At 58.5% G+C, this 70,562-nt stretch overlaps 1 non-coding gene and 1 pseudogene across 1 annotated transcript; both read right to left on the minus strand.

Moving 5' to 3' along the window:
- Positions 1 to 2,370: 2,370 nt before the first annotated feature.
- Positions 2,371 to 5,848, minus strand: LOC138850280 (adenomatous polyposis coli protein 2 pseudogene; annotated as a pseudogene).
- Positions 5,849 to 12,192: 6,344 nt separating this feature from the next.
- On the minus strand, positions 12,193 to 60,101 carry LOC103345903 (uncharacterized). The gene is made up of 10 exons (XR_011390281.1): positions 58,821 to 60,101; positions 58,551 to 58,682; positions 28,070 to 30,126; positions 21,866 to 22,704; positions 20,613 to 20,908; positions 19,706 to 19,906; positions 18,703 to 18,852; positions 17,164 to 17,426; positions 16,282 to 16,490; positions 12,193 to 15,077 (listed from the first exon to the last, which is right to left on the minus strand). It is a non-coding gene; the product is annotated as an uncharacterized protein (transcript).
- Between the last annotated feature and the right edge of the window lie 10,461 nt (positions 60,102 to 70,562).

Here is a 70,562-nt window from a genome sequence, read left to right on the forward strand (position 1 = left end):
GAAAATCTCTGCAGAAATTTTACAAACTCTTTGCTGATTTTGAGACCTGCTTTTACTTTTGTTCTGTATAAAAATCATACACTTTGGATAATAAAATTTCAGAGTTGAAATAAAAAACTTTGGAGAGTGCTGCTTGGAAGATGGACAAATCTCCTGTTTGAAAATGGCCTTCCTTTAACAATTTTACCATGCATTAACCATTCATGCCCGTGTCAGTCATTATATTCACGTTTAATACTAGATTTCTAATAGAATTCTTCCTGAAGACTGGATCCTGGCATTCTGTAGTTCAAAAGCATTCTCACCCCAACGTGGAATGTTATTGCAAATATCCTGTTAGCCCATACCATTGAATTTTTTTCCTTATCACTTGGATTTTTTTAAATTTCAGTGTTATAATACATTGCATCTAATATTGGGTGTGCCAATTTTTACCCTTATATCTATCTATCTATCTATCTATCTATCTATCTATCTATTTATCTATGATCAGACTGCTTTTCCAAGCTATAGCAGAGAGGTGGATCAAAAGAGAAATAGCCAGGTCTTTTTTTTTTTTTTTTTTTTGACAGGCAGAGTGGACAGTGAGAGAGAGAGAGACAGAGAGAAAGGTTTTCCTTTGCCATTGGTTCACCCTCCAATGGCCGCAGCATGCCGGCAGCTTCAGCTGGCCCATCACGCTGATCCAAAGTTAGGAGCCAGGTGCTTCTCCTGGTCTCCCATGTGAGTGCAGGGCCACGGCGCCGGCTCAATAGCTGGGTCTTGAACCAGAGTCCAAATTGGGTGCAGGCACTGCAGCCAGAGGATTAGCTCACTGTACCACAGTGCCAGAACTGGGTTTTCCCATATTTAAAGAGATTGATTTATTTATCTGCAAGGCAAACAGAAGAAAGGGGGAGAGCTAGATAGAATGAAACACACACACACAGATGTTCCATCTGATTCATGTCTCAAATGCCTGCGGCAGCCACAGCTAAACCAGGCTGTAGTAAGGAATCCAACAACATGACCCATCTTCTGCCTCCCATTACTACAGGAAATATGACTTAGAAGCAGCTGGGTCTTGAACCAGGCACTCTGACATGGAAGCCGCTGTCATATTGATGGCTTTACCCATGGTCCCACGAGGTCAGCACCTGCCTTCTTTAAAAAAAAAGTTTATTGAAAAGCAGCATTACAGTGAAGAGGCAGAGGATGAACAGTGGGAGAAAAGGGAGAGGGAGGTGGTAGTGCTGGGGTGGAGAGAGAGAAATACCTTCCATCTACTGGTTCACTCCCCAAATGCCTGCAAATTCAGGGAAAACCTCCTGGCTGCCTTGAATGTTTCCATTCCTGCACTTGGGACTCCAGGCCAGAATCCAAGTGTCTCTCCTGGAAGGCCAGCCATCTGCCAGCAGGTCTTGGGACTTCCTAGCCTACATGACCACATGACACAGTGCCTTATCCCATGATGCCCTTGGGATCCAGGGGACCACAGTGCAGATTCCATTCGCAGTGATTTTGAAAATTGAAAAAGAATGCATCTGTACTGGCCATATACCATCTTTTTCCACTTGAATTCTTCTACACACAGTATACCATCTACATCACAGTCTCTTTAGGTATTATAAGATATCTAGGGACAACTGAAAACATACGGGAGAATATTTGGTCCAATGCAAATGCTCCCACATTTATTACAGGACTTTAGGCCCCAGGTCTAACCCAGTCCTGGAGGTCACAGGAAAGCAACAGAAAAAGCACACTATGTTGCATTTTCAAAGCACCCGGCCCTAGCAAACTCCATGAAATTCAGGGAAGCTGAGCTTCCCTGTGGGGCACTTGGGGTCACTCCTCCAACTTCTGAGAGGGCTCTCTGGACAGCAGCAGCTGACATGAGCCAGCAGAGGTGGCTCCCAAATGGCGGGTTTGCACCCTGAACCTCACAGGGACGTCTGCACCCTGCACATCGGGTCCCCAGGAAATGCCCTGAGAACATGTAGCAGACTCTTTTTTAGAGAACTTTGATTCTTTTTTTAATTTTATTTATTTATTATAATTTTTTTTGACAGGCAGAGTGGACAGTGAAGGAGTGAGAGAGACAGAGAGAAAGGTCTTCCTTTGCCGTTGGTTCACCCTCCAATGGCTGCCACAGCTGGCGAGCTGTGGCCGGTGCACTGCGCTGATCTGATGTCAGGAGCCAGGTGCTTATCCTGGTCTCCCATGGGGTGCAGGGCCCAAGGACTTGGGCCATCCTCCACTGCACTCCTTGGCCACAGCAGAGAGCTGTCCTGGAAGAGGGGCAACCAGGACAGAATCTGGCACCCCGACCGGGACTAGAACCTGGTGTGCTGGTGCCGCAAGGCAGAGGATTAGCCTAGTGAGCTGCGGCGCCGGCTGAAATATAAAATTTTTAAAAAATTAGTGAAAAATCTCTTTGTGTACCTCATTGTCACCCCCAATGGAATCAGCATTACTTTTCTGATTTTATTAATACACATCTAAATATACATTTCAGGGGATTCATTTATAGAAATCAAGCCACAATATTTGGCTTAGTTATTTAACAATAAGGAAACAAAGCTATTGCTATTGTCTGTGTGTGTGTGTGTGTCCAAACTCATGTTGAAAATTAGTCCTCCAGAGCAGACCCAGGGACAGGACAGGAGGGAATCGGACTGGGAGGAGGCCTCGCGGGGGGCCACCGCGGCCACCTGGTGCAGCCACGTGACTGTGGAGTTGGTGCCCTCCTGGATGGCGGGCCACTCCATGCTGTCCAGGTCGGTGGCCCGGTCTGATCTGGCTGCCTCCTGGCTGCAGTCCCAGGGTGCCTCTGCCGGCCACTCGTCCTGCCCACAGCCCGGGCCTTGCGGCGGTGAGGACCAGAGGCCAGAGACCAGCGCCTGGGCATGGCTGAGCCTATGCAGTGGTGCAGGAGCACCTCCTCAGAGCGCGGGCTGGGGGAGCTGTTGTGTTCACCTGCCCGGCGCTGGGCCTGGGGGACCATGGGCTCCCGGCCTCCCAGGTGGCTGGCCGGCCACTCATAGGGCTCGGGCTTGCTGAGCGAGCTGGCCGAGAAGCTCATGGAGTAGCAAGGTGGGGTCTCATCGGAGATCACCTGGGGCTGGGCCCAGGGGTGCAGCTTGACCTGAGCGGCTGCCTTGGCTGGGGCCCGGGCCTCCTTCCCAGCCCACTTCAGAACCTGCGGGATGGCAGATGGTCGCCGCGGGGGCAGCCCGGCCGAGGAGGACGCCTCATCAGAGTCCTAAAAGCAGTACCCGGCCTCCTCGGTGGGCGTCCTGAGGCACAGGGACTTCACCCCAAGCCCAGTCCAAATGGGCACTTGGGAGCCAGACCAGGGGCAGCTCCAGCCCGCCCCGGCTCCTGCCTGTGCTCTGGGCCTGCTCTGGGCTCCAGCTGGTGCCCCCCGGCCTTGAGCCGGTGCCCTGAAACCTGGCTGGAGGGGGCCGCGAGGCTGGGGGGCTCCTGCCTGTCCAGGCGGCCTCGGGGTTGCTCCCTGGGTGGCCCTTGCAGGGTCTTGTCGCTGAGGGACACGGCGCTGGAGAAGCTGACCAGTGTGCCCTCAACCAGGTCGGTGCACAAGTCGTCCTCCCGGGCACCAGCTTGTAGACAGGGACGGGCAGTGCCCGGCGGCCGGGCACCAGCGCCAAGGCCACTTTGCGGAGTCACGCGGGCACTGCGGCCCCTAGGCACTCGCGCAGCAGCTCCAGCTCCTGGTCCGCGGCCACGTGGTTGCAGGAGTCCGCGGGCGCCGGCCCCTCCTGGCATCCTGCGACTTCTCCCCAGCGGCGCCCGCCGCCACCTCCACCCCTGCCAGTGCCGGCCGCAGCAGCCGCAGCTCCATGTCCTGCTGCACGGAGTGCTCCTGCAGGGGGAGCGCACTGAGGCTGGAGGCGCAGAATTTCTCGTCCAGCTTCTCCACGGTGAAGCCGTCTGGGCGGCATGGTCTGCCCGGGTCTGTGGGGCAGCTCACTGGGGCTCATCATGCTGCTGCCCAGCCCATTGCAGGGGTCACTGGGGATGGAGCTGGCGATGGACAGGCTCTGGAAGCTGCCCAGGGAGCTCACCGAGCTGCAGCGGCTCAGGAGCAGTGGTATCTACCGCACACAATTCTCAGAAGAGCTGGATGGCATGGCATCCTCCATGCCCAGGCCCCGGCCGCGGCCCCGCTGTGGAGCCAGGATGGCCGTGGGCCGGGAGGAGGGCCTGCGCCATGCCCCGGCCAGCTCCGCCTCTTCGGGGCCGGCCTCTTCCAGGCCCTGGAGAAAGGAGTCGCTGTCCAGGTCTCCGGCCTAGCAGGGGCCCGGGCATCTGGTGGAGGACAGCTAGGACAGCAAGCTGCAGCGGGACAGTGAGAGGGGCCCCTCCTGTGCTACCAGCCTCTGGGGGCAGCCGGCCAGCCCCCAGCTTCTCGGGCACCTGGCTCAGGCCCTCCGCTGGCAGCCAGGCCTGCTTTCAGGCCGCGGGGGGTGTGCCTTGGGGCCACCTGGGGCCCCCACGCCTGCCCTACCCTTGACCTCCAGCAGCAGCACGTGCTGATAGGTGGGCGACAGCTTGATGGTACACACGCGGGCGTGGGCGCTGGCGGCGTCCCGGGTGGGCCCCGCGGCCTGGCTGCCCCCCGGGTCGAGGTCGAGCCAAGCTGGCTGCGGCTGCCCACCCAGGAGCTCCTCGCAGTGCTCGGCCAGCGGGCAGGGTGGCATGTGCTCCCGCGGGCAGTAGCTGGTGCTACCGCTGTTAAAGCTATTGTTGGACAGGCTGGCGTGGGCTGCCTTGAGCTGGAGCAGGGTGTGCGCCAGGCCCCCTACCTCTGGCCGGCCACCCTCAGGGCCGTGGCAGAAAGAGCAGGACTGCGCCTGACCCTCCCTCGGCGCCTCCTGCCCGGGGTCCCCGGAGCTGAGGCTGAAGCTGTCGGTCGACAAGGTGTGCAAGGCCGAGATGTCCTCCACCAGATGATCGATCCACGCCACCGCCAGCGCCAGCTTGGCCTTGGCCTTGGCCTTGGCCACCGCCGGCCTCCTTCTCAGGCGCCAGGCCGCGGCGGACTGGCTGGGTGCGGGCCAGCGCCTGGCCCTGCAGGAAGGGGCTGCCCAGGAAGAAGAACAGCAAGGCCGGGCTGGCGGGCTTGGGGTGGCGGCGGTGCGGCGTCATCATCCAAGCCGCCCAAGTCAGAGGCATAGTCCCTCGGCAGCCAGTCCAGGTGCTGCAGGGGCGTCAGCGGCCTCTTGGCGGCGGCCTCGGCGGCCTTGGGCAGGGCCTGCATCTCCAGGAGGCTGAGCGCCTGCGCCAGGTGGCAGGCGTCGATCTCTGCCTCCAGCGCCCCTGCTTGCCCACGTAGAAGCTGGGCACGCAGGTGCCGGGGGACACGGCCTTGGCAGCGCTTGGTGCTTGGCAGGCCGGTGGGCCAGCAGGTTGCGCAGGGAGGCGGCGCTGCCCACGGCGATCATCTTGTGCCTGGAGTGCACCAGGTTGCGCAGCGTGCCCACGGCGCCCAGGTCCCACAGCAGCTCCTGGTCCTGTGCGCTGCGGGCACACAGGTTCCAGAACATGCCGCACGCGTTGCTCACAATGGTCAGGCTGTGCAAGGTCAGGTGCTGCAGCAGCGTCTGCAGGCCTTTGTGGTCCCAGAGCACTTGCCTGGATGGGTGGAGGGTGGGAGCGGGGTTGGGTGTGGCCGAAACAGACGGCCCCGCCCCACCCTCTGGGATAGGGAGGCCAGTGCAGAGGGCCCAGCCCCACACTCCTGGGATTGGGCGGCCAGAGCCGAAGACCATGCCATGCCCCCTGGGGATTGGGTGGCAGTTGTGGGCATTTGAGGGCGTGGACCAGCAGGTGGGAGGGGTGGTGTTGTGTCTATGTTTCTCAAATAAATTTTAAATTAAAAAAAAAAAAGGCCAGCGCCGCTGCTCACTAGGCCAATCCTTTGCCTGAGGCGCCGGCATCCCGAGTTCTAGTCCCGTTTGGGGCGCCAGTTCTGTCCTAGTGGCTCCTCTTCCAGTCCAGCTCTCTGCTGTTGCCCAGGAGGGCAGTGGAGGATGGCCCCAGTGCTTGGGCCCTGCATCTGCATGGGAGACCAGGAGGAAGCACCTGGCTCCTGGCTTTGGATTGACGCAGTGCGCTGGCAACAGCAGCCATTTTGGGGGTGAGCCAACGGAAAGAAGACCTTTCTCTCTGTCTCTCTCTCTCACTGTCTAACTCTGTCTGTCTAAAAAATAAAAAGAAAAAAAAAAGAAAATTAGTCCTCAATGTTACATGGTATTTGAGGTGAGGGTCTTTGGGAGGTCATTAGGATTAGATGAGGTATGGGAGTGGGGTTCCTGGGTTTGCATTAGTGTCTTTATAAGAAAAGAAGGAGAGACCCAAGCTCATACACTTTCTCTGTCTCAACATGAGCTGCCCTGCACAACTGCAGGACTCTGCAGAGAGTTCCTTTCCAACCAGAAAGCTCCCATCAGATGCAGCCCCCAACTCTGGGCTTCCTTGTCTCCAAGAAATGGATTTCTTTTCTTAATAAATTATCCAGTCTGTGGTATTGGGTTACAGTAACAGAAAACAGACGAAGACAGCCACCAGTTTCCTTAAAGGCTCAAAAGAACACCAGGGAGGACAGTTTTCCCCATTGTCCAAAGATGACTTAGAACAATAATTCTGACTGAATTCTTCTCCCCTCTGCAGACTCATCTTCCTCGTGATGCTGGACACACTGGTGACCTGGGATGCTAGAGATGGTCACCCCGGAGAGGCTGCTCATACTGGGCATGGTGACAAGGGTCATACTGTGACACTGGTCTCACTGCTCATGCCAGGGATGGTGACACTGGGGATCCAGAATCATTCCGGGGACACTGGTCATGAGGGGCTACCGCTCACACTGATGATGATACTGATAACACTTGGGATTTGCTTTGAGTCAGAAATTTTTTGTAGTTTAGTCATCCAATTCTGTGTTTTTCAGAAATGCATGTATTTTACCCTGATGTGAATACAGACCATTTTACTGGGCCGTCTTTTGGTGCCGCATTCAACATCAAGTTCCTTGGCAGAAGAAAGAATGTGGTTAATTTACAGGGCTACCTCTGGATGATAGAGACTCCAACTGTCAAGAGCATTTTAATTGCTAGTTTTGAGTCTCTAATGTCTTCAGATGTTGATGTATTTGCTCATTCTGTGCCTCTCTGACTTATGGACCACTTAGCTCTTTGCTCTCTACTAATTGATGATTGCAATGAAGCACTTGATCATGTTCATTACTACAAGTACTCAACAAGCTCATTGGTAGACTCACAAAAAAAGGAGAGTTTTTTTTCAAAAAAGTGAATATTCAAATCAAACTAGATTTTTCCTAATAATTTCTGAAGTGCATTTAAAACACATACCTCACAATTTCAGATTCATATATAAACATTTTCTAAAATATTTGTTTATTTTAATTTTATTTGAGAGAGAGAGATGAATATATAGAGAGAAGCAGAGTGCTGCTGGTTCACTCCCCAAATGTTCATGACAACCAGGGCTGGGTCAGGCTGAAGTCAGGAGTTTAGAACTCAATCCAAGTTCCCCACATGGGTGGCAGGGGCCTAAGTACTATAGCCATCACCTGATGCCTCCCAGCATGCACCTTATCAGGAAGCTGGATTGGAAGCAAAGGATCCAGGACCCGAATCAGGCATTCCTATATTGGATGCCTGTGTCCCAAGTGGCATCCCAGCTGTTGTGTCATTTAACCTCACCTTTCCCCAGTAAATGAGTTCTTTGGGGACAGGTAGTTGCATTAGAGCTCATTCTTTCAAAACATCTACATACTGAATAATTATTTACTGATTAATCACAAACCTAGTGTGTTCTTACATTCTCTCTAACCATTCTGCTTCACTCTCTTATTACTATCTCAGATAACCAATAGATTTCCATCAATAGTAGCTACTTGAATGAAGGGACAAAGACTCACATCTGCAGGGCTGGCACTGTGGCACAGCAGGTTAATCCTCAATGCTGGCATCCCATATTGGAGCCCTGGTTCAAGTTCTCACTGCTACACTTCTGCTCTACTTCCCTGCCACTGGGCCCAGGTAAGCAGCAGCACTGACCCAAGTATTGGGCCCCTGCTACCCATGTGGGAGACCTGGATGAGTTCCTGACTCTTAGCTTTGGCTTCAGGCTGGCCCAGCCCTGGCCACTGCAGCCATCTGGGGAGTGAACCATTGGGTGAAAGAGCTCTGTATCTCTATCTCTCCCTCTCTCTTTCTAATTCTGCCTTACAAACAAATAAAATAAGTCTTAAAAAACAGCTTGTACTTGGGAAGTGTGGTTTCAGGAGATTTTTCAGGCTAAAGCAATGTGATGTTAAAATGCATGATGGGTCACAAGAATCTGATGGAGTAATCAGGATATTCAAACTAGAAATAGTCTGACACATTGGTTCCACTATGCAAGGGTGAGAATAAAAATGTTCCGGCAAGCTTAGGAAAGTCTGGTTGTTCTGTAGCTGTGGCAATAAAGATCCGTGTTCATTGTTTAAACCTCTCTAAATGATCAAGGACAATGCAGTTCTATGAATACACATTTGCAAAACTAAATTGTTGGTGTCAACACTCACTTGTGAAAGTCAGCCCATCAGGGCAGACTCACCACCGAACTGTACCTCTGAGCACCAATAGCCAGCAGCACTCTCACTCGTGGAGCCACACTTCATGGTGATGCAAGCTCATTCCCCCTCTGAACATCCTTTAGTCCCTGAGCGCCACGCTGCCCCAAGCAGTCATGGACGATCAGCATTCTGCTATGCTCTGAGGGACTGTATCTGCAAGCAGAGCTTCCTCTTGTAATGCTAAGGCTTAACCACAGCTGTGTCTTTTTATCTCAGACCCTCAACAGTGGTCATTCTGGAGATTCTACTGAGACCATTCGCTGACTCACCATAGACTGCTTGGAACACAGGTGCATTGACTGGGCCCTAAACTCCAGGTGCCCAGTGAATCTGCAGTCAGGTAGAGATACTGCTAATTTGACTTCTGACTAGTTCACTGGGCTCTTGATGCTCAGTGTATTTTACTATCTCAGAGTTTGTGACTGTCCTGGTCCTTATTATGTCACCAAGACAGAACACTTGAGACTAGATAATCATAAAGGGAAGAAGTTGGGGCCGGTGCTGTGGCAGAGCAGGTAAGGCAGCCGCTTGTAGTGCCGGCTTCTCATATGGGCGCCAGTTCAAGTCCTGGCTGCTCCACTTCTGATTCAGCTCTCTACTATGGCCTGGGAAAGCAGCAGAAGATGGCCCAAGTCCTTGGGCCCCTGTACCCACATGGAAGACCTGGAAGAAGCTCCTGGCTCCTGGCTTCAGATCAGCACAGCTGTGGCTATTGTGACCATCTAAGTTGTGAACCAGCGGATTGAAGACCTCTCTCTCTCTCTCTCTCTCTCTCTGCGCCTGTGCCTCTCTGTAACTCTAACTTTCAAGTAAAGAAATAAAGTCTTAAAAAATAAAGGAAAGAAGTTTATTAAGCTCATGGTTCTAGGGACTAGAAGTCTAAGATGCAGTTGTTTATGTATACAAAGTCTTAACGCGATAGGTTTTTGTCTGATGATTGTAAAGGGAGTCATTCTAGAAGGCATAGGTTAGATGGGCATCCAAGCCAGGAAAGCCAAGTCTGAGGGCTAATGAATTGAGGATCACTAGACCAGTGACAAATGTATGTCAAAGCAATTGGTGGAATTTTGTTTTAGAACCATACAGAACTCTTGTATGGGAAATCCTGACTGGTCACTTTGTGAAAGCATGCCACTTAGTTCAGCCTGTTTTCCAGCTCAACGGATTGTTGCATTGGTTGGGGACCCTAAGACACTGTACACAAACCCAAACTGTTGACTAACCAGAGTGACCTGTTGGTTTATCTGTGTGAAAGTCTCTTCTCCTTTAAGAAATAGCTAACTCTTTCCACTTTTCATGACAACTACCACCAGTTTGTTTTACTTACTAAGAAATTTCTGACAAATGAAAATCAAAGTTAACTTATTTTAGAGAATTTCTCAAAAAATAGGAACCAAACCCCAAGAGAGCTGGTTAAGCCACCACCTTTGATGCCAGAATCCACATGAGCCTGTTTGAGTCTTGTGCCTGAAAAAGTAGCAGAGAGTGGCCAAAGTCCTTTGGCCCTGCCACCTACATCGGAGACCCAGATGGCATTCCAGGCTCCAGGCTTCAGTTTGGCTGAGCCCTGGCCATTGCAGCCACTTGGGGAGTGAACCAGCAGATGGAAGATCTCTCCCTCTCTAACTCTGCCTTTCAAATAAATAAATAAATCTTGATATCTCAAAGACTTTGCAAGCTTCCGAACCCTACCCTCCTTGCATTTCTCTATCTTGTGTTATTTCTATTCAGCTTTATCTGACTGACTATGTGAACTAATCTTCCTTTGGGGTTTCTCAGGAAAATGCAATCATCTTGCAAAATTGCCAAGCAAAAAATCAGGGGGATGGGGCAGACGTGTCTGCCAGCTCCTCGGTGCTCATGGTGTGTGGGCAGAGACAGCCACTGTAAGGCGAGGCTGTGTAACTGCAGAGACAATGGTCAGATACAGGACCTAACTCCCGGTGATGTGGATAAAGTGTCTGAGGAAGATCTGTGCAGGAGGCGACACTTGAGTAGCGACCAGATGGAAGATGAATGGGAAGAGCAGTCAGGTGGAGACTGGCTTGTGCAAAGGCCCTGAGGCAGCCCACACGTAGCTGACCTGCCCCCACAACTCGGGCCCATCTTGGCTGCCCCTGAACGGGGGCACAGCTAGTGTAAGGCTGGGATGGGTGTTATTTGAGCAGAGCTTCGAGTAAGGAAAGAGAGCTCCCAGCATTCCCTGTGCAGAAGAGGACTTTTCATGGAGAGTGGGCAGATCCTGGTCCCTGTGCTAATCCAGAGCTCAGACCTCATTTGTTTTTGAAGCTGTCTTGGGTCATTTGTTTGAAAGACAGAGTGACACACACACACACACACACACACACACACACAGAGAGAGAGAGAGAGAGAGAGAGAGTCTTCCATCTACTGGTTCACTCCCCAAGCGGCCCCATCGGACAGGGCTGGGCCAGGCCGAAGCCAGGAGCTTCTTCCGGGTCTCCCATGTGGGTGCAGGGCCCCAGCACTCAGGCTGTCTTCCGCTGCTTTCCCAGCCATCTGCATGGGAAGTGGAGCAGCCGGGACTCGAACTGGTGCCCATGGTGCAAGTGGCAACCCATGCCGGCTCCGGGACAGGGAAGGCATGTTTTAGTCTTTTCTCCTTCTCCTTCTCCCCCTCTCCCTCCTCCTCCCCCTCCCCTTCACTCTCCCCCTGATTCAAGGTTTTATTTATTTGAGAGGTACACTTACAATGAGAGGGAGAGAGTGAGAGATCTTCCATCTGCTGTATGGCCTCTGCATTACAAAATAAAGCCCTAGATATCCTCAAAAAGAAAAAAAAAAAAAGAATCCATGTATGGTCTCAGGAGATGACCTATATTATCACTTCTAAATTGTAGCCTCAATTATTTTGTGATAAAAAATACAAACAGCAGAGAGGTGGTCAGCAGGGAGGTGAGTAGTACAAGGGGCTGTTGTGAAGTCTTGTTCTACGTATCTCCAGCTCTCTCCAGAAAAGACAACCTGAGCAAAGCACCCAAATATCCATTGCCTTCACCAAGTCCAGCCTACATATTGCATGGGCAATTGTACCCATCATTAAGAGCTTCCAGATGACTCACTCTTTAAAAAGTTTTTTATTTATTTTGAAAGTTGGAGTTACAGAGAAAGAAGGAGAAACAGAGATCTTCCATCCATGTGTTCACTACTCAGATGGTTGCAACCACAAAGCCTGGGCCAGGGGAAAGCTGGGGGCTCATCCAGGTCTCCCACCTGAGGGACAGGGCCCAAACACTTGGGCATCTTCTGCTGCTCTTCCCATTATCAGGGAGCTGGACTGAAAGAGAGGCAACCATAAACAAACTGGCACTTAACATGGAACGCCAGCATTGCAGGTGGCAGGCTTACCCACTATGCCACCGTGGGGCCCCAGTACTCACTGTTTACATCTCATGATTAACAAGCACCTGATTCCACTGTGTTTGCAGGAAGGCAAGGGTGGGAATGAAGTAGTCACCAGGGTTTCACTGTGGATAGGATTGTTGGAAATGCTGGAAACAAGAGAAAACCACAAGTCACACACTCAAGGTCAAGCAGAGGAGGGAGGGTAATAATCCAAAGAACGGATTCTAAAGTAGACTGTAAAAAAAAAATAAAAGGATGAGAAATGGAGAGTATACTCATTATAGAGCTATGAGAAGGATTCCGGTATAAGTAAATCTGGGAGAGAAATGACCAAGTATAATCATGGACTTGGAAAAATGTTCTATTTGTGTTGGATGGTGTCTGAAGCTGGCTTTCAAGTATGCTTTGTATCTGAATGTGTGAAAATTATGCAGGAATCTGGTCATGAAGCACCAAGAGGGCCTAACTTTAGGTGTTTCTGTTGTGTTCTGAAAGACGTGAGGGACACCTGTAGGGCTTTACTTTCTTAAGTGGCACTGTTACATTATAGAATGTGCTTAAACAGAAACTAAATGAACAAAACTTTTTTCTTTTTTTTTTTGCATTTCTTCCTTTATTTTAAAAAATCATCTGGGGGCGCGTGAGTGGCCTCCCGTGGTGGCGGTCGTGGGGTGAGTTGGGGGCGGGGGATTGGCTATGTACAGGTGGGCACTGCCCTGGGTCTGGCCACAGCCTTGGCCCCACACCCGGCCCCGGGTCCAAGGCGCTGCCCTGAGCATGTGCTGGGTGGCCATGGCCACGACCATGACCACGGCTACAGCAGTCATGGTCAGCCTCCACCTGGGGGCTCTGGGTGACTGAGAGTGCCCTCCCAGAGGGGCCCCACGCTAGGTGTAGAAGACCTCAGGGCTCGGGGGGCTGAGGCCCACTTGCCCACCCCATGCAGGATCCCTGTGGCCAGCACTGCTAAGTGTAAAAGATGATCTTGGGGCCCGGGGGGTTGGGGGCCCCGTGCTAGGTGCAGACGACCTCGGGACCCAGGGGGCTCTGGGGACCAAGGCTGCCTCCCCCCCTCTGCAGGACCCGCTAGGTGTAGAAGATGACCTCGGGGATCTGGCCGTCCTCCACCGAGGTGCCGCAAAACTAAGTTTTGTATCTGCAAATTCACAGGAGTTTTTTTCAGTCTGGAGGTTGGGGTTCAAGGCCAAGGCTCCAGTGGACTCTGAGGAAGGTGCAGCTATGTCCTCTCCCCTGTGAGTCCCACCCCCTGGGGGGTGAGGGCCTCAACCTGACACTCCGTGGTAGACCAGTGCCTCCCCTGTCAGATGAGCCAAGGGTACTGTTGCCCCCTGGGGTGGGAGGGGCCGGGCAGGTTCAGTGTCTGCACCCCAGCAGCCAAGCTCTGATGGCCTCCCAGGGATGGACAGGGCAGGGCACCGGGGTGGGGAGGACAAGGGCAGAGGCACAGCTGCCCAGCCCCTTGGCACCTGCCCTCACCTCACTGCCTGGGCACTGACCAGAACCTGGCCCATCCCTGGCTCCTCGCACAGTTAGGCCATCTTTGTGGAGCCCACGAACACACGGTGGACACAGAAGGAGGACAGTGGACACTGGAGGAAAAACTTGGTGAAGATGGTGCCCCAGGAAACTTCACCAAGGCCTCCTGGGAGCTTCTGAGTGGGGAGGCAGAGAGGAGAGAGGCAGTGGAGCTCCCTCCCCCCACGGTTCCCTCATCCTCACGGTGGGAGGCACTGTCCCTGTAGCCCCTGTCCCTGTGGTCAGAACCCTCCCCCCGGGAGGGCCCACAGGGGATGAGGGTGGGGCTGCTGACCCCCAGGGCCACTTCTGCTGCTTGGGGTGGGACAGGTGCCTACCAGGAGGTGAGGAGTGGGGGCGCTGTGGCTCAAAGAAGGAGCAGGCAAGAGACTGGGGCAGGCGGCCCGGGAGGGGGTTTGGGGTCCGGTCTGCCAGCACCTCTTCATGCTGCAGCATAGGCAGAGACAGGGCACTGCTGGGCTCCCCCACCTGCCTGGGAGGGGTCTCCGTGCTCCTCGGCAGGAAGCAAGAGCCTGCCTGGACGGTTAGTCCCCTGCTGTCTGCAGCTCCAGGGAAGCACCAAGCAGGGTCCACTCAGGATTTTCAGGCTCACTGGGCCCCCCACGGCCCGAGACGGGGAGCAGCCCCGTGAGTGACTTCCAGGAAAGCACTCAGCAGCAGCCCTGAGACTCAGGCCAGGGCCAAGGTGGGAGGCAGCTTTGGGCCCAAAGAGGGGCTTCCAGGCACAGCGTGAGGGCGTGGCCTCGTCCTGTGCAGCCAGGGGAAGACCTGGGCTGCTGCTTCAGCCTCCCAGCTCTAGGTGTGCACCAGGGTCCCCAGCCTTGGGACGACCCTCCCAGGAAGCTGCCCTTTACTCCCGGGGTCTAAAAGAGGGAGGCTGGTCATCCCACTGGGACCCACCCTGGCGCCTGGCTCCTCCTGATCTGGGGTGCCGCGGGTGATACCCTGAGGGTGAAGATGACGGCCTCCTGTTGCTGGGCCAGTGCAGCCAGCAGCCCGAGTCCACCCCTCTCTGGGCTCTGGCCTTCAGCCGCTCCAGGCTGCGGTGGCCGGGGTCCACCAGGAGGCCACTCTGGGCTGGTGTCCAGGCCTCCACGTGGCGCTGCTGCTCCAGGCAGCACTGCCCCTGGTGCAGGAACAGGCGGATGGTGGGGATCTGGCCCGGCTGCCCCCACAGGCTGCTCTGGGCAGGGGCAGGTGCCAGCGTGAGGGCCTGGATGAAGGCCGCTGCAGCCCCCACCTCGTCCCCCAGGCTCAGCAGCAGTCGGCCCCGGGAGCAGAGGTCCTCCGCCGGCCGCGGGAGGTCCCCATCGCCTGCACCCTCCTGGAGCAGTTGGTCCAGGTCCCTGAGGGCTCGGTCACATTCCTGCAGCTGGGCCAGGCAGGTGGCACGCAGGCGCAGGTGGCAGGCGCCCCCACCACCGGCCGGCATGGCCAGAGAGCAGAAGCCCAGCGCCTGCCGCGGCCGCCCTGTGTCCAGGAGGGCACTGGCTTCCCGGGCAGCGGCCTGCACAGAAGAGGAAGGGAGGGAGGGAGCCTGGGTAGGTCCAGCCTGCGCCCAGCGCCGCCCACCTCTGGGGCCCCCTCCCCGGGCTCCCTGCGTCCCAGCTGGCTCTGCAGCCCCTCCCGCTGGCCCTGCACAGGCTGTCCCCACCCCAGGACAGCGGCCCACCGGCCTCCGCGACCCAAAGCCGGGAAGGCAGCGAACCAACCGAGGGACAAGCAGGCTGCTGACCAGGCCTCGGCGCTTCCACCACTCCCGGCCCCACCGCACCCTCCGGACGGCAGGGCCAGCGGGGAGTGCCCAGCTCCGGCCATGCCGCCAGCGCCTTCCTTTCCCCGGGCCAAGCTGAAGCCCCCTCGGTCACCCTCCTGGTCTCATGAACCCCCGGGAGAGGCTGTACAGAGACCCCGCCCCAGACTGCGTCCCGGCCCGGAGGGCGCGCTCAGGCCCCACACAGCTGGGCTGGGTGGGCAGCGGAGGAGCGTGCAGATGGATTGGGGTGACCGGCCGCCAGCCACCGGAAGTGGGGAACGGCTACTTCCGGTTCTGCTCGCGTCGCTCAGCATCCTCTTGGACTCCCCAGAGGCAAGCCCGCAGCTTCTCAGAGACGCTGCTTTAGCCCCGCCTCCGAGCTCCGAGGCCCCGCCCAACCCTGCCTCGGATCCCAGAGGCCCCGCCCAGTTCCTCCAAGAGCCAAGGGATCCCTGCCCAGGTGCTTATCAAAATTCTGAGACCCCGCCTCCAAGCCCAGAGGCCCCCCCCAGCATGCCCCTTAAGTCGTGAGGCCCCGCCCAGCGCCCCCCCGTGAGCTCAGTACCCCTCCAGCCCCTTCTCCAGCCCCAGAGGCCCCGCCCAGCCCCGCCTCTAGCGCCAGAGACCCCGCCCGGCCCCACATCAGAGCCTCGACCCCCGGGCGTGCCCCCGGATCCGGGCTCCGGTACCCAGTCCACCATCGGGCGCTGTTGGTTGAGGCCGCGGGAGCCCCCGACACACGCAGGCCCGGGAGAAGCTGTGGCGCCGCCCTGCACGAGGCGGGCTTGGTGCAGGGCGGGCTCCGAGGGGTCTCCCTCCGCCCCCGGGAGGCTTATGCCCCCTGCGAGCGAGCCCAGAGGCCCTTGGCTGTCGCGGTCATCGGCCGGAGACCCGGGTCCGGCCGGTGATGCTGCTCGCGCCCGCCGCACACGCCATGCGCACCCCGCGGGCGCACCTGGGTGAGGCTTTGCCGCTGGGAGGCCTCCAGCAGCCGCAGTAGGAAGCCCAGGTCCCCGGCGTCAGGCTCGGCCAGGCCCTGCAGGTCCCGGGCCGCGGCCCGCATGTCTCCCTGCTTCAGCAGGAATAGGCCCCGCCCAGGCCGCCGCAGACACCTGAGCGGCGCGCAGGGCCCCTGCAGATGGACACCGGCTGCCTCTTAGCTGCCTGTGGGGGTGGGAGGCGGTGGGTGGGCGTGGGCGAGGGGCTGGGGGCAGAGGCACACAGATTCACCTGCTGACACAGCCCCTGCCTCTCCCCCATGATCACAGCAAGGGGTCGTCCCCCCACCAGCCCCAGCAGAACCGGAAGTGGGGACCCTGCTCTCAGGAAGTTGCTGGCACAGCACAGGTCCCTGGCGTCCGGCTCCGCCAGGCCCTGCAGGTCCCGGGCCGCGGCCCGCACATCTCCCTGCTTCAGCCGGCCCAGGCCTCCCTCCGGCCGTCGCGGACACCCGAGCAGGGCGCAGGGCCCCTGCAGACGGGCACAGGCTGCCTGGTAGCTGCCTGTAGGGGTGGGGGGCGCTGGGTGGGCGTGGGCGAGGGGCTGCGGGCAGAGGAACTAGGATTCACCTGCTGACACAGCCCCTGCCTCTCCTCCATGGACACCGCAAGGGGTCGTCCCCCAACCAGCCTCAGCAGAACCGGAAGTGGGGACCCTGCTCTCAGGAAGCTGCTGGCACAGCACCACGGTGATGTGGGGCAAGGCCACCCGGGCAGAACCGGGCCTCCGCGGGGCACAGAGGGGGGTCAGTGGTCATGGCTGGGGTTTCAGAAGTCACTGCCGTCCAGGGTCGCTTTCCCTGCGGATCAGGTCAAAGGGCGGCGCAGGCCCGGCATACCCAGCGCCATGAGGGCATCGGCCAGCAGCAGGTGCCCACTGGGCTGTGCGCAGTCCATCTGGACCAGTGCCTCCCCAGTGGCCAGAAGGTCCTGGGCGACGTCCTCCTGGAGGGGCCCCTCAGCAGGGCCCAGCAGTGAGCGTGCAGGCCCTGTGCAAGGAGGCTCTGGAGGTCGCGCCTCAGAGAGCGGAGCTCAGGGACCACAGCGGCTGGGTCCAGCTTCAGGGCAAAGAGGATGTCGGCCACATGAGCTTTTTTTTGGTCTTTGTGACATTTCCCACCGGCTTTCTGAAGGGGGCGCCTGCTTGGCTCTGGGGTCAGGGTCTCTCCCTCCTCTGCAGGTCTCTCTAAACGTTGGTGCTTTGCGGGGAAATCTGCCAGGCACAGAGCCTTTCCTGCTCGGGGGTCTCTGACGCCCCAGATGGGGCCCTGGTCCATCGCTGGTCCATCTCTCTATGGCTTCCTCCTGGCGGGTCTCATGTTCCGAGGAGGGGACTCACTGCATCCAATCTCCCAGGCCGCTGGGGTGGGATTCGCTCCTCCTGCAGGTCAGTCCCGGCACCCACCCCTCATCTCTCAGCACTGGCCTTCTTTCCGGCTGTCACTGTGACAGTGTCCTCTGGGCTCCGAGTTCCGTTCCAGCTCCCAAAGCTCAGGGTCCACAGCCGTGGTTCCCTGGGTGCTGCCCCTGATTGCTGTGTCTTCCCTGTGTCCCCAGGGTCTCCTCTCTGCTCTGTGGCCGCCCAGTACCCATCTCCTTTCACAGAGGGGAAACCGGCGTGGAGAGGACAAGTGACTCGGCTGAGTCCACTTGTTGGACCCGGCCCCCTCCCACTTGTGCAACGGGGTGGGTATCCAGGGGAGTGGGCCTGGGTGAGAACATAGATCCCCATGAGTCAGGGCGTGTGTGGCACAGTGGCAGACACAGAAACCTCATAAAGAAACCAACGAACCCGAAAGCCCTCTGTGCACACAGGCCTAGCTGGTGTGAGGGGGTCTCTCACCTGACGGCCTGAACCACAGCCCCTTATGTTGAATGGCAGCTGTTTCTGCAGAGGTACAGAAACTCACAGCAAAAGCAGGCAAATCAAGTCCTGACCCGGCTGTGCCCCAGCAGACATGACTAATCGGTGCCAGCACTTACTCCCGTGGCTCATGTCCCTGAGCCCCTCTCAACACACTGTCCTGGCAGCCTCCACCAGACAGCTAAAAGGAGAAAAGGAGCCCCCTGGCCCACACCCCGTGATGGGATGGAGTAGGGGGTGGCTCCCTGGGGGATCCCTTTTGGCTGGAGAAGACCCCGGTGCCCTGAGAGTTTGCACAGATGACCAGCGCAGGCTGAGGCTGCGGGCAAGGAAGGGCAGTGTCCCTGACCTGGGTGCCTGGTGTTGCAGGTGGGACTAATGCTGGGGTTCTGGTGGGTACCCCGCTGCTGGGCATGGCTGGGCACTCTCCCCATCCTCAGCATGGCTCTGGGTCTTCTCCCTCCCTGCTTGCCCAGCCCCAGGTGGGGACGGGGGTCCAGTACCTGCTGCTGGCCCAGGACCAGGTGCACGAGCGCCTGCCCACACAGAGCCTGCACATTCCCCAGCTTGGCCCGCAGCACAGAGTTGAACATGGCGATTTTCTTCTGGCCCAGAAGCCCATAGCAGCAGGCTTGGGCAAGCAGGGACTCACTGGCCTGGCTCCCTGCGGGAGGCGGCAGTCAGGACATGGCTGTGGCTCCTCCTGGTGCCCAACCCAGCAGGGCAGAGGGTGCTGACTCCAGGCACCAAAACACAGGGACAGTCAGGGCTGGCCTGGGCGCTGGCCACAGGATGGCCCCCAGAGGAGTGATGGACAGCCTGGGGGGGCTCTGAGAGGAGGGGCGCTGCAGCTGCTTCTGGGGGAGAAGGGAAAGGCAGACAACAGGAAGGGGTAGGGGGGGAGGCAGCCAGGGAGGAGCCCTCTGGCATGTGTGCAGCGGTGGACATGGCCGGCAAAGTGCCCGGCTCGTGGGTGCCGACCAGCTGTGTCCCTTCCCCACCAGTGCCGCCGGGAAGGACTCACTCAGTCCCCCCTCCCACCTCTGCAGGGGTCTCTGTCAGGCCAGGGGGTGCTAGCAAGGCCCACCAGGGACCACTGGCAGACAGGCCCCAGGACAGGTCCCACCCCCCAGGGCTGTGCCCCTGTGCCCGGAGCTCATCCAGGAGGGGAGGCCAGGTGCCCACCATTCGGTCACTGTCCCTAGGTGGACTTGGTTGGGGGTGGGGATTGAGTTGGGAAAGGGGCCTGACTGCCCGCAGGGCCAAGGGGGCTGGGATGGATGACTAGTTGGTGCCCGGCTGCTGTAGACGCGTCTCGGGCGTTGCAAGTTCGCCTGCGTGGCGAGGGCCTGTGTGCAAGGTGCTCCCACCCAAGATGCTCCTGGGGCGTACACACCTAAGACCAGCCCTGTCCTCGGACCTCAGATCCCTGACCTGCAGCTCGGCAAAGACCACCCCCCCATCCCCTCATGCACCTGCCACGGGATGGGCCTCTCGGGCAGGGGGCCGGCCCCTACCTGCAGCAAAGATGGCCAGAGATAGGTGATGGTATCCCTGGTGTGGTCCCTGCTGTTGGCTGTGCCTGGCCGTGCCTGAAGGATGGCCAGGGCCCGAGTGTGGCAGTGGCCCCAGAGTAGCTGCAGGTACTCGGGGCAGAAGACATCCAAGGTGGGCTGGAGGCAGGCAGTGTCCCTGGGCTGGACAAGCCTCTTCACCAGCTGCAGGGGGAGCAGGTCACTGGAGCCCCTCAGGCACGGCTGCCCGGTCCCCCCCATGCTCCTGAGACTCTGGGGGTGCTCCCAACTTGCCCCTGGATTGGAGCCCAGAAAGTGCAGGTGGTGGCCCTGCTATGCCCCCGCGTGGCTGGGGTGGGGGTCTCAGGGTCACCAGGCTCCCACACACAGGTGAACGCCTTGCCTGCCAGAGTGTAGGGAGGGGCTTCCAGATCCTCAAGTTCAGAGCCAGGAACAGAGCAGGAAGGCTCGGGGAGGACAGAACCCCACCTCTTGAGGAGGTCCCCAAGGAGACCCCCTGCCGCCACCTGCTGGCCACTCATGCGCGCTCCAGTGTCTTGGCCAGCAGCTCCTGTTCCAGGACGCAGTTGCCCCCAGGGCTAGGGTGATACTGGGGAGGGCAGGGGTGACAGAGGGGTGGACAGGACCCTTGGCCGGTCCTCCCCAGCCTGAAGTCCCCCCTCCGCACATAAGCTGCTTCCAAGAGCGAGGCCCCTGGAGCGTGCACACAGGTGTGGGTGGGCCTCACTGGGGAGCAGAGGGGTTGCAGGGCCAGGCAGGCAAGGCCCCGAGGGCCAGGATTCTCCCTTGACCTCCGGGGGACACCTGCCCAGGCTGTGTCCTGGACAGCCTGCGAGGCAGAGCACAGAAGACGGGGTCGGAAGTCGGAGCCCCCGCCCAGGCTCCTCACCTGGTGGGCGTCAAAGGTGAAGCTCCTGTGCAGCTGCACCAGCGCCAGCCACACCAGCACCATGGCCGTAGGTGCTCCCTGTGTCAGGGCCACCCGCAGGGCCCTGTGAGCGTCATCCAGGTGGCCCAGGTGGTCCAGGGCATCAGTGGCCAGCAGGCGTGAGGCCATGTCCTCCACGTCCAGCTCCATTAGCAGCGAGGCCAGCTGGTACACACCGCGGGCATCCCTGCAGGAAGGTGCCATGCACCTCTCACCCACGCAGGTGGGGGGGGCGCAGGCCTCCCTGTGCACCTGGCCTGGGCAGCCCTTCCAGTCAGGCCACAAAGACACAGGGCTCCCAGAGGGAACCCTCACAGGCTGCGCCCACCCCAGGGCCCTGGCTGCCCTTCCTGGTGGCCGACCCTGGGCCCCAGCCTCTGGCTCCAGCCTCCTGCCACCCTGTGGGTGGGCATTCTTCAGACAGTAGGCCTGGGGGCGGGCAGAGGTTCAGCAGGAGGGCTGACCCTGAGCAGACTCTGCCTCAGTTCTCCATTCTGCAGAAGCAGGCGCGAGCCATTTAGCCCTGTGGGCTCAGGGGCACGGGTCAGGGGCAGACTGGATGAGGGTGACACTTCCCAGAGAGAACGGAGGGAGTCCCTGGTCCTGAGGGTTTCCCCTCCCCAGGGGATCCAGCAGGCGATGGCAGGACCAGTGTGTGTGCTGATGTCACCGCTGCCCCCTGCCTGCTAAAGCACTTCCCTCACACCTCCCTCCAACTGAGGAGAACGAATGGCAGCAGCTGGAGGTTCACCTGTTGGGTCCTTAAGTCTATCAAATGGGGGGAGGGGCTTCCGAAGTCAGGGGCCATGCAGGGGAGCTGCTCCCTGACCCAGCACCCCCAGGGCTGTCTCCATGGTGAGGGGAGGGGGGATGCCACCTAGAGGCCTTGGAACTAAGAGCAAAACATCTGGGGCTGTCAGGTGGGAGCAGGTGTATGCCTGATACACACCTGGCACAGCCAAGCTCAGCGCTCTGACCGGTATGTGCACAGAGAAAGGACCAGAAGGAAATGGAACTGGGGGTGGGGGGGGGTGACAGGTGCTGTTGTCTCTCGGTGTCTGGCAGAGGGGTGTGTCCAACCCAGAGCCCAAGGTGTCCCCTGTGGCCCGGGAGCTCGCCCAGAACAGGAGGAAACACCGCCGCAGTATTGCAGGGCCAGACAGGAACAGCAGCCCCGGCGCGCGGGCGGTGGTACTCACCCCTCAGGGCGGCGCCTCTGTCAGGCCTGGCAGCCTGGCTTTGGCAGCCCAGCAGGGGCGGGCGCTGCAGCATCTGGCGGCCCTCCTCCCGCAGCATGATCAGCAGCAGCCCACGCTGGTTCCAGGGCACGAAGGCCTTGGCGGCCAACATCGCTTCCTCTGGCAGAAGCCTGCATGCGGTGACATAGTCCAATGTGCCCAGGAAGGCGCTGCCGGTCAGCACCTGCAGCAGCCCGCGGCCACACAGCGCACACGCAGCCGCCAAGGTGCAGGCCCCCTGCTCCACCACCGCCTGGAAGTCCTCCCGGGCGCCCCGCGCGTCCCTGCCATGCAGCGCACAAAGGCCTCTCAGCGCCAGCAGCGGGGCTTGCTCCCTGGCGCGGACCTTGGTGGCATCCCCAGGGCCAGCGGGCCGCAGCAGGCGCTCGCACAGAGCCCAGACGCCGGCCACATCCCCGGCCAGCAGCAGGCACTCGGCCAGGCGGGTGCCCAGCGCAGGCTGGGCCCCGGCTAGTGCCACGCGGAGCAGGATTCAGAGCGCGCAAGTCACCTGTGCCAGCAGCACCTGATCCGTGTCTTTGCGGAGCTCGGGGCAGCTCTGCACGGCCTCCTGGAAGCGGGCGAAGCCCAGGTCCGCGGCCTCCTGGGCCTGGGCCCGGACGCGCTCCTAGTCCCGGACGGACAGCACGGCCTGGAACTGCCAGCGCGCGGTGGAGGGGCTCTCGCGGAAGGCGTCGTGCAGATCCCGCAGCATGTCCTCCGCGAGGCCGTCCAGGAAGAAGGCGGCGGCGGCGCGCTTGACCAGCAGGGTGGCCAGGCGCTCACCTAGGGGATAGATCCGCGTTGGGGACCCCCTGGGAGGTGGCGCCCGAGGCCTCTCGCCCTACCCGGGGGCTTTGGACCCCTTGCGGTACTTTCACTCTGGCGTCCAGCAGTCCAGAACTTGGGGCCGCGAGGACACGGGGGTCTTGAAGCCCCTCAGGGACAGAGCAGGGTGGGAAGCAGACCCCATTACCAGCCTGGGGTGGGCGGCGCTGCCCCCAGCACCGCTGTGTCTGCCTCACCCCAGAGCCCAAGCGGAGCTGGAGCTGGAGCTTCCTCGCCCCCTGGCGGTCACTGAGGGAATTGGAGCACTGGGGTCTCTGCTGGGGGACTGGCCCTGGCTCTGACTGTGCACTGAGGGCCCTTGGGTTTCCTGCCTGCTGGGGGCTACCTGAAGACCCCAGGTGTCCGTGCCTCTCTGGACTGGATCTCGCTATCAGGCCAGAGGGGAGGAGGAGGCAGCGATGCTGCTGCTGAGCCCTGGGCCCTTTCCTGGGTCCCCTCGCCTGTGGCCTCTTCCGCCTGGGCCCAGAAGTGCCAGTGGTCGGCACACATGGGCCTGTGAGGACCCAGTGGGTCATGCCGGGCCTGGTGTGCCACGAACATCCCGCCACGCGTGCGTGCACGTGTGAGGGGGAAGGCAGCGCAGCAGGCCCAGGGCCAGGAGGAGCCCAAGGTTCTGTCTCCCTCAGCCGTACTCCATGGGAAGGGCCCTGAGCACCCAGGAGAGCTCCTGGCCCAGTCCGCTTGTCCGACCCTGTGCCCGGCGTTCCTCCCAGGTCCTGCAGGGTCTCAGCGCTTCCTTCAAACCCAGCAGCCGTGGCAGCAGCGGCAATCCTCTATGCCCAGACCCCATGGCGGGCAGGAGGCCCAGCATGCGCACACATGTGCACCCGGCTGCCGCAGTCCCCGCGTCACGGCAGCCAGAGTCCAGTGTGAGATCAACCCTGAGACCACCACCAGTGCCAAGAGGCCCCGGCCTCGTGCCAGCAGGCGCGAGCCCCTCTTGTTGGTCTCTGCTGCACAGAGCAAGGCCGGCCCCGAGCTGTACAAGTGTTCGCAGATCCCGGGGAGTGGCATCCAAGGAGACCCCGGGGATCTGGGGTGTGGGGAGTTCCTTACCCCTGTCCTTCTGAGAGTTTGGTTACACAGTGTTTCCTGCTGTGGCCCAAGGGTCACAGGTCAGCTTTCCATCGTGCCACACCCATAAATCAACAGGTCCCTGGGGCAGAGCACTGCTGGGACACCAGCTTCACCTCCCACGGCCCTGGCTGCCAAGGGCAAACTTTGTTCCTGCCTGCATGCGGCCACCGTCCAGCGCCCATGCCCTCCGTCCAGCGCCCGTACTCACCATCCAGCACCCATGCTCCCCATCCATCACCTGTGCCCACCCTCCAGTGCCCGTGCCCACCATCTAGTGCTCACGGTCACTGCCGTCCAGGGCACTGCCATCGCTCTGTCCAGGCCCCATGCGTGTCATCTGTGGGACGCGTGGCTGGGCCGAACGGTTCCCCCATTCACAGACGTCAGTCCTTCTCTTGTTAGATTAAAAATGCTGATAATCTGAGGGTCTATAAATGCTGCCCCATTGTTTTAATTTTTATTTTCCCGATTACCAGTAGGTCTCATTTATTAAAATTATTTCTTTTCCAATCTGGTGAGGAGAGAGAAAGTGGATTCTCATTACTTTAATGTGCGTGCGCCTTGTGGCTCGGAGCTGGCTGCTTTCCCGGGTGCTGCTCACCATCTGTGCGCTCTCTCGGGAAGTGCTCTCGCCAGCGCTCACCCTGGACGTCTCCTTACTGGGGCGCAGGGTTCTGCAGACACCTGCCGGGCTCCTCTTTGCCTGGCATGTATTTTGCAAATATTGTTCTGTGTTTTTAGATCGATTACTCTTTGTTTTTACACTTATAGAAAAAAAAGAAGTTTAAGACTTTTAATTCATAAAATACCCAGTTTGCCTTTGTTCTTTGCACTTTTGTAAAGCTCCTCTGGACCCAGAGGTCTCGATGGTTTCTGGAATTTTCTTTCTGGAACTGCGAGGAAGGGCGGGCATTCCGCTGGGGTGCACTGAGGGCCTGGCTTGAATCCTACCCACTCTGCTTCCCTCCCAGCTTCCTGCACAGGGGCCCTGGGGGGCAGCAGGTGATGGCTGGGTTCCTGGCACCCACATGGGAGACCCCGAGGGAGTTCCTGGCTCCTGGCTCCAGCCTGACCCAGCCTGGGCATCGTGTGCTGGGAGGGAACCAGCAGGTGGAAGATCTCTCCCTGTCGCTCTCTGCCTCTCTGCCTTTCGAATACAATGTGGCAAAAGTGAGATGCGGTGCCATGGAGCTGTTCTAGAATCCACCTGGAAGGTCGTCGGCGGGGAGTGCGGCTGGGGGTCGGCAGGCCCACGTCAGTGTGGTACTGTGGGCCCGTTTCTGCGTCTCTGGCCTGCGTTCTTGCTTTTCTGTCCAAGCCCGAGGTCGAAGCCCCATGTCTGTTAGCCACTGGTAGAAGGCTCCCCCCACTTCTGTCTTCACTGCCCCTTGCCCTGTATTCTAACGCAGATCTGTCTAAGGAGGGCGTTGAGCATTCGTCCTTTAGGCAGTCCTTTAGGCTGGGCCAGGCTGAAGCCAGGAGTCAGGAGCTTCCTCCCGGTCTCCCACATGGGTGCAGGGGCCCAAAGACTTGGGCCATCCTCCACTGCTTTCCCAGGCCATAGCAGAGAGCTGGATCGGAAAGTGGAGCAGCCAGATTGGAACCGGCGCTCATGTGGGATGCAGGTTGGTGGCTTCACCCTCTGTGGCACGGTGCCGGCCCCTCTCCATCACCCCTTAATAACAGCCTCTGCTTCTCTTCATAAAGTCTTGTGACCCTGTGGCCTAGGGCAGGTGGACAATATGAGCACTGGTTCGAGTCCCAGCTACTCCACTTCTGATCCTGTTCCCTGTTGATGGCCTGGGTAAAGCAGTGGACAATGGCCCAAGCGCTTGGTCTGCAGCTCCCCTGTGCTTTCTAGGTCCCTGCCCAGCCACTCCCAGTGCCGGGGTGGGGGAGTGGTCACCGCAGCCTCCCTTGTGGTCCTGCCTGGCGTCTCCTGCTCTCTCTTCACCCTACTCTGCTGTCTGGCGAATGAGCCAGAGCGGGTGGTGCCTCATTCTTGAGTGGACCTGGCCAGCTTCGCAACTACCATTGTCCAGGACACCAGCCGGAGCGTTTTTGTAATCCCCTCTTTCCTGGCTGATTAGGTCCTTGTGTGAAGCACTGCAAACCCCTTTTCTGAATCTCTTACAGCCATGAGTCTTCTTCACTGTTAACAATGTAGCGAGTTGCATTCTTTTCTTTTAAAGATTTATTTTATTTATTTGAAGAAGTTACAGAGGAAGGGAGAGACAGAGAGAGAGAGAGAGATCTTTCATCACTGGTTCACTCTCCAGATGGCTGCAACAGCCAGAACTGAGCTGATCCAAAGCCAGGAGCTTGGAGCTTCTTCCAGGTCTCCCACACGGGTGCAGGGGCCTAAGGACTTGCCCATCTTCTACTGCTTTCCCAGGCCATAGCAGAGAGCTGGATGGGAAGTGGAGCAGCCGGGATTAGAACCGGCGCCCATATCTGATGCCAGCACTTCAGGCCGGGGCTTTAACCTGCTGAGCCACAGCGCCGGCCCCGAAATTTGCATTCTTAGGGAAAGGTGACATCCCAAGCCTGACATCACTTTAGCTCAGTTTCCACTGAAGCTTGCGCCAGTCCCTGAGGCTTGGCTGGGGTTACAGTTGGGGTCAGCTCTGTCCTGGCCCCCTCCTCCCAGACACCAGGGTGCCCAGTGGCTTCCAACAGGCACCACCAATGTTCCCTGTGCTCCTGTGGCCACTGGAGCTGAGCCTGGGTCCCAAGGGTGGCTGGGCTGAGCCATAGTCCAAGGTGGCCCCCTTTAGGGCCGGCATCCTGGTGCCGGGGGGTAAAGCCACTGCCTGTAATGCCGCTGTCCAATATGAGCACTGGTTCAAGTCCTGGCTGCTCCACTTCCGATCCTGCTCCCTGTTGATGGCCTGGGTAAAGCAGTGGACAATAGCCCAAGCGCTTGGGCCCCTGCACCCATGTGGGAGACTCGGATGGAGCTCCTGGCTCCAGCCTGGCCCAGCCTGCATCATTACAGCCATTTGGGGAATGAACCAGTGGATGGCAGCAACACTCCAGGTACTCCTCCCCCAGCTGCTCCTCCACCCAGCTGCTCACCCCAGCTCCTCCTCCTCCTCCCTCCCCTGTCTCTCTCGCTGGCTCCTCCTTTGGGGAGCACCATGGGGGTTTGCTTATGGACACTGCAGGGAACACACCCCAGCCTACCATGATTGCTCCTTGTGCCCTTGTTGGCCCTGTACACCTGCGGTGGTTGGAGCAGTAAGGACACCCCCGGGACCGCTAAGCTGGGGCCAAGCCCTCAGTGAGAGGTAGCTGGCCACTGGCCCCTCCAGGCCTCTGGCCCTGTGTCTCCCTCCACCTTTCCCTGTCTCTGAAGCCTGGCCTGCAGACCAAGCCGCCCATGGCACCAGGCTCCATGGCAGCCACCTAAGCACATGTTCCTCGATCGGCTCACAGTGTCTTCCGGCACTTCACGGTGACACTGCTTTAAGGCTCTGGGATGCATTTTCGCTGGCTCTGCACAGCAACCGTTGGAGACAGGTGTAGCTGCTGTCCCATGCACACCTGGGAGCCAGCGTGGAGTGGCCACACAGCTTCAGGGGTGCATGGAGCGGTAGGGCAGGCTGCGTCCCCTGCACACGGTGCCAGCCCCCGGAAGGGGAGCTGCCAAGGCCCGGGGGCACCAGCATCTCAGCCTGGGGGGGCTGGGAACCCTGACATCACCCCACCCAGTGCAGCGTCCAGGGCCGACTCACGCCCCTCCTTCCAGGGCTGAATGCAGCAGTGCTGCCGGCCCAGGGAAGCCTCAGACCCTCCTGTCCACTCCCTCCTGCTCTGACCCCTCCTCTCACGGGGCCCAGGGTCTCTGCATTCCCGCTCTTCTGGAACATTCTCTGTATCGGAGCCAGAGGCCAGGGAGAGAGGCTTAGCCACTCCACAGGCTAAGACCCCCGACGGCTGCTCCCCCCACCACGTGTAGGATCTGGGTCCTCGATCCCCCACCCTGAGGCTACCCCGTCCCTCCTGCTGCCCCCTCGGCTGCCCCCACAGGTTCTGCTCCTGCAGCTGGGGGGACTCACAGGACAGCTGCTCCGAGAACCTGCCCCAACCGGAGCTGCAGCCCTGCTGGTTCTCAAAGCCCCGGTTTTGGTGATTTCTTTCCTGGGTGCTCCATGAGGGCAGAAGTGGGCCTGTCACATCACGGCGGCGTCCCTGGCCCCACCCGAGGAGCTGACCAGCTTGCCTACCTTGCTGTTGCGAGCAGGGGCCGACTGAAGGGCTTGGCTGTACATCTCCAGGCGGTCCGCATACCTGCTGCTTCGCAGCAGTGCCTCGGGTGACAGGGTGGTACTCGGGATGTCCTCGGGCTCAAGGGCTGCCAGGAGCTGCCAGCAGTCCCTGACCCAGCCCCCGGCAGCTCCGAGATGCGGCTCTGCATGGCGTGGAGCAGCGCAGGGAGGTAGGGCCACTGGTGGACGTGGACGAAGGCCAGGGTGTGGTTGGCACTGGAGGCAGAGGTGCGCAGGTAGTGGCCACACCGTCCGCGGCCCATGCCCCAGACAGCAGCCAGGCTAGGGCATGGCTCCAGCTCCAGCATGGGCTGGGAGCAGGAGTCCAGAAGCTCACTATAGTGCCAAGCCACCTCCTCGTGGTGCCCGCGGGCCAGCAGCCTGGCCAGCCCGTGCAGCACCACGGCTGGCTGGTCTGGGAAGAGAGCGCCCAGGAAGGCAGAGGCCAGGGTGGCTGTCAGGGAGACCACAGCCATGCTGCCCCAGTGCACAGTGGGGATCCGGCTGTCCCTGTGGCACCAGGCCTCCAGGGTGTCCAGCACAGGTGCTCCCGGGCCTCGGCCAGGGCACTCCTCAAGCTGCGCACAGCCAAGGGGGCGTGGCAGCTGAAGGCTGCCAGGTAGAAAGCCATGGCAGTGAGGGCTCCCCCAGGGCCAGGTGCTGGTCCCCCTCCTGGCAGAGTCCGACCCCGAGCTCCTGGGCCATCACAGCCACAGCCCCCGGTGGGCTCGTGTCCAGTCCTCGTGGTACCTGGAGGGGAGCAGTGTGGTTAGTTCGCGAGGTAGAGCTTAGAGCTGCCTCCCGCCCCTCCCACTGGGACCCCAGGGTCAGTGTAGGCCCTGCTGGGGGACAGTGGGGCCCAGCCTGGGGGGCTGTTTGCAGTGCCCACGCCATGGCCGGCCCTGGGGTCTCCCGCTGCACTCCCAGCCCACAGCCGCCTCTGGGACCTCAGCTCCCTCCTCCGCTCCGGTGCCCTGAGAACACCTGAGCCCTGAGTGCCCCTGGGGAGCAGTTGGTGACCTGAGGGGTCAGGACCCCGGGGCCAGGTCACCTGGCTGCACACTGCCCACACAGGCAGGAACCATGCAGGCTCTCACAGCCCACTGCCCATGGTTGGGTGGGGCTGGCCAGGGCAGACTCAGTTCTGAAAGGGGGCTGGGGGCCAGCCCTGCCCCTCCCTGCCCCCACCCCACCTTCTGTCCTGAAAACCACTCACGGCCCTTTCTGTGCGAGCTTCCCTAAAGGCTGCCACTGGCAAGCACACAGAAGCACAAGGCACACATGGACATACACACATGCACGCATGCGCACACACACACACTCGCCTATAGCTTGGAGGCTGAGCTGGCTGTGCCCCGAGAGCCTGGGACTGAGGGGATGCATCCAGCCCAGCTGCCCCTGCACTGGTCCCAGGCCTGGCTGGACTCCTGCTGAGACACCCCACCCATCATGGCCACCTGTGCAGTCCCCATGGCAGACCCCAGTCTCCCAGGAGACCTTCAACAGCGGCCTGACAGCTCCATGGTGCCCCCTGTCGGCAGACAAGCCCAGGCTGCTGCCCCGGCCACACAGCCACAGCCTCCAGGCAGAGAACTCTGAGTTCATGGAGGGCTCAGGGGCTGTGGAGGCTGCTGGATGCCAGGATGGCGCTACCCACAGCCAGGGCTTGCCTGCCTGGAGCCTCCCAGACTCAAAGGTGAGGAAGGGGCTTCGGGGAGGCCCCGGGCCCCATGCACGGGGCTCCACATCTATCCCTCAGAGCCCTGCCCTGGCTGCTCAGGGCCCCTCTTCCTGCTGGCCCCCACCCCACAGGCTGCTCCTGCACCAGCTTCCTATGCAATCAGCTGCCCTGGGGTCCTCCCGCCTCCAGCCCACTGTGCAGAGCCCGGGGGGCAGGAGCCCTGCCTGACCCACCTCGAGGTGCTCAGTGAGCTCAGTGAGCAGAGCTGACCACTGTCCAGGCGCAGGAATGGTGGTATTTGATGGCTGAAGGTGGCTGGAGTGTGAGGAGCTGAGCCCTGCAGACAGCTGTCCTGAGGCCTGGGGTGGGGAATGGTGGGGGGGAGCTGTGTGTCTCTGGGGGGCACGAGCAGTGGGGGGAGCTGTGTGGCCCTGGGGGGTATGGGCAGTGGGGGGACCTGTATGTCCCTGGGGGCACTGGGGATGGTGGGGAGTTCTGTATGTCACTGGGGGTGCACAGGGAGTGAGGGGAGCTGTGTGTCCCTGGTGGGACCACTGGGCTGGGGGGATACGCCCGTCCCTGGGAAGCTGATGTCCGGCTGCCCAGGGAATATCCTGGCGCTGGCTCCTCTGGGGCTTGTGGAGCTCGGTGGTAAGATCACTGGGGGAGGGGGTGCAGGCACTGGGAGGGGAGTGCTGCTCTGTGATGTCCTCCTTAGCTGCCCCCTCCGTGGGAGGGCTCTGTGCCCCTGGCAGTGGGGCAGAGGTGCCAATGGGCTGTGGTCTGAGGGTGCAGGGCGCCGTGGCTGGCAGGGGCGTGGCCGGCAGGGCACATGGCCGGCAAGCTGTGTAGTCTGTGGGCAGCAGAGCCGGCTCTCTGTCTCTGACTCTGACACTCGCTCAGCAGTGACAGCTTCTGGGGATTTCCCACTAGTTGATCATCTGCATTATGGGTGCCCTAATGGAGTGGGACTGTCCCGGGGCAGGGGCAGGGGCCTGTGTGGTAGCTTCTGTCATGTCAGCCTTGCCGGGCTGGTCCCCTGTGGCTCTGCCCTGGCACATGGTGCCCTCAGGTACATGGGTACCCAGTGCCTGAGGATGCATAGGTGTGGCGGGGGTGGGGGGTGGTTCTGGGCCACAATCACAGCCCCCGCCTGAGAGCAGCGCACCTGGGGCAAGAGAGTTCCATGCACCTGCTCTGTGCCATCTCTCACTTGGGCTCTGGTTTCTGATTCTGCTACAGATGGAGACCTGCGGCTGGAGCTGGGCAGGGAGACCCAGGAGCCAGGGGCCAGGCCCTGAGCAGTTGCTTTGAGAGCAGACTCGTGCTGCTTTGGTCTCTTAGGGTCAGAGGGATGTCCCCTAGACGGGACCCGAGTCTCAGCACTGGGCTGGCCAAGCCGAGGGGCCAGGCATCACGGCCGCTCACACCTGGTGCAAAGCCTTGGGGGAGGAGCCACCCTCTGCGGGGAGCATTAGGCTCCACTGAAGATGCTTCCACCCACGCCCTGTGCTGGGGGGGCAGAGGGAGCAGAACGGGTGGGGGTGGGGCACTGGGGGGCCTCGGTGAGAGGGAGGGACTGCAGCTGCTGCCTGCCCCCCAGAGGGACACCCTGTGCTCAGCCGAGCCCACAGCAAAAGTGCTGCCCAAGGGCCGGGCTGCCGCCTGAGGGCTGAGCAGCAGCCATGGTCCCTCTGCGGGTGGCGGGCAGGGTCCTTGCCCAGGGCCCCTCCTCACCCCCACCCTGGGATGAGCTCAGAGCCTGCAGGGCAGGGGCACGGCAGGAGCTCAGTCACCACATAGCTGGTGGCCTGAGGCCCAGAGCATTCTCCTGGCTGTGCTGTGCACAGGCTGGGCAGCTGTGCAGGCAGTGTGTCCAGAGCAGGGAGTCCCCCGGGGTCCGTCCCCTGCTCCTCTGCCAACGTGGAGAGGGCAGCCCCTCTCCTGGGGTCCTGCCCAGAGGCTTGGTGCCCTGAGAGGGCTGGGGCTGCAGAGAACCAGTGCGTATCTCCCTCAGGGAGTGGTCCAAGTCTGCCCTCACCCACCCAGCCCACCTGGACGTCTGGCCTGCTCCCAAGCCCCAGCCCCCACCTGGGCCCCTCCTGCTGCCGTGAGCTGCCACCACTAGAGAGGTGACTTGGTGGGGAATTGTCCAACCCAGGCCAGGGCACTGAGGGCCAGAGGGACTGCAACTCCCAGCCCCCGAGCTGTGGTCAGAGCCAGGCCCTGAGCTCCAGGCTGGAGCTCCCCTTGGCCGTGGCCCTGCTCCCTGCAGGCTGCTTCCTGCCCTCCCCCTCCTTAGCAGGTGCATCAGGGCGGGGGGGGGGCAGGCTCAGGTGCCCAAGCCAATGCTGATTAGGAAGGTGGAGCACCCCATGGTGCACCCTGCACCCCAACAAGGGGTCCCTCTCAGGTTTGCCTCTGCCCACACTGCCCAGGGCCACTGTGTCCCATACCTGCATGGGAGCCCCCACGGCTCGGCACTCAGCCAGGAGAATCTCTCAGGCCCGGGGGGAATTTACCTGGGGCTACGTCCAGGAGACCCGAGGAGACCCACAGGGCCAGGGACCAGGGAGTGGGGACTCGACCATCAGTTGACGAGGTTTCTGCCTCTGGTTCTGGCCGTGGACAGCTGGGGCTGCAGGCAGATGGCAGAGGCTCCCTAGGGGCTGGCAGCCAGTGGGCAGGTGGGGCAGGGGCCTCCAGTGCAGAGCTGCCTCTTGTTCCCCACTCTGCCCCCTCCCTGATCAATAATGCAGTGGGGGAGTGGCCCCTGCCCACCTGCTGCTTCCAGGGAGTTGGATCTCAGTGGCAGGGGCTGTTTTCCGGGGTGGCCCTCTGCACGGGGGGAGGCACGGGCAGGCTCCAGTGTGGGGAAGAGCAGGCTGGCAGGGTTTCTGTCCTGCCCAGCTGGGCTGAGAGGCTGCTGGGGGTCCCCAGACCCTTGGCTGAGCTGTGGCCTGAGGACAGGTCAGGGGAGCATTTGGGCTGGGTGGCTGTGGCCATCAGCCATCCCCGGGTAGGGGAGCTTTGCCAGTGCCCAGTGCCCGCAGCTGGGACCCAGGCCCCTGCGGCACTCCACCTAGCACGGTGGGGACCTGGCCACTTGGCTGTGGTAGACGGGACCTCTGCAGCATCCTAAACATTTCTTCTTCTTTTATTTTTTTTTTTGACAGAGTTAGACAGTGAGAGAGACAAAGAGAAAGGTCTTCCTTCCGTTGGTTCACCCCCAAATGGCCGCCACAGCTGGCGCACTGCGCTGATCCTAAGCCAGGAGCCAGGTGCTTCCTCCTGGTCTCCTATGCTGGTGCAGGGCCCAAGCACTTGGGCCATCCTCCACTGCCTTTCTGGGCCACAGCAGAGAGCTGAACTGGAAGAGGAGCAACTGGGACAGAACTGGCACCCCAACTGGGACTAGAACAAGGTGTGCCAGCGCAGCAGGTGGAGGATTAGCCAAATGAGCCATGGTGCCGGCCCAACATTTCTATTTTGCTTTATTTATTTGTGATACACATAGATTGAGAGAGAGAGAGAGAGAGAGAGAGAGATACACAGAGAGATCTCCATATATACAGGCTCCCTCCCTGGTTTCTGCCTTGTCATTGCTTGGGCCAGGCTGGGTTTGGGGTCCAGAGACTTCTCCAGGGTTTCCCACGAGGTGGCAGGAGCCCAAGACTGGAGCCGACACCAGCTGTCTCCCAGGTGCACATCAGCAGGAAGCTGGAATCAGGACCACAGCCCAGGCGCTCCGATGGGGGTCGGGGGTCTTGGCTGCTGGGCCCCACATCTGCTCCTATCCACAGCCTCCTGGGGTCCAGGAATGGCCCGCACGTGGTTACTTCTAAGCCCCACTGACTTCGAGGCTGCTGCACACTGAGCAGCCCACGGGTCTGCGCGAGGCTGGCTCCCATCCTGGGGTCTCCCGCCTGCCCTCTCCTGTCCATCTCTCAGCACCCTCGTTGGTTAGCCCAGCCATGCAGGCCCCCCTCCTCATCCCCTGCTGAGTCTGCTCCATTCCAGGGCCTTTGCACCTCCTGTGCCTTGTGGTGGTCCTGGCTCAGCCACTGCCCTGGGCTGACACCTCTGTCTGAAACAGCCCCAGTTCCTCTCTGTCCCCAGGGCCTGCTTCGCTCACCTGTTCAGGGCTGGCTTTCCCCAGGAGGGCGGGGCTGGGCAGGTGTGGGTAGGTGGGTGACTGAGGGCGAGGGAGTGGATGAAGGTGGGAGAGCAGTGAGGAGGTCTCTCAGGGACCTGCGCTGCCCAGTGCAGGGGAGACCCGGCCCCCTGAGTCCCAGGCCCCCCGAACCCAGCACCTTACAGGGGAGGGATTGGCTCCGCTATGACTGCGGTGGGAGTGGGATTCGTCCAAGGAGTGTGTGTGTGTGTGGGGGGGCGTTGGATGGGAAACGCACAGGAAGAGATCCCAGGCCTGGGATTATGCACTGCCCCTGGACCAGGCAGGCACAAGGCAGGGCCTGAGCTGGGCTGCATCACAAAGCCCACATCTGCTGCCTCAGAGCCCAGCCGATGCCCGGACTTTGCTGCTCACAGGAGCTGGGGCTCACTGGGCTGTGCAGTCCCCTCCCTACCAGCAGAACGGCCCTCCAGGGGTCCCATTTTGGCATGAGGGGGCCCAGGCACAGTGAGCCCTGGCTGTGGCGCACAGGCCGGCTGCTTGGGGCTTCTGCCTGGGGCCACTGTGTCTGTCCCCTGGTGAGATCAGCCTCACCACCACCCCCCCACTGTCCACGTCACCGGCCTTGAACCGGGCAGCTGGCAATGGCCTGCTCAGCACCTGACAGCCGATTCCCAAAGCAGAGCAGCTGGCGAGGCACCTGCAGCCCAGACACATGCAGCTCCCTCTCAGGCTCCCTGGCCCCACCGGGAGCACAGGTGCTGGGTGAGCTATGGTGTGAGTAGGGCAAAGGTGCTTGGTGAGCTGTGGTGTGTCGGGAGCAAGTGCTGGGTGAGCTGTGGTGTGAGTGAGGGGCAGGTGCTGGGTGAGCTGTGGAGTGAGTGGGGGGCAGGAGCTGGGTGAGCTGTGGTGTGAGTGAGGGGCAGGAGCTGGGTGAGCTGTGGAGTGAGTGGGGGGCAGGTGCTGGGTGAGCTGTGGTGTGAGTGGGGGGCAGGAGCTGGGTGAGCTGTGGTGTGAGTGGGGGGCAGGAGCTGGGTGAGCTGTGGCGTGCACAGGTGCAGGTGCTGGGTGAGCTGTGGTGAGAACAGGTGTAGGTGCTGGGGGAGCTGTTTTGTGAGTTTAGGCACAGGTGCTGGGTCAGCTGTGGAGTGAGTGGGGGGCAGGTGCTGGGTGAGCTGTGGTGTGAGTGGGGGGCAGGAGCTGGGTGAGCTGTGGTGTGAGTGGGGGGCAGGAGCTGGGTGAGCTGTGGTGTGAGTGGGGGGCAGGAGCTAAGCTGAGCGTCTATAGCCAGGAGGAGGCACAAGAGGCTGGGGGAGGTGGGTGTCAGAGGTCAGAGGACCCGGAACCCCCATCCTGGCTCTGTGAGACCTGAGCTGATGCACCTGCCTTGTCTTAGCAAATGGTGCCCCTGCGGTCTTGCTTGCCAGGAGCCAGGAGTCTCTTCCAGGTCTCCCACACAGGTGCAGGGGCCCAAGGACTTGGGTCATCCTCCACTGCTTTCCCAGGCCGTAGCAGAGAGCTGGATTGAAAGTGGAGCAGCCGGGACTCGAATCGGCGCCCATATAGCATTCTGGTGCTGCAGGCGGAGGCTTTACTGGCTACGCCCCAGCGCCAGCCCCTTGCTTTTGTTTTAAAATTTTTATCTATTCATTTGGGAGACACAGAGGGACAGACCACAGAGCCCCCCAGTTCCCTTCCTAAGTGTCCCGAAGCTGGGAGCTCAGGGTGCAGCCCAGTCCCCACATGTCTGAGCATGTCTGCCTACTGCCAGGGTGCGCACCAGCAGGCCTGGAGCCAGGCGCTGGGATGTGGGACCCAGTGTCCCTGTGGCAGCTTCAGTTGCTGGCCCCAAGCTCTGGGGCCTCCTCACCCCCAGATCCCAGAGGTAGACACAGCTTGGGTCCCAAGTGCTCCGGTCCAGCAACAGAGCATGGCCTGGGACTCCCGGAAGGGACAGACGGGGAGACGGGACATGGGGACAGAGGATGGTGTCACAGCCCCACTCTGCCATGGTGGCCCTCACTGTCCACACTGTCCACATTGGCTCTCGCTGTCCACGCTGGCCCTCACTGTTTATGTGATCCACACTGGCCCTCACTGCCCATGCTGTCCACGCTGGCCCTCACTGTCTACGCTGTCCATGCTGGCCCTCACTGTCCACACTGCTCATGCTGGCGCTCACTGTCCTCGCTGGCCACACTGGCTCTTGCTTAGTGGCTGTGGCCCCAGCCTGAAGCCCAGGAGTGATGCAGATTCCGGGACCCTGAGGCTGGCCCTGACTGTGGGTGATGTGGACGTCCAGGGAACACGGGTGCCATGGCCGATGCGTCTCCCCCAGGATTCCTGGGAGGCGGGGCCTGGTGCATGAACTCCACCTGGCACGGTTCCTCGGCACTGGCCTTTGCCTGCTCAGAGCCTCGCTGGGCTCGAGTGGCTGGAGGTCAGCAAACGCCTTTGAGCCAAGTAGAGGTGGCGCTGACACTGTAGCTCCCGGCCTCAGCCAGTTTGTACCCTGATGGCTCCATCCATCCCTTCCTGTGGCCAGCTCTGCAGGCTTCCCTGTGGGTCAGACGGAGGCCAGGAGCCCCAGTGCTGGGTCACAGGTGTGGCCAGATATAAAGACAGAGCGAACCCCCGGGTGCCAGGGACCCCTCGCCCCCTACACTCAGGCTGGGCAGGAGGACCAGTGCCAGGGGCAGGGGAGCCCTGGGCACCTCCAGGGGGCTGGAGGCCTTGTGGGGAGGCAGTGGGATGTGGCTGCCCCTGTGCTGGGCCTGGCCAGTCCTCTGCCGCCCACCCCTGCCAACGTCCCTGAGGCAGAAGCCTGGCTCACCCGGGGCGGGGAGCAGAGCAAGTCCCTGTCCCACTGAGGGAGGCGCAGGGCACTGTTCAGATGTCCAGACAGGGCTTTCTCTCCTCCAGCCCAGGGTCTCAGGCCCCTGCCTCCATGCAGCTCTTCCTGAGCATCCAGGCTCTGCATGTCCTCTCTGTGGCCAGGGCAGCATGGCATTGTCCTGTGAGGGCCACTGTGATGGGGACAAGGTCTGGGCCTCTCCATCCTCACTCACATCCTGCCCATGGGCTCAGTGGAGCAGAGCACTTGGGTGGCAGGTGGGCAGGTGGGTATGGGCCCCAGGGTCACAGGGACAGCTCAGGGTCCCTGGCCCCTGTACAAGGAGCATCCAAGCCTGGGGCCAGCACAGTGTCCATGGCACAGAGGCCTTTCCTAGCTATGTGGCTGTGCCTTGGGGATGGGGGAGTGGACACGGCTCATTCCTTGGGCATCTGTGGTTCTGGGACCACTTGCTGGCCCCTACTTGGGTACAGGAGGCCCCCACCTGCTGCTGTCCTGGAGCTCTCGGCCACTCACGACAGGGCCAGGCCTTCAGCCTGTATGCTGGCGTCGACTCACCCCACCCGCCATGGCCACGCCAACTGTCCACTGTATACAGAGCCAGGTGCTTTGCCATCTGGGCTGAGACGAGGGCAGGGCGAGGGCCCCTGAGACGCCCATGCCCTGATCCCTTGCTGATGGCTCAGGGTGGGCATCTGGGACCGGGAGCTTCCTCGAGTGTGCACGTGGGCCTGGTGGACACATGTCATTGCCACAGCGGGGCAGGAGGGGCAGAGGTGAGAGGGGAGCGAGGAGGCAGCAGAGGCGAGAGAGGAGGAAGCAGCCCCGCCCATCCAGGGATCTTGCTCCACTAAGCCCACCTGGGACAGAGCCCTCTGCCTTGACAAGTCCATCAGGGACAGAGCCCCCTGCCCTATGAAGCCCACCTAAGACAGAGCTCCCTGCCCCGCTAAGCCCACCTGGGACAGAGCCCCCTGAAATGCTAAGGCTACCTGGGACAGAGCTGCCTACCCTTCCTAAGCCCACACGAGACAGAGCATCCAGCCCCAAAGCCCACCTGGGACAGAACCTCATGTCCCCAGAAACCCACCTGGGACAGAGCCCCCTGCCTCCCATGCCTACCTGGAACAGAACCCCCTGCCCCACTAAGCTCACCTTGGAAAAGCCCCCTGCCCCAACAAGCCCACCTGAGACAGAAACCTCTGCCCCACTAAGACCATCTAGGACAAGGTCCAATCTGCCCCTACGCCCACCTGGGAAGGAGCCACCAGTCTCCACAAACACCCACCTGGGAAAGAGCCCTTGCCCCCAGAAGCCCACCTGGGACAGAGTCCACTACCTCACTAAGCTCACGTGGGACAGAGCCCCGTGCCCCACTAAGGCCACCTGGGATAGAGCCCCTTGCCCCCTGAAATCCACCTGGAATAGAGAACCCTGCCCCCAGAAGCCCACCTGGGACAGAGCCCCCTGCCCTGCAAAGACCATCTGGGACAGAGTCCCCTGCCCTCCAAAGCACATCTGGGACAGAGCTCCCTCTCCCGCTAAGCCCAACTGGGACAGAGCCTCCTTTGCAGTAAGACAGCTGGGACACAGCCCCCTGCCCCGCCAAGCCCACCAGGAACAGAACTCCTTGCCCCACGAAGCCCAATTGGAACAGAGCCCCCTGCCCCTCTAAGCCCATTTGGGACAGAGCCTCCTGCCCCCCGAAGCCCACCTGGGAGAGAGGCCCATTCACAGCTAAGCGCACATCAGACAGAAGCCTCTGTCCTGCTAAGGCCACCTGGGACAGAGCCATGTGCCCCCCAAAGCCCACCTGAGACAGAGCCTCCTGCCCCTCTAAGCCTACCTGGGACAGAGCCCCTTACCCCCCGAAGTCCACCTGGGAGAGAGCCCCCTGCCCTGCCAAGCGCATCTGGAACAGAGCCTTTTGCCACCTAAGCCCACATGGGACAGAGCCCCCTTTACAACTAAGCCAACCTGGGACTGACCTCCTGCCCCGCCAAGCCCAATTGGGTCAGAGCTCCCAGCCACGCCAAGCCCACAGGGACAGAGCTACTTGCCCCAAAAAGCCCAATTGGAACAGAGCCCCCTGCCCCCTAAGCCCACTTGGGACAGAGCCTCCTGCCCCCCCTAAGCCCAACTGGAACACAGCCCCCTGACCCCCGAAGACCACCTGAGACAGAGCCTCCTGCCCCACTAAGCCCACCTGGGACAGAACCACCAGTCTCCACAAACGCCCACCTGGGACAGAAACCACTACCTCGCTAAGCCCACCAGGGAGAGAGGCCCCTGCCCTGCTAAGCCCTCCTGGGACAGAGCCCTTGCTCCCTGAATCCCACCTGGAACAGAGCCCCATACTGCCTGAAGCCCACCTGGGACAGAACTCTCTGCCCCACTAAGCCCACGTGGGACAGAGCCCCTGCCCTGCTAAGGCCAACTGGGACAGAGCCACCTGCCATGCCATGGCCATCTGGGACAGAACTCCCTGCCCTCCAAAGCCCACCTGGGACAGAGCTCCCTGCCCTGCTAAGCTCAACTGGGACAGAGCCTCCTTCACACTAAGACAGCTGGGACAGAGCCCCCTGCCCCGACAAGCCCATCTAGGACAGAGCCCTTTGCCCCCAAAGCACAACTGGGACAGAGCCTCCTGCTCCCTGAAGCCAACCTGGGACAGAGCCTCCTACCCTGCTAAGCACACCTGGGACAGAGCCCCATGCACCCCGAAGACCACCTGGGACAGAGCCCCCTGCCCCGCCAAGCCCACCTGGGACAGAGCCACTTGCCCCACGAAGCCTACTTGGAACAGAGCCCCCAGCATCCTAAGCCCACCTGGGACAGAGCCTCCTGTGCCCCTAAGCCCACCTGGGACAGAGCCTGCTGTCCCCTAAGCCCACTTGGGACAGAGCCCTCTGCCCCAGTAAGCCCACGTGGGACAGATCCCCCTTTCCCCCAGACCCAACTGGGACAGATTCCTCTGCCCCACTTAGCCCAACTGGGACAGAGCCTCCTGCTCCCCGAAGCCCATCTGGGACAGAGCCCCCTTCCCTGCCAAGCTCACCTTGGAAGACCCCCTGATCTGCCAAGCACACCGGGACAGATCCCCCTGCCCCCTGAAGCCCAACTGGGACAGAGTCCCCTGTCCCGCCAAGCCCACATGGGACAGAGGCCCCTGCCCCTCTAAGCACTATTGGGAGAGAGCCCCCTGCCCCACAAGCCCACCTGTGACAGATCCCCCTACCCCGTAAGACCACCTATGACAGATCCCCCTGCCCCGCTAAGCCCACCTGGGACAGAGCCCCCTGAAACGCTAAGGCTACCTGGTACAGAGCCTCCTGCCCCTCTAAGCCCAAATGGGACAGAGTCCCTGCCCCACTACGCCCACCTGGGACAGAACCCGCTGCCCCACTAAGCTCACCTGGGACAGAGTCCCCAGCCCCACTAAGCCCAAATAGGACAGAGCCCATTGCCACCCGAAGCTCACCTGTTACAGAGCCCCTGCCGCCCGAAGCCCACCTGGGACAGAGCCAACTGCCCTGTCAAGCCCACGTTGGATAGAGGTCACTGCCCCCCAAAGCCCACTTGCGAAAAGCCCCCTGTCCCAATAAGCCCACCTGGGACAGAGACCCCTGCCGCACTAAGACCACCTAGGACAAGGTCCACTGAGCCCCTACGTCCACCTGGGACAGAGCACTCAGTCTCCCGCAAAGCCCATTGGGACAGAGACCCTGCCCCCAGAAGCCCATCTAGGACAGAGCCCACTGCCCTGCTAAGCCCACCTGGGAGACAGGCCCCTGCCCTGCTAAGCCCTCCTGGTATAGAGCCCCTTCCCCCCTGAAGCCCACCTGGGACAGAGCCTTCTGCCCCATTAAGCCCACATGGGACAGAGGCCCCTGCCATGCTAAGGCCACCTGGGACAGAGCCCCTTGCCCCCTGAAGCCTACCTGGGATACAGCACCCTCCTGGACGAAGCCCACCTAGGACAGAGACCCTGCACCCAAAGCTCACCGAGGACAGAGTCCCCTGTTCCCCAAAGACCACCGGGGACAGAGCACCCTGCTCCCCGAAGTCCACCTGGGACCGAGCACCCGGCCCCCCGAAGCACACCTGGGACAGAACTCTGCATCCCAAAACCCACCTTGGACAGAGCCCCTTGACCTCCAAAGCCTACCTGCGACCGAGCCTCTTGCCCCACTAAGCCCACCAAGGACAGTGTACCCAGCTTCCCGAAGCCCACTTGGGAAAGAGCTCCCTGGCCCCTGTAGCCCACCTGGGACAGAGCCCCTGCCCTGCTAAACCAATCTGGGACAGAGCTCCCTGCCCCCTGAAGCACACCTGGGACAGAGCCCCCTGCCCCGCTAAGCCCACCTGGGACAGAGCCCCTTACCCCCAAAAGCTCACCTGGGACAGAGCCCCCTGTCCCCCGAATCCTACCTGGGACAGATCCCCCTGTCCCCCTAAGCCCAACTGGGACAGAGTCCCTTGCCCCACCAAGCCCATCTGGGACAGAGCCCCCTGCCCCGCCAAGCCCTCCTGGGACAGAGAAACCTGCCCCCCGAAGCACACCTGGCACAGAGGCCCATGCCCCGCTAAGCCCACCTGGGACAGAGCCCCTTATCCCCCAAACCCCACCTGGGACAGAGCCCCCTGTCCCCCAAATCCTACCTGGGACAGATCCCCCTGTCCCCCTAAGCCCAACTGGGACAGAGTCCCTTGCCCCACCAAGCCCACCTGGGACAGAGCTCCCTGCCCTGCCAAGCCCTCCTGGGACAGAGAAACCTGCCCCCCGAAGCCCACCTGGGACAGAGGCCCATGCCCTGCTAAGCCCACCTGGGACAGAGCCTCCTGCCCCACTAAGCCCACCTGGGAAAGAACCACCTGCCCCGCCAAGACCATCTGGGACAGAGCCCCCTGCCCTCCGAGGCTCACATGGGACAGAGCTCCGTAACCTGCTAAGCCCAACTGGGACAGAGCCTCCTTTGCATGAAGACAGCTGGGACAGAGCCCCCTGCCCCGCCAACCCCATCTGGGACAGAGCACTTTGCCCCCTAAGCCAACCTGGGACAGAGCCCCCTGCCCCCTTTAGCCCACCTGTGACAGAACCCCAAGCTCTGCCAAAACCACCTGGGACAGAGCCCACTGCCCCCGAAGTCCACCTGGGACAGGGCCCCTGCCCCCTACACCCACTTGGGAAAGAGCCTCCTGCCCCACGAGGCCCACCTCAGAGAGAACCTCGTGCCCCACTAAGCTCACCTGGGACAGAGCCCCCTGCCCCGCCAAGCACACCAGGTACGGAGCCCACTGCCCCTCGAAGCCCACCTGGGACAGAGCCCCTGACCCCGAAGCCCACCTGGGACAGAGCCCCTGACCCTGAAGCCCACCTGGGTCTAGATTCCTGGATCCCTAAGCAAACCTGGGACAGAGCCTCCTGCCCCCTGACACCCACAAGAAACCAGAGCCCCCTGCCCCGTTAAGCCCACCTGGGACAGAGGCCCCTGCCAAGCCAAGCATACCTGGGACAGAGACCCTCCCTTCGAAGCCCACCTGGGACAGAGCCCCTGACGCTGATGCCCACCTGGGTCAGAGACTCCTGGCTCCTGAAGAAACTTGGGACAGAGCCCCCTGCCTCCCAAAGCCCACCAGCAATGGAGCCCACTGCCCCGTTAAGCCCACCTGGGACAGAGGCCCCTGCTCCCATAAGACCCCCTGGGACAGAGCCCCCTGCCCCCAGAAGCCCACCTGGGACAGAGCCCACGGCCTCACTAAGCCCACCTGGGACAGAGCCCCTATCACCCCGAACCCCACCTGGGACAGAGCCTCCTGCCCTGCCAAGCCAACTTTGGACAGAGCCTCCTGTCCCATTAAGCCCACCTGGGACAGAGCCCCCTGGCCCCTTAAGCCCACCGGGGACAGAGCCCCAAGGCCCACCAAAACCATCTGGGACAGAGCCCACTGCCCCCTGAAGTCCACCTGGGACAGGGCCCCTGCCCCCTAAATCCACTTGGGAAAGAGCCTCCTGCCCATGAAGCCCACCTCGGAGAGAACCTCGTGCCCCACTAAGCCCACCTGGGACACAGCCCCTGACCCCGAAGCCCACCTGGGTCTAGACTCCTGGCTCCCGAAGCAAACCTGGGTCAGAGCCCCCTGCCCCCCGAAGCCCACAAGTAACCAGAGCTCCCTGCCCCGTTAAGCCCACCTGGGACAGAGTCCTCTGCCCTGCTAAGGCCACCAGAGACAGAGCCACCTACCTCACCGAGCCCATCTGGGACAGAGCCCACGGCCCCACCAAGCCCACCTGGGACAGAGCCTCCTGCCTCCGAAGCCCACCTAGGAGAGAGCCCCCTGCCGCCTGAAGCCCACCTGGGACAGAGCCCCCTGCCCTGCTAAGCAAACTTCGGACAAAGCCTCCTGCCCTACTAAGCACACCTAGGACACAGCCCCCTGCCAAGCCAAGCCCACATGGGACAGAATCCCCTGCCCTGCTAAGCTTACCTGGGACAGAGCCCACTGCACCCCAAAGAGCACATGGGAGAGAGCCCCTGCCCCACCAAGCCCACTGAGACAGAGCACCCTGCCCCTCGAAGCCCATCTGGAAGAGAGCCCCCTGCCCCACTAAGCACAACTGGGACAGAGCCCTCTGTCCCACTAAGCGCACCTGGGACAGAGCCCCCTGCCCCACTAAGCCCACCTGGGACAGAGCTCCCTGCCCTGCCAAGCCCACCTGGGACAGAGCCCCAAGCCCTGCCAAGCCAACCTGGGACAGAGCACCCTTCCCTGCTAAGGCCACCTAGGACAGAGCACTTTGCCCTCTGAATCAAACCTGGGATAGAGCCCCCTGATGCATGAAGCCCACCTAGGACAGAGCCCCCTGCGCCCCAAAACCGACCTGGGACAGAGCCCACGGACTCACTAAGCCCACTTGGGACAGAGGCCACTGCCGTGCTAAGCCCACCTGGGACAAAGGCCCCTTCCCTGCTAAGGCCACCTGAGACAGAGCCCCCTGCCCCCCTAAGCCCAGCTGGGACAGAACTTCCTGCCCCATTGAGCCCACCTAGGACACAGCCCCCTGCCCCGCCAAGCCCACCTGGGACAGAGGCCCATGCCTGGCTAAGCCCACCTTGGGGCTGCTAAGGCCACCTGGGTCAGAGCCCCATGACCCCCGACCCCCGAAGCACACCTGGGACAGAGCCCTCTGTTCCTATAAGCCCACTTGGGACAGAACCCTGTGCCCCCTGAAGCCCACCTGGGACAGAGCCCACTGCTCCCCTAAGCCCACCTGGGAGAGAGGCCCCTGCCCTGCTAAGTCCTCCTTGGACAGAGCCCCCTGCCCCCTGAAGCACACCTAGGACACAGCCTCCTGCAGCCAGAAGACCACCTGGGACAGAACCCCCTGCCCCACTAAGCCCACCTGGAACAGAGCACCCTACCCAGCTAAGGCCACCTGGGACAGAGCACCTTGCCCCTGAATCCCAACTGGGATAGAGCCCCCTGAAGCACGAGCCAATGTAGGACAGAGCCCCCTGACCCTGAAGCCCACCTTGGTCAGAGACTCTTGGCTCCCGAAGCAAAGCTGGGACAGAGCCCCCTGCCTCCCAAAGCCCACCAGGAAAAGAGCCCCTGCACCATTAAGCCCACATGGGACAGAGGCCCCTTCCCTGATAAGACCACCTGGGACAGAGCCTCTTGACCCCGGAAGCCAACCTGGGACAGAGCCCCCTGCCCCGCTAAGCCCACCTGGGACAGAGGCCCCTGCCCCGCTAAGCCCACCTGGGACAGAGCCTCCTGCCCCATTAGGCCCACCTGGGACACAGCCCCCTGCCCCACCAAGCCCACCTGGGACAGAGGCCCATGCCCCGTTAAGCCCACATTGGACAACAGCCCCTGTCCCGCTAAGGCCACCTGGGACAGAGCCTCCTGACACCCGAAGCTCACCTGGGAAAGAGCCCCCTGCCCCACCAAGACCATCTGGGACAGAGCCCCCTGCCACCCGAAGTCTACCTGGGACAGAGTTCGCTGCCCTGCCGTGCCCAACTGGGACAGAGCCTCCTTAGCACTAAGACAGCTGGGACAGAGCCCCCCGCCCCACCAAGCCCATCTTGGACAGAGCACCCTACCCCCCGAACCCACTTGGGAAAGAGCCCAGTGCCCCGCCAAGGCCACTTGGGACAGAGCCCTCTGTACCCACTAATGCCATCTGGGACAGAGCTCCCAGCCCTGCTAAGCCCACCTGGGACAGAGCCCCCTGCCACTCTAAGTCCACCTGGGACAGAACCCCTGCACAACTAAGTCCAGCTGGGTCACAGCCCTCTGTCACACTAAGCCCACCTGTGACAGAGCCCCCTGCCCCCGAGTCCAATTGGGACAGAGCCCCCTGCCCCAACGAAGCCCACCTGGGACAGAACTACTTGCCCCACGAAACCCAATTAGAACAGAGCCCCCTGCCCCCCCAAGCCTACCTGGAACAGAGCCCCATGACCCCCGAAGCCCACCTGGGACAGAGCTTCCTGCCCCACTAAGCCCAACTAGGACAGGACCACTGCCACTATAAGCCCACCTGGGACAGAGCCCCATAGCTCCCAAAAGCCCACCTGGGACAGAGCCCCCTGCCCCCTGAAGCACACCTGGGACAGAGCCCACAGCCTGCTAAGCCCACTTGGCACAGAGCCCCCTGCCACCCGAATCCCACCTGGGACAGAGCCCACTGCCCTGCCAAGCCCACCTGGGACAGAAACCCCTACCCTGCCAAGCCCACCTGGGACAGAGCACCCTGCCCCCTGAAGCCCACCTGGGAGAGATGCCCATGCCCCACTAAGCATACCTGGGACAGGGCCCACTGCCACTATAAGCCACCTAGGACAGAGACCCCTGCCCCACCAAGCCCACCTGGGACAGAAGCACCTGTCCTGTTAAGGACACCTGGTACAGAGCCAACTCCCCCCCGAAGCCCACCTGGGACAGAGCCTCCTACCCCACTAAGCCCACCTGGGACAGAGCCCCCTGCCTTGACAAGTCCATTGGGGACAGAGCCCCCTGCCCTCCGAACCCCACTTGGGACAGAGCTCCCTGCCCCGCTAAGCCCACCTGGGACAGAGCCCCCTGAAATGCTAAGGCTACCTGGGACAGAGCCACCTACCCCACTAAGCCCAAATGAGACACAGCTCCCAGCTCCAGAGCCCACCTGGAACAGAACCTCATGCCCCCGGAGGCCAGCTGGGACAGAGCCCCCTGCCCCACTATGCCCACTTGGGACAGAGCCCCCTGCCCCAGTAAGCCCAACTGGGACAGATTCCCTTGCCCCATAAGCCCACCTGGGATAGAGCCCCCTGCCCCCGAAGGGCACCTGGGACAGAGCACCCTACCCTGCTAAGGCCACCTAGGACAGAGCACTTTGCATGCCCCACTAAGCCCAAGTAGGATAGAGATCCCTGTCCCCCGAAGCCCACCTGGGAAAACCCCCTGCCCCAACAGGCCCCCCTGGGACAGAGACACCTGCCCCACTAAGACCACCTAGGACAAGGTCCACTGTGACCCTATTCCCACCTGGGACAAAGACACCATTCTCACCCCAATGCCCACCTGGGACAGAGCCTACTACCCTGCTAAGCCTGCCTGGGAGAGAGGCCCCTGCCCCACTAAGCCCTCCTGGGACAGAGCCCCTTGCCCCCTGAAGCCCACCTGGGACAGAGCCCCCTGCCACCCAAAACCCACCTGGGACAGAACCTCCTGCCCCACTAAGCCCACCTGGGACAGAGCCCCTTGCCCCCTGAAGCCCACCTGGGACAGAGCTCCCTGCCCCCCAAAGCACTCCTGGGAAAAGCACCCTGCCGCCCAATGCCCACCTCTTACAGAGCCCTCAGCCCCACTAAGCCCACCTGGGACAGAGCCCCTTGCCCACTGAAGCCCACCTGGGACAGAGCCCCCTGTCCCACTAAGCCCATGTAGGATAAAGGTCCCTGCCCCCGAAGCTCACTTGGGAAAAACCCTGCCCCAATAAGCCCAACAAGACAGAGGCCCCTGACGCACTAAGACCACCAAGGAAAAGGTCCACTATGCCCCTATGCCCACCTGGGACAGAGCCCCCAGTCTCCCCCAAAGTACATCTGGGACAGAGACACTGCCCCAGAAGCCCACCTGGGATAGAGCCCCCTGCCCCCCTAAGCCCACCTGGGATAGAGCCCCCTATCCTCCTAACCCCACTTGGGAAAGAGCCTCCTGTACCACTAAGCCACTTGGGACAGAGCCTCCTGTCCCACTAAGCCCACCTGAGATACAGCCCCCTGCTGCACGAAGCCCACCTAGACAGAGCCCCCTGCCAAACTAATCCCAGCGTGGAAAGAACCCCTGTGCCTTAAACACACATGAGACAGAGCCCCTGCCCCCAAAGCCCACCTGGGACAGAGCCCCTAGTCCCCCAAAGCCCACTTGGGAAAGAGCCCCCTAACCTGCCAAGCCCACCAGGGACAGAGCCCCTTGTCCCCCAAAGCCCATCTGGGATAGATCCCCGGCCCCCCTATGTCCAACTGGGACAGAGCCCCCTGCCCTACTAAGCCCACCTGGGACAGAGCTCCTGCTGCCTGAAGCCCACCTGGGACAGAAACCCCTGCCCCACTAAGCCCACCTGGGACAGACACCTGCTGCCTGAAGCCCATCTGGGACAGAAACCCCTGCCCCACTAAGCCCATGTGGGACAGAGCCCCTTGCCCTCTGAAGCCCACCTGGCATAGAGCCCCTGCTGCACGATGCCCACGGGGGACAGAGCCCCCTGTTCCCCGAAGCCCACCTGGGACCAAGCACCCGGCCCCCCGAAGCACACCTTGGACAGAGCCCTCTACCCCCCCAAAGCCCACCTGGGACAGAGCCCCTAGTCCCCCGAAGCCCACCTGGGCCAGAGCCCCCTGCCCCGCTAAGCACACCTGGGAAAGAGCCCCCTGACCCCCGAAGCCCACCTGGTACAGACCCTCCTGCTCCCTAACCCCACTTGGGACAGAGCCTTCTGCCTCCTGAAGCCCACCTTGGATAGAAACTCATGCCCCAGTAAGCCCATCTGGGACAGAGCCCCCTGCCACACTAAGCCCACCTGGGACAGAACCCACTGCACCCCAAAGAATACATGGGACAGAGCCCCTGCCCCACCAAGCCCACTGGGACAGAGTCCCCTGAACCCCGAAGCCAACCTGGGACAGAGCCCACTGCCTGCCGAAGCCCACCTGTGACAGAGGACCCTGCCCCCTGAAACCCACCTAGAACAGAGCCAACTGCCCCACTAAGCCCACTTAGGACAGAGCAACCTGACCCCCTAAGCCCACCAGGACAGAGCCATCTGTTCCCCGAAGCCCACTTGAACAGAGCCCCCTGCCCCACCAAGCCCACCTGGGACAGAGGCCCTTGCCCCAATAAGCCCACCTGGGACAGAATCCCTTGCCCCAATAAGCCCACCTAGGAAAGAGTCCACTGTCCCCTTATGCCCACCTGGTACAGAGTCCCCTCTCTCCCCCAAAGCCCACCTGGGACAGAGTTCCTTGCCCCCATAAGCTCACCTCTGACAGAGCCCCCTACCCCCCGAAGCACACCTGGGAAAGAGCCATAAGAACACCTAAACCCACTTGGAAAAAGCCTCCTGTCCATCTAAGCCCACCTGGGACAGAGCACCATGCCCCGGCAAGCCCACCTGCAACAGTCCCCCTGCCCCTCAAAGACAACATGGGACAGAGTCCACTGCCTTTCAAAGCCTACCTAGAAAGGATCCCCCTGCCCTCCTAAGCATACTTGGGACAGAGCCTCCCAACCCACTAAGCCCACCTGGAACAGAGCCCCCTGCCCCGCCAAGCCCACCTGGGACAGAGCCCTGTGCCCCACTAAGGCCACCTATGACAGAGCCCCCACCCCACAAACCCCACTTGTTACAGAACCTCCTGCCTCACTAAGCCCACCTGGGACAGAACAACCTGCCCAGCCAATTCCACCTGGGACACAGCCCCCTGACTGGCAAGCGCACCTGGGACAGAGCCCCCTGCCCCCTTAAGCCCACCTGGGATAGAGCCCCCTGCCCCTGAATCCCACCTGGGACAGAGCCCCCTGCCGCCCGAAGCGCACTTGGGACATAGACCCCTACCCCTCTAACCCCAGTTGGGAAAGAGCCTCCTGTCCCACTAAGCCCACTTGGGACAGAGCCACCTGCTGTACGAAGCCCACCTGGGACAAAGCCCCTGCCCCTTCGAATCACACCTGGGACAGAGACCACTGCCCCCCAAAGCCCACCAGGAACACAGCCCCCTGCCCAGTTAAGCCCACCTGGGACAGAACCACTTACCCAACCAAGCCCACTTTCGACACAGCCCATTGCCCTGCCAAGCCCACCTGGGACAGAGCCTCCTAACCCAACAAGCTCACCTGGGACAGAGCCAACTGACACCCCCGAAGCCCAACTGGGACAGCACCCCTTGCAATGCCAAGCCCACCTGGGATAGAGCCCCCTGCTGCCAGAAGCCCACCTGGGACAGAGACCCTTGCTGCCCGAAGCCCACCTGGGACACAGCGCCCTGCAGCACCAAGCCTCCAGGGACAGAGCCCCTGCTCTCCTAAGCCCACCTGGGACAGATCCCCCTGCTGTCTGAAACCCACCAGGTACAAAACCCCTACTCCCCGAAGCACACCTGGGACAGACCCCTGAACCCCGAAGCCCACCTGGGACAGAGCCCCTGCCCCGATAAGCTCACCTGGGACTGAGCCCCCTGCTGCCTGAAGCCCACCTGGGACAGAAATCCCTGCCCCACTAAGCCCACGTGGGACAGAGCGCCTTGCCCTCTGAAGCCCACCTGGGATAGAGCCCCCTGCTGCATGAAGCCCATGGAGGACAGAGCCCCCTGCGCCTTAAACACACATGAGACAGAGCCCCTGCCTCCGAAGCCCACCTGGGACAGAGCCCCCCGCCCCGCTAAGCACACCTGGGAAAGGGCACCCTGACCCCCAAAACCCACCTGGACAGGCCCCACATGCTCCCTAACACCTCTTGGGACAGAGCCTCCTGCCTCCTGAAGCCCACCTCGGATAGAATCTCGTGCCCCACTAAGCCCACCTGGGACAGAACCCACTGCACCCCAAAGAATACATGGGACAGAGCCCCTGCCCCACCAAGCTCACTGGGACAGAGTCCCCTGAACCCCGAAGCCAACCTGGGACAGAGCCCACTGCCCGCCGAAGCCCACCTGTGACAGAGGACCCTGCCCCCTGAAACCCACCTAGAACAGAGCCCCCTGACCCCCGAAGCTCACTTGGACAGAGCACCCTGCCCCGCCAAGCCCACCTGGGACAGAGCCCTCTATCTTCCTCAGCCCATGTGGGAAAGAGCTCCCTGCCCCCCGAAGCAAACTTGGGACAGAGTCCATGTCCCCCTAAACCCACTTGGGACACAGCCTCCTGTCCCCCTAAGCCCACCTGGGACAGAACCACTTGCCCCTGAAGCCCACCTGGGACAGAGTTCCCTGCCCCCATAAGCTTACCTGGGACATAGCCCCCTGGCCCCTTAAGCCCGCTTGGGACAAAGCCTCCTGTCCCACTTAGCCCACCTGGGACAGAGCCCCTGCCACCCGAAGCCCACCTGGGACAGAGCCCCATGCCCCAGCAAGCACACCTGGGACAGAGCACCCTGCACCTCAAAACCCACACGGGACAGAGCCCAGTGCCTTTCGAAGCCCACCTAGAATAGATCCCCCTGCCCCACTATTCCCACTTGGGACAGAGCCTCCTGACCCACTAAGTCCACCTGGGCCAGAACAACCTGCCCAGCCAAGCCCACCTGGGACACAGCCCCCTGCCACACTAAGTTCACCTGGGACAGAGCCTTATGCCGCCCGAAGCCCAATTGGAACAGAGCCCCCTGCCCCACCAAGCCCACTGGGACAGAGCCCCCTGACTCCAGAAGCCCACTTGGGATGGAGCCTCCTGTCCCGTTAAGCCCACCTGGGACAGAGCCCCCTTCCCCAATAAGCCTACCTAGTACAGAGCACCCTGGCACACTAAGCCCACGTATGACAGAAACCCTTGCCCCCCAAAGCCCACCTGGGACAGAGACCCTTGCCCAATAAGCCCACCTGGGACGGAGTTCCCTGCCACACTAAGCCCACCTAGGACAGAGTCCATTGTCCCCTTACGCCCACCTGGGACAGAGTCCCCTGCTCCCATAAGCTCAACTGTGACAGAGTCCCCTACCCCCCAAAGCACACCTAGGAAAGAACCCCATGCCCCCTAAGCCCACTTGGGACAAAGCCTCCTGTCCCTCTAAGCCCACCTGGGACAGAGCCACCTGCTAAGCCAAGCCCACCTGGGACAGAGCACCATGCCCGGCAAGCCCACCTGCGACAGAGCCCCCTACCCCCCAAAGCCCACATGGGACAGAGCCCACTGTCTTTCAAAGCCTACCTAGGACAGATCCCCCTGGCCCCCTAAACCCACTTGGGACAGAGCCTCCCGACCCACTAAGCCCACCTGGAACAGAGCCCCCTGCCCTGCCAAGCCCACCTGGACAGAGCCCCCTACACCGCTAAGCCCAACTGGGACAGAGCCCTGTGCCACACTTAGGCAAACTACGACAGAGCCCCCTCCCCCCAAACCCCACTTGTTACAGAACCTCCTGCCTCACTAAGCCCACCTGGGACAGAACAACTTGCCCAGTCAAGTCCACCTGGGACACAGCCCCCTGCCTGGCAAGCGAACCTGGGACAGAGGCCCCTGGCGCCCGAAGCCCACTTGGGACATAGCCCTCTACCCCCCTAACGCCACTTGGGAAAGAGCCTCCTGCCCCACTAAGCCCACCTGGGATAGAGCCCCCTGCTGTACGAAGCCCACCTGGGACAGAGCCCCTGCCCCTCGAAGCCAACCTGGGACCGAGCCCCTGATCCCAAAGCCCACCTGGGTTAGAGACTCCTGGCTCCCAAAGCACAACTCGGACAGAGACCCCTGACCCCCGAAGCCCACCAGGAACACAGCCCCTTGCCCCGTTAAGCCCACCTGGGACAGAACCACCTACTCCGCCAAGCCCACTTTGGACACAGCCCCTTGCCTCGCCAAGCCCACCTGGGACAGAGCCCCCTGCCCCCCTAAGCCACATGGGATAGAGCCACCTGCCACCTGAAGCCCACCTGGGACAGAGTCCCCTGCCCCCGAAGCCCACCTGGAACAGAGCCCCCTGTCGCCCGAAGCCCACCAGGGACATAGCCCCCTACCCCCCTAACCCCACTTGGCAAGGAGCCTCCTGCCCCACTAAGCCCACTTGGGACAGAGCCTCCTGTCCCACTAAGCCCACCTGGGATAGAGCCCCCTGCTGTACGAAGCACACCTGGGACAGAGCCCCTGATCCCAAAGCCCACCTGAGTTAGAGACTCCCGGCTCCCAAAGCACACCAGGAACAGAGACACCTGCCCTGCCAAGCCCACCTGGGACAGAGCTCCCTGCACTGCTAAGCCCAACTGGAACAGAGCCCTGTGCTCCACTAAGGCCACCTATGACAGAGCCCCCTGCCTCATAAACCCCACTTGTTACAGAACCTCCTGCCCCACTAAGCCCACCTGGGACAGAACAACCTGTCCAGCAAGTCCACCTGGGACACAGCCCCTGGACCGGCAAGCACACCTGGGACAGAGCCCCCTGCCCCCCTAAGCCCACAAGGGATAGAGCCCCCTGCCACCCGAAGACCACTGGGGTCATAGACTCCTACCCCCCAACCCCACTTGGGAAAGAGCCTCCTGCCCCACTAAGCCCACTTGGGATAGAGCCTCCTGCCCCACTAAGCCCACCTGGGATAGAGCCCCCTGCTGTATGAAGCCCACCTGGGACAGAGCCCCTGCCCCTTGAAGCCAACCTGGGACCGAGCCCCTGATCCCGAAGCCCACCTGGGTTAGAGACTCCTGGCTCCTGAAGCACACCTCGGACAGGGACCCCTGCCCCCGAAGCACACCAGGAACGCAGCCCCATACCCCATTAAGCCTACCTGGGGCAAAACCACCTACCCCGCCAAGCCCACCAGGGGCACAGCCCCTTGCCCCGCCAAGCCCACCTGGGACAGAGCCTCTTACCTCGACAAGCTCACCTAGGACAGAGCCCCCTGCTGCCGAAGCCCACCTGGGACAGAGCCAACTACCTCGACAAGCTCACCTGGGACAGAGCCCCATGCAACGCCAAGCACACATGGGATAGAGCACCCAGCTCCCCTAAGCCCACCTGGGATAGAGCCCCCTGCCCCCCGAAGCCCACTTGGGACAGAGCCTCCTGTCTCGCTAAGCCCACCTGGGATAGAGCCCCCTGCTGTACGAAGCCCACTTGAGACAGAGCCCCCTCCCCACCGAGGCCTACCTGGGACAGAGTCCCCTGCCCCTTGAAGCACACCTGGGACAGAGCCCCTGCCCCCCGAAGCCCACCAGGAACACAGCCCCCTGCCCCCTTAAGCCCACCTAGGACAGAACCACCTACCCCACCAAGCCCACCTTGGACACAGCCCCTTGCCCAGCCAAGCCCACCTGGGATAGAACTACCTACCCCACCAAGCCTACCTTGGACACAGCCCCTTGCACCGCCAAGCCCACCTGGGATAGAGCCCCTTGCTTCCAGAAGCCCACCTGGGACAGAGCCCCCTGCTTCCTGAAGCGCACCTGGGACACAGTGCCCTGCCCCACCAAGCCTCCAGGGACAGAGCCCCTGCTCTCCTAAGCCCACCTGGGACAGATCCCCCTGCTGCCCGAATCCCACCGGGTACAAAACCCCTGCTCCCCGAAGCACACCTGGGACAGAGCACACTGCCACCCAAAGCCCACCTGGGACAGAGCCCCCAGCCCCTGAAACACACCTGAGACAGAGCCCCTTGTCCCCCAAAGCCCACCTGGGACAGTGCCCCCTAACCTGCCAAGCCCACCTGGGACAGAGCCACTGCCCCGATAAGCCCACCTGGGACAGAGCCCCTGTCCCCCGAATTAAATCTGGGACAGAAACCCATGCCCCCCTATGCCCAACAGGGACAGAGCCCCCTGTCCCACTAAGCACACCTGGGACAGAGACCCATGCTGTCTGAAGCCCACCTGGGACAGAAACCCCTGCCCCACTAAGCCCACGTGGGACAGAGCCCCCTGCCCTCTGAAGCCCACCTGGGATAGAGCCCCCTGCTGCACGAAGCCCACCGGGGACAGAGCCCCCTGTTCCCCGAAGCCCACCTGGGACCAAGCACCCAGCCCCCCGAAGCACACCTTGGACAGAGCCCTCTACCCCCCCAAAGCCTACCTCGGACAGAGCCCCCTGGCCCCAAAGCCCACCAGGGACAGAGCCCCTAGTCCCCTGAACCCACCTCGGACAGCGCCCCCTGCCACATTAAGCCCACCTGGGACAGAACCCACTGCACCCCAAAGACCACATGGGACAGTGCCCCCTGACCCCCGAAGCCAACCTGGGACAGAGTCCACTGCCCTCCGAAGCCCACTTGTGACAGAGGACCCTGCCCCCTGAAACCCACCTAGAACAGAGCCAACTGTCCCCCAAAGCCCACCTGGGACAGAGCCCCCTGACCCCTGAAGCTCACTTGGACAGAGCACCCTGCCCCGCCAAGCCCACCTGGGACAGAGCCCTGTATCCTCCTCAGTCCACGTGGGGAAGAGCTCCCTGTCCGGCTAAGCCCATCTGGGACAGAGTGCCCTGCCCCAGTAAGCCCACTTGGGACACAGCCTCCTGTCCCACTAAGCCCACCTGGGACAGAACCACTTGCCCCCGAAGCAAACTTAGGACAGAGTTCTCTGCCCCCCTATGCCCACTTGGGACAGAGCCTCCTGTCCCCCTAGCTAACCTGGGATAGAACCACTTGTCCCCAGAAGCCCACCTAGGACATAGTCCCTGCCCCCATAAGCTTACCTGGAACATAGCCCACTACACCCGAAGCACACCTCAGAAAGAGCCCTATGCTCCCTAAGCCCACCTGGGACAGAGTCCCCAGGCCCCATAAGCTTACCTGGGACATAGCCCACTATCCTCCGAAGCACACCTGGGAAAGAGCCCTATGCCCCTAAGCCCACCTAGGACATAGTCCCCTGCCCCCACAAGCTCAACTGTGACAGAGCCCCCTACTCCCCAAAGCATACCTAGGAAAGAACCCCATGCCCCCTAAGCCCACTTGGGACAAAGCCTCCTGTCCCTCTAAGCCCACCTGGGACAGAGCCACCTGCTAAGCCAAGCCCACCTGGGACAGAGCACCATGCCCCGGCAAGCCCACCTGCGACAGAGCCCCCTACCCCCCAAAGCCCACATGGGACAGAGCCCACTGTCTTTCGAAGCCTACCTAGGACAGATCCCCCTGGCCCCTTAAACCCACTTGGGACAGAGCCTCCCGACCCACTAAGCCCACCTGGAACAGAGCCCCCTGCCCTGCCAAGCCCACCTGGACAGAGCCCCCTGCACCACTAAGCCCAACTGGGACAGAGCCCTGTGCCCTACTTAGGCCACCTATGACAGAGCCCCCTGCCTCCCAAACCCCACCTGTAAAACCTCCTGCCCCACTAAGCCCACCTGGGACAGAACAAATGCCCAGCCAAGACCACATGAGACACAGCCCCTTGCCTCGCCAAGCCCACCTGGGACAGAGCCCCCTACTGCCCGAAGCCCACCTGGGATAGAGCACACTGCCACCTGAAGCCAACCTGGGACAGAGCTCCCTGCCCCTGAAGCCCACCTGGAACAGAGCCCCCTTCTGCCCGAAGCCCACCTGGGACATAGCCCCCTACCCCCCTAACTCCACTTGGGAAAGAGCCTCCTGTCCCACTAAGCCCACTTGGGACAGAGCCCCCGGCTGTACGAGGCCCACCTGGGACAGAGCCCCAGCCCCTTGAAGCCCAACTGGGTTAGAAACTCCTGGCTCCGGGGCACACCTCGGTCAGAGAACCCTGAACCTGAAACCCACCAGGAACACAACCTCCTGCCCCGTTAAGCCCACCTGGGACAGAACCACATACTCTGCGAAGTCCACCTTGGACACAGCCCCTTGCCCTGCCAAGCCCACCTGGGATAGAGCCTCCTACCTCAACAAGCTCACCTAGGACAGAGGCCCCTGCTGCCCGAAGCCCACCTGGGCAGAGCCACCTATCCCCCGAAGCCAAACTGGGACAGCAACCCTGCAACGCAGAGCCCACCTGTGATGGAGCCCCCTGCTCCCCTAAGCCCACCTGGGATAGAGCCCCCTGCCACCTGAAGCCCACCTGGGACAGAGCCCCTTGTCCCCGAAGCCCACCTGGAACAGAGCCCCCTGCTGCCCGAAGCCCACCTGGGAAATAGCCCCCTACCCCCCTAACCCCACTTGGCCAAGAGCCTCCTGCCCCACTAAGCCCACTTGGGACAGAGCCTCCTGTCCCACTAAGCCCACCTGGGATACAGCCCCCTGCTGTACGAAGCCCACCTGGGACAGAGCCCCCTGTACCGCTAAGCCCAACTGGAACAGAGCCCTCTGCCCCACTTAGGCCACCCATGACAGAGCCCCCTGCCTCATAAACCCCACTTGTTACAGAGCCTCCTGTCCCACTAAGCCCACCTGGGATAGAGCCCCCTGCTGTATGAAGCCCACCTGGGACAGAGCCCCTGATCCCGAAGCCCACCTGGGTTAGAGACTCCCGGCTCCTGAAGCACACCTCGGACAGGGACCCCTGCCCCCCGAAGCCCACCAGGAACACAGCCCCCTGCCCCGTTAAGCCCACCTGGGACAGAACCACCTACCCCACCAAGTCCACCTTGGACACAGCCCCTTGCCCTGCCAAGCCCATCTGGGACAGAGCCTCCTACCCCGACAAGCTCACCTGGGACTGAGCCCCCTGTCCCCCAAATCAAATCTGGGACAGATCTGCTGCCTCCTATGCCCAACAGGGACAGAGCACCCTGCCCCACTAAACCCACCTGGGACAGAGACCCATGCGGCCTTAAGCCACCCTGGGACAGAAACCCCTGTCCCACTAAGCCCACGTGGGACAGAGCCCCCTGTCCTCTGAAGCCCACCTGGGATAGAGCCCCCTGTGCCGCCAAGCCCAGCTGAGATAGACTCCTGACCTGCTAAGCCCACCTGGGACAGGGGCCCCTACCCCGCTAAGCCCACTTGGGACAGAGGCCGTTGTCCCCTGAAGCCCACCTGGGAATGAGCCCCCTGCCACCCGAAACCAACCTGGGACACAGCCCCTTACCCCACCAACCCACCTGGGACAGAGCCCCCTGCCCCACTTGGCCACTTGGGACTGAGCCCCTTGCCCCTGAAGCCCACCTAGGACATAGCTCCCTGTCCCCGGAAACCCACATGGGACAGAGCTCCCTGCACCACTAAGCCCACCTGGGACAGAGCCCTCTGTCCCTGAAGCCCACCTGGGACAGAGCGATCTTCCCCGCTAAGTCTACTGGGACACAGCCCCCTGCCCCCCCCGAAGCCCACATGGAAAAGAGCCCCCTTCTGCCCGAAGCCAACCTGGTACAGCGCCCGATGCCCCACTAAGCGCACCTGGGACACAGCCCCCTGCACCGCTAAGCCCACCTGGAAGAGAGCTCCCTGACCCAGCAAGACCACTTGGAACACAGCCCCCTGACCTGCCAAGCCCACAGGGGCAGAACCTCCTGCCCCCAAAAGCCCTCCTAGGACAGAGACCCATGCCCCCCAATGCCTACCTGGGACAGAGTACTCTGCACCCCTATGCCCACTTGGACAAAACTCCTGCCACTCTAAGCCCACCTAGGACAGAGCCCCCTGCCTCGCTAAGCCCACCTGGGACAGAGCCCGCTGCCCCCCGAATCACACCTGCAACAGAGTCCCCTGCCCCCCAAACACAACTTGGGACACAGCCTCCTGCCCCACTAAGCCCACCTGGGACAGATGCCCTGCCCCACCAAGCCCACCTGAGACACAGTCCCCTGCCCCCCTAAGCCCACGTGGGACACAGCCCCTGCCCCCCTAAGCCCACCTGGGACAGATCCCCCCTGCCCCCTATGCCCACCTGGGCTGCTGCTCTATCAGCTGCACTTTGAAATCCCTGAATGCAGCCCCTGCACTTGTTTGCCTGTGGTGCTCCCTGGGGAGCCGGTGCCCTTGTCCACGCCTGGGCCCCTCCCTGGACTCACTTTCCCAGACTCCCTGTAGCTAGGAGTCACCATGAGACAAGTTCCCGCCAGTGGGACAAGGCAGAGCCTGCCTGGGATTCTGAGGAACACATTACTGTCTCCACAGAAGAAGCTAGGGCAGGGTTTGTCGCAGAGGGAGGAGCCTCTACTCGGGAAGTCCTCACAGGTTCAAGTCCCTGCTGCTCCACTTCTGATCCTGCTCCTTGCCAAAGGCCTGGGAAGGAGTGGATGACGGCCCCAGTGCCCGGACCCCTGTACTCACAAGGGAGACCCAGATGGGGCCCCTGCCACCCACACGGGAGACCCGGATGGGGCCCCAGCACCCACATGGGAGACCCGGACAGGGTCCCAGCACCCACACGGGAGACCTGGATGGAACCCCTGTACCCACACGGGAGACCCGGATGGAACCCCTGCACCCACACGGGAGACCGGGATGGAGCCCCTGCACCCACATAGGAGACCTGTATGGGGCCCCTGTCACCCACACTGGAGACCCGCCTGGCCCAGCCCTGGCTCTTGCAGCCATTTGCAGAATGAACCCGCAGACAGATCTCTCTCTCTTTCTCCCTCCCTCTCCCTCATTCTGCTTCTTAAAGAACTAAGTAAGGATTTCTAGGAACCGGCCATTGCCTGTGTGTCCGTCCTTGCACATGGGCCCCGGGACAGCGGCCACCACTCACTCTTGTCGTAGACAGGCTCGGAGAGCACGGGGTCCATGTGGCGCATCTGCCCCTGCTGGTCCTGGTACGAGGCCTGGAAGCAGATCCTCACCACGTTCATGTCCACCTCCTGGTGATTCTTCAGGGACCCAGCTGTGCAGAGACACAGGGAAGGGGTGGGGGTGGAAAATTCTCCTCTCTGTCTCTGTCTCTCTCTGCCTTTCAAATAAACAAAATAGCACATGAAAATTCAGCCATCAATTACAATCTGCCAAGAGAATTGGGACATACATCTTCCAAAGGATTCCCTCTCGACCTGCAGAAACAGATGGGAGGCGCGCAGGCTTGGAAGGGCCAGGTGATCGGCTCTCGGCACACCAGAGCCGCCAGTCCCTCTGTCCAGGGCCGCAAACGCACGTGGGAGGAAGCCCGTTCCTCAGCGCGTCTGGGGCGCCACCTGCCTTAGGCCGCAGTGCCTGGAGCAATCGAGCAGCAGTGAGGACGCCAACCGGGCAGGCACAGGAGCGGGAACTGGACGCGGTGGGCGCTGCGGTGTGCACCTGCTCCACAGACGGGCCCATCAGAGTGACGGGCGACAGAGCCAGGGCTCTGATCCCTGCCCTCACTCCAAAGCCACACTGCTACCCACTGTGTCGGCGCTCCCGGGCTGGGAGCACAGCGTGGACCCACTGAGCCCCCAAATAAATGTGAGCGTAGAGCTGCGGGCCAGTGGCCATGGCAGAGCCCTGGGCGCCAAGTCCGGCGCGGGCTCCGGGCCGGCTTCCAGGCTACTGCGGGCTCGGGGTCGGGGCCTGGACTGAGTTCCCAGCTCCCAGCACTGGGGCAGGGAGCTTCAGGAACAAAAGGGGAGGGGGCTGCTCAGCGGGCGAGCGGGCAGGGGGCTGGGGCTCGGCGAGGGGCCCTGGTGAGGGGCAGGGTCTCCAGGCAGGGGCGACAGCGCTGGAGGCAGCCAGGCAGGAGGGGCTGCGAGGGAAGGGGTCTCCCCGAGGGCAGTGGGGAGGCAGGAGAGGGGACACGCGTGGGCTCTAAGCGGACGCGTGGCGGCCACAGGAGCCAGCGGGGCCCAGGCCTCGAGCGCGGACGGCACACGGCGCAGGCGCAGCAACACCCGGAAGCGCCCGCCACGTGGGAGACCCGGATGCAGGAAGAGCCGGGGGCCATCGCGGGGTGTCCCCAGGGGCGAGTTCCCTTTGCCCAGAGATTCCCCTTCTAGAAGTTGCTCAGGGAAGGCGCGGCCGCTCAACCACGTGCTGCACAGCGCTGCTTGCGAGAGCAGGGGGACGCGGAACCACGCGGCGCCGGAGCAGCGGCCGGGCCCGGGGCATTCTGCGTGGATGGAACCGGCGGCCGGGAGGGGCGCTCCGTCTCTAACTCTGCTTTTCAAAGAAATAAATGGCTCTCTAATGTGACAAGGATAACGGGTCTCGTTGGGTACCGTGACCCGCGGGCTCGGTTCCGAAGGCCTCGCTTCGGCCGCCCTTCTCCCACCACCCCGAGGCCTCTGTCTTCAGTCCCGGCGCTGCAGGGGCAGGGGCAGGGATGCCGACCGCCCGGCGCGTCTCACCTCGATGGCGGGCAGCGTCTTGCTGGCCTCGTGCTGCTCTCGCCCAGGATGCTGCCGGCAGAGCGGCCCTCGCACTCGTAGCGGAAGCGCATGTCGCGCTGCTTGGGCTGCTCCGCGATGACCAGGTGCGGCCGCGGGCCGGGCCCGGGGCGGGCGCCATCCGCCGGCCCAGCGGGCAGCCCCAGGACGGCGGCAGTGGCGCCCAGGGTGACGGTGCCCAGCGAGGCCGCCCGCGGGACACCAGGCGCGGCAGCCCCTCGCCCGCGCCCGGCGCCGCCCCCTCCAGGCGAAGCTGTTCTCCTTGGTGTGCTCCTCCATGATCTCTGCAGGAAGAGCAGACGCGGCGTGGTGACGCCCGGGGCGCCGGCGCAGGCCCCCAGACCCTCCGCAGCCCACCCCGCCGGCGAGGCGCGGGGCAGTCAGCATCGCCCGGTGGCCGCGGCGGGCTGGATTCCCTTCTCCTCCGCCCTCCGTGGCCTCTGTCCACCGGGAACCAGGCAGGGCCAAGTGGCAGGTGCCCGCCTCCCCCTTGCCCCGTGTCATCGCCACGCCGCCCTGACCACCGTCCCCAGCTCAGACCGCAGCGCCCGCAGCCCTGGTGCTGAACCTGCAGGGGTTTTGTGAGGGACATGTCCAGCGCCACCTCCACTGAGCTGTTTCTCCCACGCCTCTCCCCAGCCCCACCGTGGCCCCCCGGGGCTGCAGTCTGTTCCCACCCCCCTCTGGCCCTCTTCAGCTCAGAAGCCTCCATGGCTCCCATCTTCCGTGGAGTCCAAGTCGACACCCTCCCCACAGAAATCCTCCCCAGACTCCGCTGGTCTCAGAAAGACAAAGGGAGGGGCCGGCGCTGAGCTGCAGCAGGTGAAGCCGCTGCCTGTGATGCTGCGTCCCATGTGGGCGCTGGTTCAAGCCCTGGCCGCTCTGCTTCCGATCAAGCTCCCTGCTAATACGCCTGGGAAAGCCTTGGAGGATGACCCAAGTGCCTGGCCCCTGCACCCATGTGGGAGACTGCACTGCCCTGGCCATTGCAGCCATTTGAGGAGTGAACCAGCAGATGGAAGATCGCTCTTTCTTTCTCCTCTCTCTCTTCCTCTCTCTTTGCCTCTCCTTCCTTTCTATGTAACTCCGACTTTCAAATAAGTAAAAAAAAAATATTTTAAAAAAGTATATCGGGATGGCCGGCGCCGTGGCTTACTAGGCTAATCCTCCGCCTTGCAGCGCCGGCACACCGGGTTCTAGTCCCGGTCGGGGCGCCAGATTCTGTCCCAGTTACCCCTCTTCCAGGCCAGCTCTCTGCTGTGGCCAGGGAGTGCTGTGGAGGATGGCCCAAGTCCTCGGGCCCTGCACCCCATGAGAGACCAGGAGAAGTACCTGGCTCCTGCCATCGGATCAGCGCAGTGCACCGGCCGCAGCACGCCGGTCATTGGAGGGTGAACCAACGGCAAAGGAAGACCTTTCTCTCTGTCTCTCTCTCTCACTGTCCACTCTGCCTGTCAAAAAATAAAAAATAAAAATAAAAAATAAAAAAGGAAGTAAAACAAGAGGAGTGCCTTGTGCCGGCTAGTAATAACGTGTACTGTCTGAGGAGCATGGTTACCTCAATTCTCTATAACTGAGGTCTTTGTAAAAGCAAAGTTAAAAAGAAAGAGAGAACTCAATGTAAACTGATGACCTAGTAATGAATTTTTTTAAAGTACGTGGTATAAAAAAATATTGGGTGAAATTTAAGTTACATACTATTTTGGAAGAAGTTCCATGTTGTAACACAAGGCACATTGCCTCCTTGCCTTTCATATTGAAATAGTGTCTTCTCTTTAGTAAAACAGACAATATGCATTCATAGCCACAGAAAAACATCCCTCTTTATTTAATACTGTGGATTCCATGAGTGCAGTTATTTTGTGGAGAGCGAGTATCGAGTAGAATTGTTCTTAATTGTGGAATTCTAAATACCCATGGGGATGAATACTTGGATCCTGGAATAGATTCTGGAAGAAAAAAATCTATACATGAAAAATACATATTGCATAACAAAATCTTGGAGTTGGATACACATACACACATACACACACATCCATGAAACTATTCCTAACTTTTGCTCAGAGGACCCAGGACAGTATGAAGTTGAAGGCCCATAGGCCTCTTCGTTCATCCTGTCCTTCTGCCCCAGCATGAATGACCCCATTGTGGCTGTCAAAACAGCTGATCCAGTAAAATGCTAAATAGGAAATCCATAGTACCTGGAACTGGGCAACACATTTTAAAGCACCATTGTTTAAATTACACTGTCCAAAGAAGAATGAGGGCTTTGGGAGCAGTGAAATATAATTATTTTCAAAGAATTTAGATTTCTCTTTTTTTTTTGAAGTGGAGTGTCAGTAAGGCATTATAATGCTCAGTGCATAGGCTCAGGAGGCAGATTATTTTTCTTTAAACTCTGATTCTTTCACTTAGTAGATGTGTGGGCTTGGACATGTTATTTAACCCTTCTACATTTCAGGTTCATCACTGGGGAAGGGAAAAATAATAATATGCACCTTACAGTATTGCTATGAAGGTTAGTGAGTTAATAGTGATAAAGTACTTAGCACAATGTTTATACATACAAGAAGTAAAGATGCTATCAGTGCTTGACCAATAAAGAATATGAAATGATTTTAGCAGTTGAATATCTGTAGCATTGAGTATAAATAGGCTTTTTTTTTTTTTTTTTTTTTACAGGCAGAGTGGACAGTGAGAGAGAGAGAGACAGAGAGAAAGGTCTTCCTTTGCCGTTGGTTCACCCTTCAATGGCCGCCGTGGCCAGTGCGCTGCGGCCGGGGCACCGCACTGATCTGAAGGCAGGAGCCAGGTACTTCTGGTCTCCCATGGGGTGCAGGGCCCAAGCACTTGGGCCATCCTCCACTGCCTTCCCAGGCCACAGCAGAGAGCTGGCCTGGAAGAGGGGCAACCGGGACAGAATCCAGCGCCCTGACCGGGACTAGAACCCGGTGTGCTGGCGCCACTAGGTGGAGGATTAGCCTATTGAACCGCGGCGCCGGCCTATAAACAGGCTTTCAATAGATTTAAAGGTACCCAAGGTTTCTTCACTTAGAGAGGTTTCTTCACTATGGGAAAATTCCAGCAAATCCTTCAAATCTATGGCATTACATATGAGTTTGTGTATATGCTAAATTTGGGGGGAGATGGTTAATGGCTATTCTTTGTGTTTACAATGAATAGCATGTCCTTCAAGAAGAGTAGCCACTGAGAAAAAAGCTAACACCAACAGATAAAATTTGAGGGAAGTTTACTCCGGTTTGCAGTAACGAGATCCCTCTTAGATTCTAAGATCAAAGCCCCATCCCAAGAACTGTTTGATATAATGCTGAATGAACACATCTCAGGGCTGGACAGGAGACTGAAAGGACTCTCCTTTCAGAGACTTTATCAGTGAGGGGGACCTCAGCCTTCCTACCTTGCCCCTTTCTTTCTCTCTTCCATTATCAGTCCTTTATTATAATTAAAGACTACCCGAGTCCCAGGTCTTGGAATTTTGAAACCATTAGGTTATATAGTTCACACATAACAACAATTACTCCATGACAAAGTCAATCATATGAACTTCTTCCTGATAATTTTCTGGTGACACTCAAATGTCTAGATAACTCTTTAGCAGAGAATGGAAGTTCATTTATAAAACGACATCATCCTATCTTTACAGCAATGTATCTTACTTAACATCCCAAATTTTTCATTAAAACCCAATTTAAATGTTATCTTCTGTGTGAGGCCTTTTCTAACCTCTCTAAAAAGATTTAGATGCTCTGTGTTATGCATCCTGTGATATTTTACTAAAATTATGCCACAACACTCACATTGTAGCATTTCTCTCAGTCTATAATAGAACACAGAAAAGGCTGAACTTATACTTTATTCAACATTATATCCCTGCCATAATTGCCAGCTACCTACCAAACATCTTTTTTCTCATACTCTTGCTGGTATCTCTTGTAGTTAGCAATGATAATGTAACCAGTTAGAAGCTAAAGAAGGTCAAATGATTGTGTTCTGGATAAAGAATATAGATACACATGTACCATGCTTCCACCCTTGGCCATACAATCTTGGTCTCTGCATGATTTTTTCCATCTCTATGATGAGCTTAGTTACATGTTGAGACTAAGACAGAAGGAATCTTGATTTCTGAATGACTATGCTATGCATTGTTGGCCACATGTTTTTGGTGTTAAGCTTCTAAGATGTCAGACTGTTTGTCGTATGGCAGTGCAGCCTAGCTTTCTGTATCTGATATTCTAAGGTTGACTGGGGAAAGCTGAAGAATCCTGACTCCTTGATAACAATCTGGAGCTCTCTGGAGCACTTGCTGAAAAACAAACTCTCATCTGTAACAGTTTTTCTGTTATTTATAGCTGAATAATATACCTTAGTCTTACTATCTGGGATATTCATGGAATAGTAAGGACCCAAAAAATTACAGAATAAACAGGTTCCTAAGAAGTTAAATATCAATATAATTTAGGAGTTTTAAAATGTATAGATGTAATTAGGAAAGGGTAACATTTTAAATTCATTACAAAGATACTCTAACAAAGAAATTGGTACTCATGCTTTGTATATAGTATGAAAAGACCAATTTCATATCTATTGTAAATATATGATTGCATATTAATATTATATCATATAAATTTTATATATTTAATTGATAAAAAGCAGAGTAAATATTATATAGGATAATAAACTGGAATGTGAACTTGGTATAAAATAGATTAGGGAAAAATAATCAAAGGAAAACTAAAAAGGAATCAGGGTAGAAATTAAACATGCTAGGGGCCAGCGCTGTGGCGAGGCTGTTAAAGCTGCCACCTGCAGTGTCAGCATCCCATATAGGCGCTGGCTCAAATCCCAGCTACTCCACTTCCAATTCAGCTCTCTGCTATGGCCTGGGAAAGCAGTAGAAGATGGCCCAAGTCCTTGGGTCCCTGCACCCTTGTGGGAAAACCCCGAGGAAGCTCCTAGCTCCTGGCTTTGGATTGGCGCAGCTCCAGCTGTTTCTGTCAACTGAGGATTGAATCAGCAGATGGATGACCTCTCTCTCTCTCTCTCTCTCTCTCTCTCTCTCTCTCTGTCTCTCCTTTTCTCTCTGTGCTAACATTTTCAAATAAATAAAATAAATCTTTTTTTAAAAAAAGAAGTTAACCATGCTGAATTCCCAAAGTTGGCCTCAAAAATTCAAAGCAAAAATTCTTATGAGAATAGAGAGACACTGTTTAGAGAAATAGTTCTCTTTTGAATATTTCAAACTTCCCACTTCTTTCACTATCATCTGAGGATTTTTTTATGTCATAGCATAGTTTAGAGAGGAGGGAAGGAGTAGAATACAATTTCTGCCACAGAGGCATCTTTGCTGATATAACCCATCAGAAGAGATAGCAACATAAATAAAAGCTGTATCTTATGAATTAACAAAAACTCAATCAGTATGACAACTAATGCTGACTTCTCCCTCCTTCCCTCTTTAGCTGTGCAAATATTCACAATAAAGCTGCTCAGTTCCAATGCACCACCACTGCCAGAGACTATTAAAAGATCTGATGTCCATAATGGGTACATAAAGGCTTTCAGCTTTCTTATACACAAGGACTTTTTTTTGAGAACTTCCAAAAACCTTGGTAAAGGTCCTTGTAAGTCTATATATGAAAACAGCCACAGGCCTTTGAATAAAATGTGATTTTTGAGATAAAGAGACACCAAGTCCTGGAATATAAACTGCAAGGATTTGTCGCTGAATGGAAAGCAAGGATTTAAATTGACTGAATCTTGGAAATATTCATAAGTTTAGTTAAGAGACTAAAGGCAGGGGTCGGCACTGTGGCCCAGTAGGTTAAAGCTCTGGTTTGCAGTGCTGGCCTCCCATATGGGAGCTGGTTTGAGTCCTGGCTGCTCCACTTATGACCCAGCTCTCTGTTATGACCTGGGAAAGCAGTAGCAGATGGCCCAAGTCCTTACACCCTATACCCACGTGGGAGACCCGGAAGAAGCTCCTGGTTCCTGGCTTCGGATAGGCACAGCTTCGGCTGTTGCAGCCATCTGGGGAGTGAACCAGCAGATGGTTCTCTCTTTCTGCCTCTGCCTCTCTGTAAATTTGCCTTTCAAATAAATAAAAAAAATTTTTAAAAAAGAGACTAAAGGCATAGGAGAGATCCAATTTAGGGCTTAAGGTTTACTGTTTGCAAATTTATTAAATTGTACCTCATTTTATCTATGAATTAATCATGCAATCTATGTGAGTAAGATGTGTACTTATGTGTCACAGAAGTTATTTTACAATTTTGGTTAACATTAAATATCCACAACATACATAAATATGTAGTCTGCTCTGATAAATGGAAGCAAATTAGTGAATATATTCCTATTTCTCATACTGTGTTAGAAAAGTTCTTGAACTTGAAGTGAAAAACAAAATAAAACACAGAACCTCCACTATGTTAGAAAATTGCTTTCAAGATTCTATTACTAACAGTTGACTGGAAATGATCTTTTGGTAGAACCGAAACACATTGTACACTAACAATAATAGTTACTAATTGCTTACATTGCTATAATCTTTCTAGGTGGCCTGTTCTACTTAATTTAGCAATGTGAAATCAAATTATATTTAAAGGGATACATACAAAAAATGAACAGTGAGTGTACTTGTTCTCAAGATTCTAATCATAACTGATTTTCTGTGTCAAATGTTACAGGCAAAATACACCCCCTTTCATCAATGAACAGAGCAATTAGACAAAAATTCAACAAGCAGCAGAACTAATCTATACTATGAACCAAATGAACCTTATTGATATCTACAGAACTTTTCACTACACAGTTGCAGAATATACACTCTTCTCATCAGTGCATGGAAGTTTTTCTAGGATAAACAGTATACTAGTCCATAAAACACTCTGAATAAATAAAAATGAACTCATACCATGTATCTTTTATGATCAGAATTGCCTGAAGCTGAAAATTAATAACTTAAGAAAATCCAGAAAATATTCAAACACATGGACACTGAACAATACACTCCTGAGTGAATGATGGGTAATAAAATAAATCAAAAGGGAAGTCAACAATTCCTGGAAAGAAATTATGTGGGGACTGACACTATGGCATATTAGGAAAAACCACTGCCTACAGTGCTGGCATCCCGTATGGGTGCTGGTTTGAGTCATGGCTGCTCCTCTTCCAATCCAGCTCTCTTCTAAAGCAGTGGAAGATGGCCCAAGTGCTTGGGACCCTGCATCCATGTGGGAGACCCAGAAGTTCCTGGCTCCTGGCTTTGGATTGGCTCAGCTCCAGATGTTGTGGCCATCTGGGGAGTGAACCAGCAGATGCAACATTCTCTCTCTCTCTCTGCTTCTGCCTCTGTATAACCCTGCCTTTCAAATAAATAAATAAATCATTTAAAAATTATGGAATACAGCCAGAGAAGTGCAAAGAGAGAAGTTTCTATCAATCAGTGCCTATATCAATCAGTGCCTATATCAAGAAATTGGAATGACATCAAATAAATGGTCTAAAAATACTTCTCAAGGAACTAGAAAAACAAAAATAATCCAAGACATAAATTAGTAGAGAGAAATAATTAAAATTAGAGAAGGAATATACAAAATTGAAAAAATGATACAGATCAGTGAAATGAAAAGCTGTTTTTTGGAAAAAAAAATTGATTCATTATTTTCCCAATTAACTAAAAAAGAGGGAAGAGACCCAAATCAATAATTCAGAGATAACAAGGAGAAGTTACAATAGATACTATAGAAATAAAAAGAAACCTCAGGACTGACTACAAACAATGATATGCCAACAAATTGCAAAATCTGGAAGAAATGTGTAGATTTCTGCATAGATGCAATCTATCAAAATTGAGGCATGAAGACATAGAAAACCTAAATAGATAACCAAGATGGAAATTGAATCAGTAATAAAGACCCTCCCAACAAAAAAAGCCCTAGACCGGATGACTTGACTGAAGAATTTTACCAGACATTTGAAGAACTAACTCCAATTCTTCTCAAGCTACTCAAAACAACTGAAAGAGAGAGAATCCTCCCAAACTCTTTCTATGAAGCCAGCATCACTCTAATTCCTAAACCAGAAGAAGATATCACAAAGAAAGAGAACTACAGACCAATATCACTGAGGAACATAGATGCCAAAATCCTCAACAAAATACTTGCCAATTCCAACAACACATCAGAAAGATCATTCACCCAGACCAAGTGGGATTTACCCCTGGTATGCAGGGATGGTTCAACATATTCAAATCAATAAATGTGATACTTCATATAAATTGAAGACTAAAAACTGTATGATTATCTCAATTAACATAGGAAAAGCATTTGATAAATACAACTTTCATGATGAAAACCTTAAGCTAATTGGTTATAGCAGGAACATTCCTTACCAGAACTAGATAATATATGACAAACACACAGTCAGCATCATCCTGAATGGGGAAAAGTTGGAAGCATTTGCATTAAGATCTGGAACCAGACAAGGATGTCCACTTTCAACACTGCTATTCAATATAGTTCTGGAAGCTTTAGCCAGAGTCATTAGGCAAGAACAAGTAATCAATGGGATACAAATTGGAAAGGAGGAAGTCAGATTATCCCTCTTTGCAGATGACATGATCCTATATATAAGGGGAACCCAAAAGACTCCATAGAGAACTATTGGAACTCATAAAAGAGTTTAGTAAAGCTGCAGGATATCAAATAAACACACAAAATCAATAGACTTTGTAGACACAGACAAAGCCATGGTTGATAAAGAACTTATAAGATCAGTCCCATTCATAGTAGCTACAAAAAATCTAAATACCTTAGAATAAATTTAATCAAGGAAGTGAAAGATCTCTACAATGAAAATTTCAAAACATTAAACAAATCAGACACTAAACAAATCAGATACTAAAAATGGAAGAATACTCCATATTCATGAATTGGAATAATTAATATCATCAAAATGTGGATAGTACTCAAAGCAATTTACAGATTCAATGCAGTCCCAATCAAAATACCAATAACATTCTTCTCAGAGCTAGAAGAAATGATTCTAAAATACATATGAAATCATAAAAAAACAGGATATTTAAAGCAATATTAACAAAAATAAAGCTGGTGGCATCATAATACCAGATTTTAGGACATACTACAGGGCAGTTGCTATCAAAACAGCCTGGTATTGGGCACAAAAATATGCCAAAAAATTGTAAAATCCAGAAGAAATGGATAGATTTCTTGACAGATATAATCTATCAAAATTGAGGCAATGAAGACATGGAAAATCTAAATAAACCAATATCCATGATGGGAATTAAATCAGTAATGAAAACCCTCCCAGTGAAGAAAATCCATGTAGATGAATGGAACAGAATGGAATCCTCATAAATCAATCCATATATCTATAACAAACTAATCTTTGATAAAAAAAAGTAAAATCAATCTCAAAGAAAGGACTGTCTCTTCAACAAGAGAAAATTGGATCTATGCCTGCAGAAATATGAAAAAACACCCCTACCTTACATCTTTAACAAAAAGCAACTCAACATAGATTGAGTTACTAGAGGAGGACATTGAGGATATTCCTCAAGACACTGTCATAAGCAAAGACTTATTGAAAACAACCCGGAAGCACAGGCAATCAAAGCAAAAATAGACAGATGAGATTACATAAACCTAAGAATCTTTTGCATGGCAAAGGAAACACTCAACAAGGTGAATAGACAACTGGCAGAATAGGAGAAAATATTTGCAAAGTACTATACAGGTTTGGAATTAATATCCAGAATTATAAAGAGCTCAAGAAACTTGACAACAGCATCACAAACAACCCAGTTAAGAAATGGGCAAATGACTTGAACAGGCGTTTTTCTAAGAATGAAATTCAAATGGCTTACAGACACATGGAAAAGGGCTCAGGATCACTAGCCATCTGGGAAATGCAAATCAAAACCACAATGAGATTATACCTTGCTGCAGTTAGAATGGCTTTCATACAGAAATCAAGAAACAGTAAGTGCTGGTGAGGATGTATGGGAAAAGGTACTCTAATCCACTGTTGGTGGGATTGAAAGCTCGTACATCCATTGTGGATGACAGTATAGAGATTCCTCAGAAAGCTGAAAATAGATCTGAAAATATGACCAAGCCTTCTCACTCCTGGGAATTTACCCAAATGAAATGAAATCAGCATATGAAAAAATTACCTGTATCCTCATGTTTATTGGAGTTCAAGTCACAATAGCCACACTAATGAACCCAGATGTCCATCAAGTGATTATCTGATAAAGCAAATATGGTCTACATACACCGTGGATTACTACTAAGCCATAAAAATGAATAAAATCCTGGCTTAATAAAATGGATGCAACTGGAAACCATTTTACTTAGTGAAAT

This window comes from Oryctolagus cuniculus, chromosome 7 (genome assembly GCF_964237555.1).
Source record: "Oryctolagus cuniculus chromosome 7, mOryCun1.1, whole genome shotgun sequence".
In the NCBI taxonomy this organism is placed as follows: Eukaryota; Metazoa; Chordata; class Mammalia; order Lagomorpha; family Leporidae; genus Oryctolagus; species Oryctolagus cuniculus.